The 72,089-nt window shown below is 40.4% G+C and overlaps 1 long non-coding RNA gene and 1 pseudogene across 2 annotated transcripts; one reads left to right on the top strand and one right to left on the bottom strand.

Moving 5' to 3' along the window:
* Positions 1–625: 625 nt before the first annotated feature.
* Positions 626–1,380, top strand: LOC101288189 (PHD finger-like domain-containing protein 5A; annotated as a pseudogene).
* A 40,694-nt stretch (positions 1,381–42,074) lies between these two features.
* On the bottom strand, positions 42,075–48,367 carry LOC117197596 (uncharacterized). Of its 2 annotated transcripts, none has more exons than XR_007477186.1 (4): positions 48,197–48,367; positions 45,785–45,825; positions 42,995–43,079; positions 42,075–42,571 (listed from the first exon to the last, which is right to left on the bottom strand). It is a non-coding gene; the product is annotated as an uncharacterized LOC117197596 (long non-coding RNA). The 2 variants fall into 2 exon arrangements; XR_007477187.1 differs by lacking the exon at positions 48,197–48,367 and adding an exon at positions 46,770–47,925.
* Positions 48,368–72,089: the final 23,722 nt, after the last annotated feature.

Below are 72,089 nucleotides of genomic sequence, written 5' to 3'. Positions count from 1 at the left end.
GGAACATCCTTATTTCCAAGGTGGAAGGATGCTGAAAGGAATCTGAACAGGCCTTGCTCTTTTCCCGTGTACTACCCTTAGCTCATACTCTGTTATCCTATCGCATTTTTCCACGACTCTCCACACTTCATCAAACCTAGCGTGAAAACACTCTGGTTTAATCGCTTCTTCAGGTCTTTGTTTCCTTATTAAGGCTCTTGTGTCATGTAAAAGTTATATTAAATACATCTGTATGCTTTTTTCTTGTTAATCTGTCTTGTTATAGGGGCCTCAGCCAAGAACTTGGTCTACACCAGCTTAAGGTTAGCTCCTTTCCTTCCAATAAAGTGTTCACACGCAGGGAGAGGCAGGAGGTAATACTAGAGGCTTTATTAACATGTGAAGAACTGTGAGTGAATGTGCTACTCACAAAACTGAAAAATTAGTAACCATGGATTTAGACTAGGCATCACAAGATACCAAGTTCAGCTGCTCTTATGAAGTTCTATCAGTGTTCATATCCTTTGCACTATTCCCTTGAAAACAAAGACGAGAATCTTTCTTCAACAGAGACTGTCAGCTGTGACAAAATCAGGGAAGATTTCTCACTTGGTGAGTGTCTTTTAGAAAATAATCATGGGGTGGCATAGAGGGAGCTATGGCTAAACATCACCCGGACTTGATCTTTTGCTGCAAGCAGGCTGGTGTTGCCATTGGAAGACTGTGTGAAAGATGGGATGTCAAGTGTGTGATCTGTGACTCCTACGTGTGTCCCTGCACACTGGTGCACATGTGTGATGAATGTAACTATGGCTCTTACCAGGGACGCTGTGTGATCCGTGGAGGCCTCAGAGTTTCAGATGCCTATTTTTGTAAGGAGTGCACCATCCAGGAGAAAGAGATGGTTGCCCAAAGATTGTCAGTTTTGGGAGCTCTAAGACAGATCTCTTCTATGAATGCAAAAAATAGGACTTAAAGAAGAGGTGATTGGTGGGCTGCCTCTTTCTCCCCCAATCAAGCTGCTGCAGCTGCCAAAAGAAATGCCTACAGAAAGGAAGTGGAGCACACAGCATCACCTGAATTGCCTATTAGTACACTGGCACCTTTCCACCCTTTCCTCTCTTCTCACCCAGACATGGTAGGAATGGGAAAAAAAGATTCTTCGCAGAGCACTCTGGCAGACTGTATCACAGAAAAATTGATAGGTTGGTTCATGGCGTTCCTTAAATTCAAGAAGCAAGACTGTGTTAACCACATTGAGAAGTTCTGTACACCAAAAGCTTCTAAAACAGGAATGATACATCATTTCAGTCTTCTGTTTGAGGAGCTGACTGTGAAGCTAGCTGCAGTGAGAAGCACGTTCTTGCAGCAGCTCTGATGGCAGTTGTCCTTGATGAAACATCTGCAGGGTGGTAGTGGGCTCTCAGAACAATAAATGTGGGCATTTCATCTTGCAACACCCACCAGGTGGTGCTGGTTCATGTTATTTTTCTTCTAAAAATTGGAAACCCTTAGGGCTTCCCTGGTGGCGCAATGGTTGAGAGTCCGCCTGCCAATGCAGGGGACACAGGTTCGTTCCCCGGTCCAGGAAGATCCCACATGCTGCGGAGCGGCTGGGCCCGTGAGCCATGGCCGCTGAGGCTGCGCGTTCGGAGCCTGTGCTCCGCAACGGGAGAGGCCACAGCAGTGAGAGGCCCGCGTACCGTAAAAAAAAAAAAAAAAATTGGAAACCCTTTCTGTTGCTATTGTATTAATAAAGCAGGTGTTTATTTTCTGGTAGTCAGCCCCTTCCCAATTTAATTTTCACTCTAGGAATTTTAGTCACCCAGGAATTTGCGATTCAGAATAAAGGTATTGGGATTCATGCAAAAAGGAAAATAATCATGGTAAGAGAAAGCACTTGTGATGTTTAGGAAAAAAATGTAGAGTTCTTGTTTAAGTATCTACACATAAATTAACCAGTCACAAAGAATAAGTAACATTGAAAGGAACAATACTGATATGTAAGCAAGATGCCAAAAAGCAAGAAATCTAATAACCAGACTCTCAACTCTGTGTGTCTACAGCATCAATTGAATATTTAAAAACCTGAACATGTAATGGTAAAAAGAATAGACACTCTAAGAATGAGCTAAGCAAAGCCAGTTCATACTTTCCCATGGCTAATTTGCAGAATGGGAAAAGTGCTTTTGGAGGAAGGTAAAAACACATAGCTTGTTATTTATGTATTTACCAAAATTAAAATGAAGGACAATCAACATACTAAACTACATAATACTGATTTTTGCTCTACAGCTTCAGCAGAGACAGGAAGTCTCACCAAACATTCCAACAGCTCCCCAACGTAAGAAAAAAGCGGCCACTTCACTGGGTCACTACTTGAAGGACAGTGTCTCGAACCACAGCAGCCTTTGCATGAGCCACTGTTGTGTGTTAAACCAACTAGGATTTGGGGATTGGGTGTTCCCACAGCTTGACCTAGCCTACCTTGACTACAATAGTCAACTCTAACTTTTCTTTGCCTTAATCAACGTTAACTTTTCTTCTGCCTTGCCATAAAATTGATAATTCAAAAAGAGTCGGGCTTCCCTGGTGGCACAGTGGTTAAGAATCCGCCTGCCATTGCAGGGGACATGGGTTCAAGCCCTGGTCCAGGAAGATCCCTCATGCTGCAGTGCAACTAAGCCCATGCACCACAACTACTAAGCCTGTGCTCTAGAGCCCACAAGCCACAACTAGTGAAGCCCGTGTACCTAGAGCCCGTGCTCTGCAACAAGAGAAGCCACCGCAATGAGAAGCCCGCGCACTGCAACGAAGAGTAGCCCACGCTCACCGCAACTAAAGAAAGCCTGTGCACAGCAACGAAGACCCAATGCAGTCAAAAATTAATAAATTTAAAAAATAAATTAAAAAAAACAAAGAGTGAATAATGCTAATTTATATATATATATATATATATACACACACACACACACACATATATGAGAAGCAGCAAGGGCTATCCTAAATATTTAGAGTTTTAATGCACATTATATCAATTGACATTAATTGGTGTCCCATGGGGAAAAAAAGGGTTTCATAGTCAAGTAATCCTTAAATCCTAGAGAGTTAAAATGTAAAGTCAAATATTAAAGGCTCTGAAAAGTCCTATACCAAAGAATAGGTGTAACTGCTCAATCCAGCATTTTTCAAGTAGACTAACAATATTTCAGTGAAAAAGAGCTTGGGAAATGCTAATTCTATTCCCCCCAGTCCCCCAAAAAACTAATTTGCATGCTAATAAAATCTGTATCCAGCTACTATTGAAATTTATTTGCATTCCCTAAGCAAATATCACCTGGTAAATGAAGAGAGTGATAGTCAAGATATACTCAGTATATCCCAGACATCTGTCAGTCAGAATGGACTCCATGAAAACCCCCTACTGTGCCAGGCTGTAATTTTTTATTGCTGGATTGTAGGAAGGTCCAGGATGCAGAGGGCAGAGAAAGGGGTAGGTACTCAGAACTGTGGCTATACACCAACTGGTATAATTGATATTTTATATCCAATACTAACTAAATATCAATTGTGCCTAAGGGTAAGTGACAGATAACGTATTTACTTTAAGATTATGATTTGAACATTTCTTCATCTTCACTTGCCTAAAAGGCCTAAGTCTTGCTTAATAATTTATTTCTGAAGACCTTTTATTTTTCAGTGGGTAGTCAACACATTTAACAGGTATGGAAGTCCGGAAAATGTTTAATAGGCATCTATCATATGACAGGCACTGTGGTAGATGTTTTCATAAAATTAAACAAGAAAACATGTTTATCTGTAACCCAGGGCATGTTAAGACATTTAATTGATACATACTTGCAGACTGAAATATTGACAGTGCAATAGTTTAACTGGACATTTGACAAATGTAGTTCAAAAAAATTTCTAAGTCTGTTTCATTGTATTGAAACTAAAGACAGAGCATGAACATACCTAGTATACATTTCCTTGTATGGAAAACTATTTGGCTTGTTGAAGGAGTATCTGAATGTAAGTTTTATTTTACAGGTAAAAGATTCTCCTCACCGCCTGGAATCAACTTATTGAACTCTGTTTTCAATAAGAAGCATTTTTTAAAATTTGGAAATGTTCTAGAACATTATAACATGTTCAGAATGGAGTGAAGCAGGAGTTAATTCAACTAATCTTCCACATCTCCTTAACAGCCAAAAATTCATATCTATCTACCAACAAGATATTTTAAGCCCTGTTTTGGATCTAAACATCCAAGGAAATGAAACATTCATATGATGTTTCAGGACCCTATTTTAAACAGGGTCCCTTGGGTGGCTGAGCTGATCAATAATGACCTAAAATATTTCGTAAAAATCTCAGCCACTATCAAATTTAATGTATGTAAATGAGGAACATGATAAGATTGATCCAAGAATCATTCTTGGCTTTGAGAAAATGCTGCCATCAGTGTTTCTTCTATATCCTTTAAAACGAAGGCAGGGATTTGAGGCGTTATTCCAGAGAAAAATGAGTCCTGGATTTTACCAAATAGTAACTCACTATATTCCTCCATGTTTACTCTTGATTCTTCTTTACTTTACTCCTTAAATTATACTCAAATGCCCTTGACAAACAAGGGAAATATCCAATCTTAATGACTGAATAGTTCCATCATCATTTATTAATTCTAAGTTTGTTGGGCGCTTTACTCCACTTGGGTTGGCCTTAAGTATCCCAGTTTGTGACTCCTTGGTCCAAAATACAAGGCCAGACTTTGCCATCATAAAAGATGATGAAAAAGTTCTTAATCAGTTCTTGTGGGATAAGCTGCTCAGATCTGTTGTTTTGCCAGTGTTTGTAATCTTTTCTGTTTAAATTACAACTCAGAGTTCAGGAAGTGCTTTCAGATTAAACAGAAGGAGATTTAAAATTCTAACTCTGGGGCATACCCCTGACATAATTAGCAGTTAAAATCAATATTGACCCCTATTGTTAGGTGATTACTGAGATAATCCTCGGCTCTAATGCAATATGCTGGGTGAGGCAGTGTAAATTTATGTAATTTATACTCTATTGTGAATTATTTGCCTTCGATTGGATTTATTTAATATGGTACTTCTTTACATCCTTTACAAAGTGTCAGGGAAATACAGTGTGTCTATTTATATAATAAATCAATCATTCCATCACCATTTATTAATTCTGTGTTTGTTGGGAGGAACTGGGATGTTAAGGTAAATTGAATTTCTTATTGACTGAGAGGAAACCAAAAGATAATTAGCTAATATCTTGAAACCTTTCTAAAATGTACATTTACTTCCAGTTAAACATGATGCATTGAACACTTTCTGATACTCCATTTTTAGGAAAGACAAAGAAAAGTTAGGAGAAGACAGAAACAAAATATTGGAGGATGGAGAGCAGATTGACAAGTGATCCTGACTTAGCAGACCTGAGAAAATTTAATCCTAAAGCAGCACTGAAAGAAACTAAAAGCCAACCAATTATTTCCTCAGAATGATTAAAAGACTCAGAAGACTAGTAATACCTCCAAAAGAGTAGGAAATTGAGCAGGGTTAAAAGCAGGAAGATTGACTGGGAGTCTGCACAAGACTGCTCTAGATATCCTCCCCAAACTACAGAGGACTCTAGATTCACTCTCTGGAGATGGAGAATGGAAGGGATTATGGGCTAGAGGATACCAGGGACACAGAGAATAAGGGATATCACACTAAAGATAGGATGATCATATAAAAGCCACATATTGAAAGGTAAGATTGCCAGTTTCTTACCCACGCTTTCATCCAGGACTCACATAGCTAGGCTTTTATTTCTTTCCCAACAGGCAGGAGTTTGGGAAATTTCTCTCTGGAAAAACTTGCCAGCTCCAGAGAATGGAGCCACAGGTATTGATGGGGGATTGCAGGAAGAGGCAGAGGCAATTGAAATGGCCTAGCCTAATCATCCTACACTAAAGCCTTTCAGCTGACAAATCACACACAGAACTTCCAATAAGAACTTTAGTGCCCGCTTCTTAAATATGAAAAACAGAAAAAAAAAATTTTTTTTCAAATAAACCTAAGTTTGTATTTTTTTAAATGCAGAGAAAAGAAAAAAAAATTTTTTTTTAAAGCCCGTCACTAATGTTCTCTGATTGATAAGAGAAGATACTGAACTGAAAGAAATAAGAGAAGGAGTCTATATGAAAGAAACATTGTCAAAGAGAAACTGCGCTGGATAGTTAAACAGGCGAGGAAGACTTTATTCAGGATTATTGCAATAGGGATCAAGACAATTTGCAGTAGGGAAGAGAGATTGAACTCAACTCCAAATACAGTAGGGACAGCTGGGGATTTAGAGCCCACAGGCAGGATGAGGGAGTCGGCAGATGGGAAATTACTACGAAGAAATTTGTTAGGTATCAAAGGCTGGGGTGATGAGGAATTTGATTGGATACCAAGGGCGGGGGAGGGGCGCGGTTGGGGGGAGTCTCACTAAGCTAGCTTAGCAGGATTCTTGCTAAAACTGGGCTGGCAGGCTATGGAGAGGCATAGTCAAGAAGGGGGCTCAGTTCAGAGTTCCTGAACTCTGAGTTGTAATTTAAACAGAAAAGATTACAAACACTGGCAAAACAACAGATCTGAGCAGCTTATCCCACAAGAACTGATTAAGAACTTTTTCATCATCTTTTATGATAGCAGAGTCTGGCCTTGTCATCATCCAGAAATTAAAAATTAGTTCTTGGGAATTAAAAATATGATAGCAAATGCAAAGATTTTAATATGAGAATTGGGAGATAATAGGAAAAACAAAAAATACTATAGAAAATGGAAAAGATAAGAAAATAATCAGATAGGAACTCCTGCTCCTTGCCTAGCCTCCATAACAGCACAGCGATGGGCTGACAGGTTCCCAGAGACACAAAGGAACAGGGCCTTTATGGAGATATCATCTCTCAGAGGGCTGGCCTGCCACTCACTGAAGGTCATCTACATTCTGGGCAGTCAAGAGGTGGCTTAGAATGGGTCCAAGAGCGTGCCACACATCCCCAGTTCTCGCTCTCTGTGTATAATGAGCTCCTGTACCAACCCCATAATTACAATATCAAAAAGTCCCCACGGCACCCACCAAAGCTCCTAAGGAATGAATTAAATTTTCAAACATTCAGACATGACAATTACAGCCTTTGAGTACTTCAAGGTTTGCAGGGTAAATGACCCCAGTTAAAGTATTGATTTATTATTTGAAATCTCCCTCCCCTCATTTCTTTTAACCTTGTGTACCAGCTTTCTATTGTGGCTGTAACAAATTACCAGCAACTTAGTGGCTTAAAATAATATAAATTTATTATCTTACATATCTGTAGGTTAGAAGTCCAACACAGTCTCACTGGGCTAAATCAAGGTGTCAGCAGGGCTGTGTTCCTTCCCAGAAGCTTTAGGAGAGAACACATTTCCTTGTCTTTTCCAGCTTCTAGAGGGAGTTCATCCCTCAGCTCATGGCCCCTTTCCATCTACAAAGCCAACAGATCTAGCCCTTCTCAGATCACAGTGTGCCAACTTTTACTTCCCTCTTCCACTGTTAAGGACCCTTGTAATTACAGTGAAGCCACCTAGATATTCCCGGATAATCTCAACATCTCAAGGTCATCTGATTAGCAACTTTAATTTCATCTACAACCACAATTCCTCTTTGCCATGTAACCTAACACATTCACGGGTTCCAGAGATTAGGACATAGACACTTTTGGTGGGCCATATTATGCCTGCCACATCCTTATTAAAATTAATTCCAAAAATCTCCCTTTTAAGAAATGTTGTTCTGGAAACATGCAGCAGTAATAGTTAGTTCAAACATTGCTTATTAAACTGAAGTATTAGCAAGTGGTATTAGATCTATGTATTAGGCCAAGAATTAACTCGAACTGATACTGGTAAGCCATGTCTATACAAGGAAAGTATAAGAAATAACCATGCATAGGGGCTATGTGCAGCAGTCAGAAATATCAATTAATCCACCTAAAAGAATTCAGCCCAATTTAGAGAAAATAAAAGAAAACAAATGCTACATGGATAGTATGAACACAGTATTGTTCAATTACTGACTCTCAAAGCACTTTACCAATTTGAACTCGGTGAGCCTTCTAGGCTGGCAAAATAGTTAAATCCCTGCAGGTTGGGCCTCGCTCAAAATTTGATTCCTACTTCCTGAATTGATGTTAGAGTTCTATTAAATCTGACTCTTTAGAGTATTAGAATCATCTGAGATGCCTGTTAAAAATGCAGAATCCCAGGGACTTCCCTGGTGGTCCAGTGGGTAAGACTTGGCACTCCCAGTGCAGGGGCCCTGGGTTCGATCCCTGGTCGGGGAACTAGATCCCACATGCATGCCACAACTAAGATGCCACGAGCTGCAACTAAGACCCAGTGCAGCCAAAATACATAAATAAATAAAAATAAATCTTTAAAAATAATGCAGAATCCCAAATGCCACGACCACAGATTGTGATTCAGTAGGTCTAATGGGGGCCTAAGGAATCTATATTTTTAATGCATTTTTAATGCATGTAACAGGATGTTAAAAATGGCAGCATCTCTATGTCAGTTTCAACTAAGGTGTCATATCAAATAGGATCCCAGCAGGAAGCAGACAGCACACTGAAGCTGGGTAACATGAAGAAAGTTCAATAAAGGGAGTATTCACAAAAGATGTGGGCAGATTATAGGGAAACCACAAAGGATGATGCAGTGCCCCTGGTCTAGTAACACCATGGTAACTGCCAACATCCCTAGACCCAAAAACACAAGGGAAGAGAGTTGTTACCAAAATCAGAGGAGAGGAGAGGGCTGCTTGACAAAAAAGCCTTGGTTGAGGGATGCTGGCAGCCCAAGAGAACCCAGTAGGAAGGGAGCCAGGGAATTACGAACCCAACCTCACTCTCCTCCCTTCTTCCTGGCTTCTCCCCAGACTCCCTGTTGACCAAACTCCACATAAAGCCAGAAGGCAAGGGAGTCCACTGGTGAAGTCCAAATAGGTGGGTGTCTTGGGCCACACAAGAGGATGGATAGGGATAGAGAGCAGGTCTGGAGGGACAAAATGAAGGTATTCTGCATAAGCACCAATACAATAGATACCTTCTGCATAAGCACCAATACAATAGATACCAAGCGAGTGAAAAACACACCTACGCACCCACCCTTTCTATGCACAGAATTTACAAAAGAAAAATTTCCAACCCGTTCCATGACATTGAATGCCTCATCTGTAAAAGGAAGTAAAATAGAGTCAGAGTATGAAAAGAGAGAGGGGGCCCTCATGAGATCACTCCCAGAACTTGCAGTGTATTCCTGGTCATTGAAAGACAGATGGCTCCACTTACCTCTGAAAAAGTCAAAGTGCCCTGAAGCCACAGAATCTAGTCGGCTGGGGGCTACGAGCTGTCTGTACTCTCAGAATTTATAGGCGCAAGAGATGCATGTGTGTTTCCTTTAGAACAGGTGGGCCACACGGGAGAGAGAGCAGGCCTTTCACCGTTTTAGGTCCTGCCCAAGAAGACCTCCTAAAGCAAGACTGAATGTAAAGTGGACCTCTGAATACAACCAGGATAGTGGGAGAAAAAACTTAGGCTGCACTTAGATTACCTCATGCTTAGTCAGTGAATGGGTCCTACAATATAGTGTCTCTGATTCACATTGTCTGGAAAAAGTTTTCATAAAACACTGCTCTGGACTATTTTAATCTGCCTGGGTATTATAAAATGGACAGGAAAAAAGATGATTCACCGTGGTGTTCTTTTTCTTGGCATTAAGATTTGAATGGAGTGGTTAAAAACATAAGTTCTAGATGCAGATTGATTGTAACAAAACCACATCTCTGCCATTTAGTACCTGGCTGATCTTGGGCAGGTTACCTGGCTTCTTTAAGCACCAACATCACCACCTGCATGTAAAATGACTATAATAATAAACATACCTCCAAGTATGGGAAGGATAAGACAAGATAATCCAGGTTCCTAAACAGAATGCCTGGTACATAGTAATACATAGCAGCTATTTTTATCATCGAAAAGCATATATTGAGTTATTACTATATGTTATAGTTAAATGTTGGCATGCAAAATAACTATAATATACTAGAATAACCAAATTCTAGTATAAAACCCAATTCATCTAAACTCATCCAACTTTGTTTTCATTGAACATTTGTTTTACCCTCAAACACTCAAAACAATAAATACAGACTTTTGATACATGAGGCTTACTTACTGGTTTTGCTACAAGGAAAGGTAATAGGTTACTTGGTTAATAATCATATATTAAGATCTCAGTTTGGACTAAAAGCTATATTAAATGCAGTGAGAAACATTATTATTCAAATCAAAAATATATGTGCTGAAGGGATGTTGCCCCAATGGTACTTCAGAGGGAATAAATAGCATTTAATAGAAGACTTCCTGTAGGAATTGAGTTTTGAACTAGATAAGAATGGAGAGATTAACTCTTATTAACAAAGCTGATTTTAGGAGGATTTTCAGGCAGCGGACAATAGCTTGGCAAGGGTGATGAACTGGGAAGTAAACAGTCATGAACTGGGTACCACACACAGCAAGACTCAAGAGAGGAGCACATGGGCTGTACTGGGAGCAAAGCAGTGAAATCAGATAAAGAGAAAACCTCTCCTTGCTATAAATCATCCAAGTACCTCGAAGTTCACTGGTGCACAAAAATGTGTGTGGTCAGTAGTAATTTCTATGGCTTCAAAAATGAGAGCTTTCTGAATCCCTCTGAAAATTAAGTGAAAATTGTTATTGTAAGAGAGAGTATAGGTCATTAATGATTACTACTGATAAAAGTTCAGCTATTTCTGTGGCAGAACATAGAACACAAGGAAGACGTTTGGGAATTAATTATATCTTCCTGAACTTTTAAGAATTTCTCAGATTCTTATTTTCTTCTGTGAATCAGGTAAAATTGCTAATACACTTGCCTTCCATGGTGAGGTCTAACAATACACTCATAATAATGATGCTACAGAAAATGCCCTTGGAGTGTGATAGATTTCGGGAGATAATTAATTCTGCTCCCTTCCTTTCTCACTCACCCCACACCACTACCAGCACTACTTCTAATCAATTTTAAACTTGAACAAAAATCTATAAGGTTTCAAATGACCAGATGACATGTTTATTTCTATAGTGATTAATTTCCTCAAAAAAAAAAAAGGAAAAATTCCCAAAGTAATTGGATTGGTTTAATTGACACTCTCTAGGTTTGAAAGCCAATGAAAACCCTAAAAAGCTTTTTACCTCCTGCATTTCCAACCTGAATGATCTTTAAGACCAAGAAAAACAAGAGGTCAGCAAGAGAAAAGAAAGCAACCCCAGCTCAACAAGAAGACTTAAAAACTGTAAAAATCCCTTTACAATTCTGGTGATAGGGAATAAAAGCAATACCTGAGTTTCAAGCTAATGGTGCTGTATCAGAAATTTTTGAGTAATTTTCATGTTTATAGGGCAGGAGAGCAGAAATTGACTCTTGGCATATCTAAAATGCCTAAAAATGATATATACACTGTCATCATGTTTGCAAATTAAATAATAAGGAAGTAATGTATTCCTAAGCCACAGAAAGACACATCCAGAAAAATTAAATGCTTGCATTAAAATAATCCCACTAGCCAGCCATCTCCAGCTAGGCTAGTTTCTTTTATCACAGTCTAGTTTCCATTTCATTAACCTTTGGGTCAGAGCTTCCAGAAAACTGTTGGCTACGTCTCAAACAGAGAGATAAATGTGAAAAACATTCTGATCAGGGAGGGATTCTGGGAATAAGACAGCAGCCACAATATAGTTTTTAAATCTCCCCATATCCCCCCATAAAAACAGACAGAGCAACTAGGATACCAAACCCCAAAACTTATGAACAACATTTACATCAAATAGTGACAATTAAGTGATAAGATTTCCCCAGGAACCTGAATATATGAGCAGATTGGGATAAACCACCAGCAGCCACAAGACCTGTGTGGTATTCCCTGCCATGTAGGAGTAAAGAGAAAGAAGCAAAAGTATCTGATGGATCTGAGGACAGGAAAACCCAAAAATAGCCAACAAGTTCTCACTGGAAAACACAGTGGGCCGATGTGAACGCAGTGGCTGAAACTCAGATGAACTCAGTACATTTCTATCTATAGTGCGATAGGGAGAACTGAGGGGCTGGGGGAGCTTGGTTCCTACAAAGCCTCAAAACTAATCAGACACAGCTCCCTTCCAGAACGAAACCCACAAAAGATAAACTGCAGGGAGGAGACGCCAACTTCAGCAGGACAGGGATAACACAGACGAAAAAAGAAAAGAACAGATAAAAAGTTGAGGTGGGAAACAGACATAAATACAGTTAATTCAGGTAAGGTCATCTGGTCAATCCATGACCATTAAGATGAACCCAGTCATCCAAATCTAATACTTTTTCATTTTTTATCCAGATGTTTGTTATCATGTGGGCAAAGACTAAGAATACTAAGTAAAATGAAGCTTAAGAAATGAATAGAAGAATATTACACTTGAATATAGTTTTTTTTTGTCTGTAAGAGTCTATGAGAAAAACAAATGGATAGTTTTACGTCAGAAAACTAAATACCACAAAATATTTTAATGCAACTGCCATTCCACCTTCATGGTATAACATATAAGGGCAACCAACATTTATGGAGGATTCAATCTGTTGCAGGCTCTGTTCCAAGTACTTTACAGGAATGACCTCACTTAATCCTGATAACAACCTTCATTATTCCCATTTTAAAGATGAGGAAACTGAAACTAAGATAAGTGACTAGTCTAAGGAAACACAGCTAATAAATGACAAAGCCAGTTCAAATACAGGTCTGCTTGATTCCAAAACCCATTTATTTAACATTTGTTTATTATTTACAATAAAAACTCATATTGTAAAATAACTTGATGTTGAAAAATTAAAACCTGGTATTAACAAATAACATATTCCCAAATGGCTAAAATTTACATTTCACTGTATCTCTTAACAGTTTCCATTGAAAAGACATGGATAAGCAAAAAGAATTCCTTGAAGTAAACATATACACTGGTTCCTTTTTTTTTTGTGGCATGTGGGATCTTAGTTCCCCGACCAGGGGTTTGGCCCAAGTGCCCTGCAGTGGAAACACAGAGTCTTAACCACTGGACCACTAGGGAAGTCCCTAGACTGGTTCCTTAAAATAGTCCACAGCAAAAGTTTTGCTCATTCACGTCTCCATAGTTCTTTTGCGATAAGAGGACTATTTCTGACTAAAGGGATATGATACTTCCACTGTATATATCCAAATCCTACTTAACCTTCAAATATAAGTTCATTCTCTTCTTTCATGTATCTTTCTCCTATCGCTCTGGAAATTACTTCTATTTCTACTTAATTCCTACAGTTATACTTATTGTATCTAGCACATGGTTTAGCATATAATTATCCCCCAGTAATAATAAGAGTATTTGAAGTAAGAAAAACCAGATTTACCCTTCTGCCTGAAACCACCAAAAAAACAAACAAAATATAACAAAACAATGATTTTCATGACACTGGACAGCAGGCAATGAAGAACAGTGATCCTTGAGAAATAAGAAACAAATAAGAAGAGACCTACATTTGTGCCAGTATACTGCCTTGAGAGAATTTCCAGGCTGCAGCCCACGGAGAGGGAATCCAGTGGGGGAAGTCAGCTGACTCCCTGGGTTGAAAAGACTGAGAGCCTGGAAAGACCAAAGCAGCTAGAATGTATACAACAGAAAATCAATAAAGAGACTTTCACAGAGAGAGAACTCCAGAGATCTGTAGAGAATCTCTCTAAAAATTGAGCAAGGTACTGATTTGCACATAAATGTGAGGAAATCATCTGAGTCTGGGGAAAGAATCGCCTGAAAGGATTAGAAAGAACCTACCTACCTAGAGTTCACCTAAGTCTGAGAACAGTGCCTGTTCCCTCAAGGCAGACAGGGAAACATCACACTGCATCATCGGTCACTGGGTAGGGTACTCAAGAGTGTTGCCTCAGAAGTGGGGAATAATTACCCTAGACTAACACAATTCTAGGTGAGCTGAACAAACTTTAAAATAAGACCAGGTAAGAATAAACTGTTTCCAAATAACTGCAGTCCAAAATAAAGCACAAAAATACTTACAGGAATACAAAATGTCTGGCATCCAAGTAAAAATTACCAAGCATGCAAAGAAGCAGGAAAATATAAATCTTAATGAGGAAAAAAAATCAATCAATTAAAACTGACCCAGAACTGATACAAATGTTAGAATTAACAGACAAGGACATTATAATAGTTGTTACAACTATATTTTATATTTTCAAAAACTTAATAGAGACAGGGAAGACATTAAAAAAAAAACAACCCAAATCAACTTCTAGAGATGAAAACTACAATGTCTAAAAGGAGAAATACACTGGAAGGGATTAATGTCGGGTTAGATGTTGTAGAAGAAAATATTAACTTGAAGGCATATTAATAGAAACTTTCCAAAATGAAACACAGAGAGAAAAAAAGAATTTTAAAAATGAATGGAGACTCAGTGAGCTGTGGGACAACTTCGAGGGGTCTAACATGCTTGTGCTGGAGTCCCAAAGAAGAGGAGATAGGGGGTGAAAATTTTTTAATGAATAATTGACGAAAATTTTACAAATTTAATTGAAATTAACCCACAGAACCAAGAAGCTCACTTACCTCAAGAAACATGAGAAAATGACACCAAAACACATCATAATAAAATTACTCAAAGCAGTGATAAAAAGAAAAAACTTTAAAACAGTCACGGAAACAGACATATTATATACACAAGAGCAAATATAAGGATGACAGCAGATTTCTCATGGGCAACAGGGTACAGAAAAAGACATGGAGCAACATCTTTAAAGTAATAAAAGAAAAATATGTCAATATGATTGCCTATGTAGAAAATATAATGGAATCTACAGAAAAGCAACTAGAACTAAGAAGTGAGGTTTGCAATTCTGCAGGATCAAAGATCAATATACAAAAACCAATTGTATTTTTATATACAATCAGTGAGTAATCAGAAATTAAAATTCAAAAAACAATGCAATTTATAACAACATTAAAAATACAAAATACTTAGGGATAAATCTGACAAAAGATATACAATGCAAAGATGCAAAAGATGTAAAACCTATACACGGAAAACTGTAAAATGTTGCTGACAAAAATGTTAAAAGACCTAAATGAATGGAGAGATACATCATGCTTATAGGTCAGAATATACAATACTGTTGTGAGATCAATTATCCCCAAATTGATCTATAGATCCCCCCAAAATCCCAGGATGTTATTTTGTAAAAATTGTTAAGTTGATTCTAAAATTCATATGGCAATTCAAGGAACCTAGAACAGGCAAAACAACTTTGAGAAAGAGTAGCCAGGGGCTTTCCTGGTGGCGCAGTGGTTAAGAATCTGCCTGCCAATGCAGGGGACATGGGTTTGAGCCCTGGTCCGGGAAGATCCCACGTGCCACAGAGCAACTAAACCCATGCGCCACAACTACTGAGCCTGCGTTTTAGAGCCTACGAGCCACAACTACTGAAGCCCGCAAGCCACAACTACTGAAGCCCGCATGCCACAACTACTGAAGCCCATGCACCTAGAGCCCGTGCTCCGCAACAAGAGAAGCCATCGCAATGAGAAGCCCGTGCACCACAACAGAGAGTAGTCCCCGATCTCAGCAACTAGAGAAAACCCATGTGCAGCAGCGAAGACCCAATGCAGCCAAAAATTAAATAAATGAATAAAATAAAATAAATTTTAAAAAAACAGTCAAGTGAGAGGATCTGATTTTAAAAATTATCATAAAGCTACTGTATTCAAGATAGTTTGGTGTTTGCACAAAGGTACACAAATAAATCAATGGAACACAGTAGAGAGTTCAGCAATAAAATTACATTATGTGAACAACTGATTTTTCTTTGCTTTTGCCACTTCCAGTAAGCAGACTTACCAGTGAGGAGAGGGGAGGTGGGAGGGGGAATATAGGGGTAGGGGATTAAGAGGTCCAAACTATTATGTATAAAATAAGCTACAAGGGTATATTGTACAACACAGGGAATATAACCAATATTTTATAATAACTATAAATGAAGTATAACCTTTAAAAATTGTGAATCACTATACTGTCCACCTGTAACACGTAATATTTTACATCAACTATACTCCCAATTTTTTTTTCTTGGCCATGCCGTGTGGCTCGTGGGATCTTAGTTCCCCAACCAGGGATTGAACTCGGGCCCTCACCGTGAAAGCACTGAGTCCTAACCACTGAACCACCAGGGAATTCCCTACTTCAATTTTTTGAAAAAGAATGTTACAACCAAAAAATATAGGAAAAAAAAAAAACAGAGTAAATAGTATGCACTTGCATAATACAATAAATACATAGGTTTAACTTAAGGGATATTTTTGCTATTTTCCCTATGGATACATTTGGAAGACAAAATGTCTGAATTGCTCTAAAAATTTCCCCATATTCTAAATAAAATACAAGTAATCTTATTAATTTTTCAAAGAAGGTACCAAAACTGATTTCAAATGTTTCCAAATGACAGTCAAACCAAGATAAAAATAAAGAGAAAAATAAAATTAGCAATCCAATGTGCAAGAACAAACTAAGTAGCATCTCAAACTATTAGGAAGGGAAATAACACCTTTACCAGATAAAATTCTTCTAAGCATCATTTATAAGGGTGGCTCATATTTTATCTCAGAATTTTTACCTAGAAGCCTCAGGATTTATTCTTCTATACCTTGCTACCTTTCCCAAATGTTTTTTCAAAACCATGAGTGGACACTGAATTTAAATAGTTAGTCCTAAGATAATGAGGTAGCTGTTCATATTTGGAAAGTACTCCAAAGTCACTCAGAATTTTAAGAAGGCTTTCAAAATATTCAAATGTGAGAAATGATTCAAAATTTTTTTAAATTTCTTTTTCCAAAAGGATTTATAGCCCTCACCAATAGAGTTGTTACAAGCTGATGAAATCTCATCACTGCACCCCCAACAGGGAAAAAAAATCTCCATATAATTTCCTGTGTCAAAAGGGTTAATGAAGACTCATCATTAAGAAACTTCTTTTTCAAACTGAACCCTAGAGTTTTGTGCATTTAACACTACTGGGGTCCTCTAGGTTTGAAGCCAAGTTTGCCAACCTGGCATAGTAGAAAAAAACACATGGATTCTTGTCCTGATCAGCCTTTATAAACGATAACAGATTAGGTAAGTGAGTTTGCCTCTCTATAATTCTGCATTGAAAATGGGGGCATTAGTCTGGAAATTTCTCATGTTGACATATGACTATGTCTAAGACAGCAGGCTTTCAGCACCATGGACAGTCGCAACAAGGAGGAAAAGGACACTGACTCAAGCAGAAAAACCAAGTGTTGTTTTAGAAGCCATTGTAGCAAAAGTTCACAGTTTTACTACTTCAGGTTAATGTGGTACTTATGATAATAAGAAAATCTTTCCATTTTCATTTTTTGTAACCATCTTTCAAAATTATGAACATCTTGGAATATAACACAAACAATTTGTGAAGAAAATCTCTGTATCTATGAAGTGTTCCAATGAATAGTAATTGAAGATTTATATAGGAAATGCCTCAAAAGATGTAAATATATACACAAGAATTAATAAAAAAGTGAATTAAAAGTACATTAAATTTTATGCTTTTCAATTGAATATTGGTAACTTGAAAATAATGAACAGTTTCAACTGTATCAACTAAAAATGTCAGACACATACAAATATTGTTAATCAACTTAAACAGTGTTAAAGTTGTTATCATAACATGTCTTAGAATTTACCATCAAAGTCATCCTAAATTATTTTAGGGTCCAATGCCTTCCCCAAAGATGGCAAAATCACATTCTAACACTGCTTTCTATCTACCTCAATATTTAAAAGCAAATGGAGTCAGGTTAAAAGAAAGTCAAATCTTTCAACAATAAAATTACATTATGTGAACAACTGATTTTTGTTTGCTTTTGCCACTTCCAGTAAGCAGACTTACCAGTGAGGAGAGGGGAGGTGGGAGGGGGAATATAGGGGTAGGGGATTAAGAGGTCCAAACTATAATGTATCTTATATCCTTAAGTATGTACATTCATAGAGTCTAATATTTTTCAAGTTTCCTTGGTGATGGGGAAAGAGGAAGGTCTATGGAAAAGGTATGGTGTGGCTTTATGAATTTATTCATTTGTTTATTAATGCTACAAGTCTACACTAGGAAATACTGCCATGTGATGGGAATCTAACAGTGAAGAAATAAACACGGTTCTTCTCACTGTCTAATACTGAGCTTCTTGCTAGGACAGTAACTCCACATCTGTTGCAGTGTGGAATGAAGAGACTGAATTTGGAGACAGCAAGAAAGCCTGTTGTACCTCTTCTAAGGAACAGCTTTCTACTCTCACTATACAAAAGAGAAAGACAGAAAAAGAGGGAAAAAGGGGGGAGTTAACTGTGCATTTTCACAAGTGGAAGTTCTTACCATTTTATAAAGAAGAAAGGAAGAAGGAAAAAGAGACAGATATGCATACGGAAACTCCCCCAACTCACAGATATGGCCCGATCTGAGGCCTGCAACCTGCCAGATTTACATTCCTCCACCTTGGGGTCAAATGAGGAAGAGAAGTAATTTGATAGGATGAGCAATAAGGTAACATTGAATACTCACCCCAGACGACTATGGCGTAACTTTCTATTTAACTTTCTTTTTGGAGGAAATGTCATTATCAAAATACAATTTTTACATATGGATAAGCATACAGATGACTGTCATCTTTTCAACAGATCTGTTTCTCTGAAGCCTCCACCATTCAAAAGATAATTAAGCCAACCATTTTTTTTAAAAAAGGACCCATTTATGATGTTTTAAAGGGAATGACATATATTTGCATCACATGAGGCAAAACTGGTAGTTCAAAATTCTAAACTATGCGTGTAATATGGTTAGGTGCAGCATTACCCAAAAAAGCAGAACTAAAGCAAAGACCATCCCAGCACATTACAAAGGTACAAGGAAAAATAACACATCTAGTTGATGTGAGTCACTGTTTTTATGGATCAAAGCCCAAAAACTGAAGCCAACAAACCGCTTATATTTATTAATTTTCAAGGTTTTATATATAAGAAAATTGATGATGTTTCATAGTAAAATTGATTTAAATCAACCTATTATTGATTTGTTTACCTAAACAGTTTCATCCTTTAATTTTTTGAAAAGATAATATTGAATTAACAATCCAATTTTTCTATATGCAAACCTAAATAGAAAAAAAAAAACCATCACCATACTCACACACAATGTATAGCAAAGTAATACTCCCACTGTGTGAGCCATCTAGCCTAGCAATTATGAACTGGATAAAACAACAGACTAGACTGAACTCCCTTTCTTATTCCTGAAACACTACAAAAACATCTATCATGATTTCATTTATTTATTTACCAAATATTTACTAAGTAATTATCATTTTCCCTGTCCACTATGCAAAGAGGTAGAAGAGACTATGAAAGAAATATAAGTTTTCACCCTTGACATAAGGGGCTTACACTTTAACTGAAGGGGTTATCTTGCAGGTCTTCCTAACAGTTGACTGACGCAGGATATTTTATCCTGGTTGTTTTCCAATTGGGACATAATCTCTATCCCATGTAACAGCATTAGGCTGTTATCTTAAGAGCAGAAACATTGATACCTTCCATGTAACAAATACAGCAATTCTCAGGGTATACACACCACATACACAGTAGAAAACCAAACATTTTTCTATTGTATGACAGTGTATGAGAGACCAAGCTCCCCCCAAACTCTTTTAATAATGAATTACATGCAAAGATTAGGATTGTTTTCTGAGCATTTTTATAATCCATCACTCAACACAAGTATAAGTTATAGTTTCTGAAACTAAAAGTACTATACAGCAAAAAAATTCCCTTATGAATAGACCAATTCTAAAACAGTATTAACATCTTCATAACATTGTTTATTTAGCTGAACTGACATGACAGATGAATTATTGCAAACTGAAGTTCTTCACTTGCACTTAATTTCCTGTTTAAAAACAAATCAAAACCCACAACACTATGCTCAAGTACACATCTAGCTCATTACAAGCTGACCAATTAAAGTCAAATCTATGTATTCTGCTTAATGGAAACCAAATTTAACTGTTTTCCACAATTTGGAGCAGTAAAACAACCACTAGCCTTACAGTCACAAAGGATGGTTCAAGACCCAGCTTTGCCACATACTAATCAGCTAATCTTGGGCAACTCATCTAACTTCTTGTCACTTCAGATTTCTCACCTGCAAGTTGAGAAGCTGTGATGCAATGCATTCAGCTTCCCACTCCATCTCTAAAGGCTCTACTGTTTTAAGACTCTGGCATTTACTGAAGCTCTAATAACATCTCATTCGACCCAAATGACATTCCATATAACTACGGTCACAACCAACACAAGCCACGTCTTTATATGTCATTCTTGTGAATTCACCCACTTTTACCTGAATATGTAGAAAGCTACAGACCATTTCTATGAATTGGCAGAATTTTTTACAAACGAGTAATTCAGACCGTCACTTTGACCTTTCAAGAGGAAGTTTCTATTGTTCCTCTATCATTCAGGGTTCTTGTAGAAAACAGATGACATACTCAAATTGGGTAATTTAAGGAGAGTTAAGTAAAATTTTACAGAGATGCAAGAAGGGTGTAAGAAAAACCACAAGGCATGGTACAATGTCTTGGGACTAGTAACATACCCAGTTACCCCCCTTAAAGTAGCAAGAAAAGGGAGAGTTGCAGAAAACTAGAGACAGACAGGCTATGTGGAGAGGACCATCTTACAGTAGCTCTGATCTTAGGTACAGGGACACAACCAGCTCAACGTGACCTTGCAAATGGAGAGTCAGGGTAATAAAAATCTTGCCCTCACAATGTCCACTCCCTCTAATTTCTAAGCAATGCTCCCCACTGGTCAAACTCAATTAGATGCTGAGGCCAAGAGAACTCTGGTGTTGTATTTCATACAGGTTGATTTCCTGGAGTACACAGTGGAGAAAGATCAAGAACTAAACATGCAAAGGGAAATAGATCTAACACAATCCTCTTCCCCCTAAGAAGGCTAGATTCTCATAGAGTTACACTAGTCCTGTCTTTGCCTGAAGCTTCTTTAATGGTGTCATGAGTACAAACTACTGTCTACTGAATGAACGAAATGGGCTGGATCCCTTCCAAATCCTGACATGTATTTAACATTCAGATAATCTTTATTCTATTTTTAAGGTCTTTATTGGAGTATAACTGCTTTACAATGGTGTGTTTCTGCTGTATAACAAACTGAATCAGCTATACATATATATACATCCCCATATCTCCTCCCTTTTGCGTCTCCCTTCCACCCTCCCTATGCCACCCCTCTAGGTGGACAAAAATCACGGAGCTGATCTCCCTGTGCTGTGCGGCTGCTTCCAACTAGATATCTATTTTACATTTGGTACTGTATATATGTCAATGCCACTCACTCACTGCATCCCAGCTTACCCTTCCCCCTACCCGTGTCCTCAAGTCCATGTTCTATGTCTGTGTCTTTATTCCTGTACTGCCCCTACGTTCGTCAGAACCAATTTTTTTTTTTAGATTCCATATATATATGTGTTAGAATACGCTATTTTTCTCTTTCTGACTTACTTCTCTCTGTATGACAGTCTCTAGGTCCATCCACCTCACTACAAATAACTCAATTTCATTTCTTTTTATGGCTGAGTAATATTCCATTGTATATATATGCCACATCTTCTTTATCCATTCATCTGTGAATTGACACTTAGGTTGCTTCCATGTCCTGGCTATTGTAAATTGTGCTGCAATGAACATTGTGGTACATGACTCTTTTTGAATTATGGTTTTCTCAAGGTATATGCCCAGTAGTGGGATTGCTGGGTCATATGGTAGTTCTATTTTTAATTTTTCGAGGAACCTCCATACTGTTCTCCATAGTGGCTGTATCAATTTACATTCCCACCAACAGTGCAAGAGGGTTCCCGTTTCTCCACACCCTCTTCAGCATTTATTGTTTGTAGATTTTTTGATGATGGCCATTCTGACTCATGGGAGGTGATAGCTCATTGTAGTTTTGATTTTCATTTCTCTAATGATTAGTGATGTTGAGCATCCTTTCATGGGTTTGTTGGCAATCTGTATATCTTCTTTGGAGACATGTCTATTTAGGTCTTCTGCCCATTTTTGGATTGGGTTGTTTGTTTTTTTGATATTGAGCTGCATGAGCTGCTTGTATATTTTGGAGATTAATCCTTTGTCAGTTGCTTCGTTTGCAAATATTTTCTCCTATTCTGAGGGTTGTCTTTTTGTCTTGTTCATGGTTTCCTGTGCTATGCAAAAACTTTTAACTTTCGTTAGGTCCCATTTCTTTACTTTTCTTTTCCCATTTCTCTAGAAATTGGGTCAAAAAGGATCTTGCTTGGATTTATGTCATGTAGTGTTCTGCCTAAGTTTTCCTCTAAGAGTTTGATAGTGTCTGGCCTTACATTTAGGTCTCTAATCCATTTTGAGGGTTTTATTTGTGTATGGTGTTAGGGAGTGTTCTAATTTCATTCATTTACATGTAGCTGTCCAGTTTTCCTAGCACCACTTATTGAAGAGGCTCTGCTTTCTCGATTGTATATTCTCGCATCCTTTATCAAAGATAAAGTGACTGGGCTTCCCTGGTGGTGCAGTGCTTGAGAGTCCGCCTGCTGATGCAGGGGACACAGGTTCATGCCCCAGTCCGGGAAGATCCCACATTCCATGGAGCGGCTGGGCCCATGAGCCATGGCTGCTGAGCCTGAGCATCTGGAGCCTGTGCTCTGCAACAGGAGAGGTCACAACAGTGAGAGGCCAGCGTACCGCAAAAAAAAAAAAAAGATAAGGTGACCATATATGCATGGGTTTATCTCTGGGTTTTCTATCCTGTTCCATTGATCTATATTTCTGTTTTTGTGCCAGTACCATACTGTCTTAACTACTGTAGCTTTGTAGTATAGTCTGAAGACGGGGAGCCTCATTCCTCCAGCTCCATTTTTCTTTCTCAAGATTGTTTTGGCTATTCGGGGTCTTTTGTGTCTCCATACAAATTTTAAGATTTTTTGTTCTAGTTCCATAAAAAATGCCACTGGTAGTGTGATAGGGATTGCATTGAATCTGTATATTGCTTTGGGTAGTACAGTCACTTTCACAATGTTCATTCTTCCAATCCAAGAACATGGTATATCTCTCCATCTGTTTGTATCATCTTTAATTTCTTTCATCAGTGTCTTATAATTTTCTGCATACAGGTCTTTTGTCTCCTTAGGTAGGTTTATTCCTAGATATTTTATTCTTTTTGTTGCAATGGTAAATGGGAGTGTTTTCCTGATTTCACTTTCAGATTTTGCCTCATTAGTGTATAGGAATGCAAGAGATTTCTGTGCATTAATTTTGTATCCTGCTACTTGACCAAATTCATTGATAAGCTCTAGTAGTTTTCTGGTAGCATCTTTAGGAATCTCTATGTATAGTATCATGTCATCTGCAAATAATGACAGTTTTACTTCTTCTTTTCCAATATGGATTCCTTTTATTTCTTTTTCTTCTCTGATTGCTGTGGCTAAAACTTCCAAAACTGTGTTGAATAATAGTGGTGAGAGTGGGCAACCTTGTCTTGTTCCTGATCTTAGAGGAAATGGTTTCAGTTTTTTACCATTGAGAACGATGTCGGCTGTGGGTTTGTCATATATGGCCTTTATTATGTTGAGGTAAGTTCCCTCTATACCTACTTTCTGGACGGTTTTTATCATAAATGGGTGTTAAATTTTGTGGGAAGCATTTTCTGCATCTATTGAGAAGATCATATGGTTTTTCTCCTTCAGTTTGTTAATATGGTGTGTCACATTGATTGATTTGCATATATTGAAGAATCCTTGCATTCTTGGGATAAACCCCACTTGATCATGGTGTATGATCCTTTTAATGTGCTGTTGGATTCTGTTTGCTAGTATTTTGTTGAGGATTTTTGCATCTATGTTCATCAGTGATATTGGCTTATAGTTTTCTTTCTTTGTGGCATCTTTGTCTAGTTTTGGTATCAGGGTGATGGTGGCCTCGTAGAATGAGTTTGGGAGTGTTCCTCCCTCTGCTATATTTTGGAAGAGTTTGAGAAGGATAGGTGTTAGCTCTTCTCTAAATGTTTGATAGAATTTGCCTGTGAAGCCATCTGGTCCTGGACTTTTGTTTGTTGGAACATTTTTTTTTTTTTTAATTTTTATTTATTTATTTATTTTTGTGGTACGCGGCCCTCTCCCTGTTATGGCCTCTCCCATTGCGGAGCACAGACTCCGGACGCGCAGGCTCAGCGGCCATGGCTCACGGGCCCAGCCGCTCCGCGGCATGTAGGATCTTCCCGGAGCGGGGCACGAACCCGTGTCCCCTGCATCGGCAGGCGGACTCTCAACCACTGCGCCACCAGGGAAGCCCTGTTGGAACATTTTTAATCACAGTCTCAATTTCAGTGCTTGTGATTGGTCTGTTTATATTTTCTATATTTTCCTGGTTCAGTCTTGGAAGGTTGTGCTTTTCTAAGAATTTGTCCATTTCTCCCAGGTTGTCCATTTTATTGGCATAGAGTTGCTTGTAGTAATCTCTCATGATCCTTTGTATTTCTGCAGTGTCAGTTGTTACTTCTCCTTTTTCATTTCTTTTTTTTTTTTTTTATTTTACCTTTTTCATTTCTAACTCTATTGATTTGAGTCTTCTCCCTTTTTTTCTTGATGAGTCTGGCTAATGGTTTATCAATTTTGTTTATCTTCTCAAAGAACCAGCTTTTAGTTTTATTGATCTTTGCTATTGTTTTCTTCATTTCTTTTTCATTTATTTCTGATCTGATCTTTATGATTTCTTTCCTTCTGCTAACTTTGGGAGTTTTTTGTTCTTCTTTCTCTAATTGCTTTAGGTGTAAGTTCAGGTTGTTTATTTGAGATGTTGCTTGCTTCTTGAGGTAGGAATGTATTGCTATGAACTTCCCTGTTAGAACTGCTTTTGGTGCACCCTATAGATTTTGGGTCATCGTGTTTTCATTGTCATTTGTTTCTAGGTATTTTTTGATTTCCTCTTTGATTTCTTCAATGATCTCTTGGTTATTTAGTAGTGTATTGTTTAGCCTCCACACGTTTGTATTTTTTAAAGATTTTTTCCTGTAATTGATGTCTACCCTTATAGCATTGTTGTCAGAAAAGATACTTGATATGATTTCAATTTTCTTAAATTAAAAAGGCTTGATAGGTGACCCAAGATATGATCTATCCTGGAGAATGTTCCATGAGCACTTGAGAAGAAAGTGTATTGTGTTGTTTTTGGATGGAATGTCCTATAAATATCAATTAAGTCCATCTTGTTTAATGTATCATTTAAAGCTTGTGTTTCCTTATTTATTTTCATTTTGGATGACCTGTCCATTGGTGAAAGTGGGGTGTTAAAGTCCCCTACTATGATTGTGTGACTGTCGATTTCCGCTTTTATGGCTGTTAGCACATGCCTTATATATTGAGGTGTTCCTGTGTTGGGTGCATATATATTTATAATCGTTATATCTTCTTCTTGGATTGATCCCTTGATCATTATGTAGTGTCCTTTTTTGTCTCTTGTAACAGTCTTTGTTTTAAAATCTATTTTGTTTGATATGAGAATTGCTACTCCAGCTTTCTTTTGGTATCCATTTGCATGGAATATCTTTTTCCATCCCCTCACTTTCAGTCTGTATGTGTCTCTAGGTCTGAAGTGGATCTCTTGTAGACAGCATATATATGGGTCTTGTTTTTGTATCCATTCAGGCAGTCCATGTCTTTTGGTTGGAACATTTAATCCATTTACATTTAAGATAGTTATCAATATGTATGTTCCTATCACCATTTTCTTAATTGTTTTGGGTTCGTTATTGTAGGTCTTTTCCTTGTCTTATGTTTCCTGCCTAGAGAAGTTCCTTTAGCATTTGTTGTAGAGCTGGCTTGGTGGTGCTGAATTCTCTTAGCTTTTGCTTGTCTGTAAACGTTTTCATTTCTCCATCGAATCTGAATGAGATCCTTGCTGGGTAGAGTAATCTTTGTTGCAGGTTTTTCCCTTTCATCACTTTAAATATGTCCTGCCACTCCCTTCTGGCTTGTAGAGTTTCTGCTGAAAGATCAGCTGTTAACCTTATGGGGATTCCCTTGTATGTTAATTGTTGTCTTTTCCCTTGTTACTTTTAATATTTTTCTTTGTATTTAATTTTTCATAGTTGGTTAATATGTGTCTTGGCCTGTTTCTCCTTGGATTTATCCTGTGTGGGACTCTCTGAACTTCCTGGCCTTGACTGACTATTTCCTTACCCATATTAAGGAAGTTTTCAACTATAATCTCTTCAAATATTTTCTCAGTCCCTTTTTTTTTTTTCTCTTCTTCTGGGACCCCTATAATTCGAGTGTTGGTGCATTTATGGTTGTCCCAGAAGTCTCTGAGATTGTCCTCAATTCTTTTCATTCTTTTTTCTTTATTCTGCTCTATGGTAATTATTTCCACTATTTTATCTTCCAGGTCACTTATCCGTTCTTCTGCCTCAGTTATTCTGCTATTGATTCCTTCTAGAGAATTTTTAATTTCATTTATTGTGTTGTTCATCATTGTTTTTTGCTCTTTAGTTCTTCTAGGTCCTTGTTAAACGTTTCTTGTATTTTCTCCATTCTACTTCCAAGATTTTGGATCATCTTTACTATCATTACTCTGAATTCTTTTTAAGGTAGACTGCCTATTTCCTCTTCATTTGTTTGGTCTGGTGGGTTTTTACTTTGCTCCTTCACCTGCTATGTATTTCTCTGTCTTCTCATTTTGCTTATCTTACTGTTTTTGGGGTCTCCTTTTTGCAAGCTGCAGGTTCGTAGTTCCCGTTGTTTTTGGTGTCTGCCCCCAGTGGCTAAGGTTGGTTCAGTGGGTTTTGTAGTCTTCCTGGTGGAGGGGACTACTGCCTGTGTTCTGGTGGATGATGCTGGATCTTGTCTTTCTGGTGGGCAGGACCGTGTCTGCTGGTTTGTTTGGGGGTGTCTGTGACCTTATTATGATTTTAGGCAGCCTCTGTGCTAAAGGGTGGGGCTGTGTTCCTGTGTTGCTAGTTGTTTGGACTAGGGTGTCCAGCACTGGAGCTTGCTGGTCGTTCAATGGAGCTGGATCTTATCGTTGAGACAAAGATCTCTGGGAGAGCTCTCGCCGATTGATATTATGTGGGGCCAGGAGGTCTCTGGTGGACCAATGTCCTGAACTCCGCTCTCCCACCTCAAAGGCTCAGGCCTGACACCTGGCGAGAGAACCAAGTCCCTGTCAGCCACACGGCTCAGAAGAAAAGGGAGAAAAAAAAGAAAGAAAAAATAAAAATAAATAAAATAAAAGTTATTAAAATAAAAAATTTAAAATATATTATTAAAATAAAAATATTAAAAGAAAAAAAGGAAGAGAGCAACGAAACCAATAAACAAATCCACCAATGATAATAAGGGCTAAAAACTATACTAAGATATGGGGCTTCCCTGGTGGCGCAGTGGTTGAGAGTCTGCCTGCCGATGCAGGGGACACGGGTTCGTGCGCCAGTCCGGGAAGATCCCACATGCCGCAGAGCGGCTGGGCCCGTGAACCATGGCCGCTGAGCCTGCGCGTCCAGGGCCTGTGCTCCATAACAGGAGCGGCCACAACAGTGAAAGGCCCGTGTCCCACAAGAAAAAAAAAAAAAAAAAAACTATACTAAGATAAACATAAAAATCAGAAAGTCGTCAGTCACATACGGCAAACCCCAAGTCTACCTTTGCTCCCAAAGTCCACCTCCTCAGTTTGGGATGATTCGTTGTCTATTCAGGTATTCCACAGATGCAGGGTACATCAAGTTCATTGTGGAGACTTAATCCGCTGCTCCTGAGGCTGCTGGGAGAGATTTCCCTTTCTCTTCTTTGTTCACACAGCTCCCGGGGTTCAGCTCTGGATTTGGACCTGCCTCTGCGTGTAGGTTGCCTGAGGCCGTCTGTTCTTCGCTCAGACAGGACGGGGTTAAAGGAGCCGCTGATTCGGGGGCTGTGGCTCACTCAAGCTGGGGGGAGGGAGGAGTACGGATGCAGGGCGAGCCTGCGGCAGCAGAGGCCAGTGTGACATTGCAACAGCCTGAGGCGCGCCGTGCGTTCTCCCGGGGGAGTTGTCCCTGGATCCCGGGACCCTGGCAGTGGCGGGCTGCACAGGCTCCCGGGAGGGGAGGTGTGGAGAGTGACCTGTGCTCGCACACAGGCTTCTTGGTGGCGGCAGCAGCAGCCTAAGCGTCTCATGCCCGTCTCTGGGGTCCGCGCTTTTAGCCGCGGCTCGCACCCGTCTCCGGAGCTCGTTTAGGTCGTGCTCTGAATCCCCTCTCCTCGCGCACCCCGAAACAATGGTCTCGTCTCTTCGGCCGCTCCAGAGGTTTTCCAGGACTCCCTCCCGGCTAGCCGTGGTGCACTAACCCCCTGCAGGCTGTGTTCACACCACCAACCCCAGTCCTCTCCCTGTTCTCCGACCGAAGCCCGAGCCTCAGCTCCCAGCCCCGCCTGCCCTGGCGGGGCAGCAGACAAGCCTCTCGTGCCGGTCGGCACCGATCCTCTGTGTGGGAATCTCTCCGCTTTGCCCTCCGCACCCCTGTTGCTGTGCTCTCCTCCGTGGCTCCGAAGCTTCCCCCCTCCGCCACCCGCAGTCTTCGCCAGCAAAGGGGCTTCTAGTGTGTGGAAACCTTTCCTCCTTCACAGCTCCCTCCCACTGGTGCAGGTCCCGTCCCTATTCTTTTGTCTCTGTTTATTCTTTTTTCTCTTGCCCTACCCAGGTACGTGGAGAGTTTCTTGCCTTTTGGGAGGTCTGAGGTCTTCTGCCAGCGTTCAGTAGGTGTTCTGTAGGAGTTGTTCCACATGCAGATGTATTTCTGATGTATTTGTGGGGAGGAAGGTGATCTCCACGTATTACTCCTCCGCTATCTTGAAGGTCCTCCTGTTTTGGTGAATTCTAAAGAACTGTTATTATTGTCTCTGGTCCATCAACTCTGCTAAGTGAGGGAATATTTCTTAGTCATTCTAACCCGCAGCAATTCCAAATCAAAGATGTAACTCAAGGTAAGCCAAGAGAAGTCTCTCTATTTATGCAGGAAGTATTCACACATAGGGGAAGTCCACACGTGCAGAGAGCGGGAGCTCCCTTAGCTAGGAACCCCAGAGGTTCCACCCAGCTGCTTGGACATCCAAACCTGGCACTGAGCAAATGGACTCCTAAAAATCACAGTAGGCATCAGGGTACTCACTCAGCCATCTGACTCACTCATAGCATCTGGGCACAAGAAAATTCTATTTCCCAAATCCCTCTTCCCTGCCCCCATCTTCCCCAGCCACACATACGAACAATCTGGACAGTCCATAAGGTAGAGGATAATTTTAGGGGCTTCCCTAGGCCTGGCTGGATGCTTTCCAATCACTTCTTTCTGGCCTGTGAAATCAGATGCACTATTTCTTTATACATGAGCAAGAATGAAATCAGTTTCTATTTGCAGAGTGAGATGGAAAAAATGAAAATTGCACACAGCTATGTCACAGATTCTCAGAAAGGACTTCCCTAAGCCTGAGGAGAGGAAGGAGGCAAAAGAGAAACTCAAAAGGAGAGGAAGTTCAGTTTGTTAACCCCTGAGAAATGTCCCATGAGCTTGGCCTCACGTACATAAGCACATTTAAGGTTTTGGAGCAAAGCTGGTAAATAAAATCAGAGACATTTCTGGATTCATTTTAACCACTGATCATGATGTTGTTTAATCATCTTGGCCATTCCAGGAGCAAATAAATCACTGTGTGTCTGTGTCTCTCTGTCTGTGTGTGGCTCTGTATGTGCATCTGAGCTCTCCCACACCACCCCATTTTCTCTTAACAGACACACCATACATGTTAACACATATGAAATTTGGTTAAAATAAACATCAAGAATAAGCTTGTTGGGCCAAAAAAAAAATGGCTTGGGGGATTCGATTTCACAAAAGGCCTACCCTGATTCAAGAATGGAAGAGGAAAGAAGGAAATTGACAAGATTATTTGGGCCAGTTTTATGTACCCAAATGTGGTTACAAATGAAGTCACCTTATCACTTATACCCACATTTTGCTAGCCACGTAACCCCACCCCCACCCTGAGCACGTCAGATTCTCTTGCAAGGATCCCTTCATCCTTTGGTATCGGTAGGTGTCCTCTGGGGGAAATTACATCATGTGAGCTCTCAAACCAGTCCAGGCAGCCATTAGACCGTGCTGGCTCCAGGTTGCCTGTATGTCTGTACTGTTCCTGCCACAAACTACTCACTGCCCCTCTGCCAGACTATCAGTGCTCCCCTTGCATTGAAAAGGCTCCATCCTCTGAATTCTGCTCTCTGAATTGGCCCGACAGCAAGACTGCTTAGGTTGTCATATGTCAGGCTCTTTTTTCTGGCACAGGGTAGCTAGACTCAGGGGACAAAAGGAGTAGGGGGCGAGTTCAAACAGCAGTCACTATGTTTCTTCCATCTGTAGTCCTATACCCTCAGACCCTCTTTCTGAGTCTGGTCCAACAGTCCCTCCTTGCAATTTGCCTTCTGTCACTGATATCTACATTCCTCCCCCTATGTTGATAGAATTTTGTTCATAAACCTAGCTCAAGTTTACTTCTCAAAAAGTGCATTATTCCCGAAGTAAACCTCTGGATACAAAGAGATTCCAGGGGCTATTGCACAAGGGTTAAAGCTCTAGTTGTAAATTATGACTGCTTCATATTTCTTTCTTGACCTTTCAAACAGAAGCATTTCTATTCTTTACCATTCTTACCATCCCCAACAGTCCACTTGCCAGCAGGTTCCTGCATGTCCGGCATGCCAAGTATACACCTTATGTTTCCATCCTCTTTGTTATAGTACCGGTGATGGCAATTCACATTTGTATAATGCTTGACATTTCATAAAGGACTTTCACATCTATTACCACACTAGAGCCTCACATCATTTCTGTGAACAAAGCAAATCGAATATTGATACTTGCATTTTAGAGCTATGAAAACTGACAGTCAGAGAGGTAAGGAGATTTCCTCCAGTTGCACTCAGCCAGTGAGGAGATGCGCCAGCCTTGGAATTCAGATCTTAAGACTCCGGGTGCAGGTTCTTGGCAATTCATAATGCTGCCACTCTTTAGTTTTCAGCCCCATGTGCCTCTCTGTAGGTACCCTCACTTGACTTTAACCACATTCAAATAATCTCCATGAAAGTAAATTCCCACGCTTTAAGCCATCCAACAGAGTTTTCCAGGGAAGCAGGGCATCATTACTCCCTCTTTCCCACTGGAAATGTGATGAGGAAGCCCACTGGGTAAGTGTCCTTTGGAGCACATTAATTTTGGAATAATCTAACCTGATTTTAAGCCAGAATTCTCCAACATCAGCATGGAATATAAAAGTCTGATGAATAAAATCTTGACTTATGGCATGGTTTTGCTTCACTTGACCTATTTTGAGGATACATGTTTTGCAAACCAATTGAAAACTTAAAATTACCCTGTGTTTAATTACATTGCAATCTATGGTTGAATTTCATTTAAATGGCATTTACAATTGGCACATTTTTCAAGTACTGCTTCTGCCACAGTTGCATGTAAAAATACATGATCATCATTCATACAACTGCAGCCTAAGTTAGCATCAGCACACATCCCATAGATTGGGGGACAAAGTCACTAAAGGACAATGGCTGTCACATTTCCACGAAATACAATTAAACATATCCAGAAATAAACTGGTTCCCAGATTTTGATAAAACAGCATGTGGCATGTTTTCAAAATTGCTAAGCATTGATTGAGCACCTATGTTGTGCTCAGCACTGTGGAGAATTCAGAAAAGCATAAGATGTGTCGTAAGAGAGTCAAAGAAGAGGGAATACTCAGGGTATGGGGATCAAGGTGAGAATATATGTTATAATAACTATTATTATTATTATTTACTATGTGTTAATTACTGCATGCCAGATACTATGCTAAGTATTTTATTTGAATTATCTTATTTAATCCTCATAACAACTCAATAAGATAGGTACTATTATTATTTTAATTTTACAGAAAATAAAAGTGAGACACAAGGAAGTAATTTACTTAATTAAAATCACATACACAATGGAATATTACTTATCCATAAACAAGAATGAAACAATGCCATTTGCAGCAACATGGCTGGGCCTATAGATGATCATACTAAGTGAAGTAGGTCAGACAAAGACAAATATTATATAATATCACTTATATGTGGAATCTAAAAAAATGACACAAATGAACTTATTTACAAAACAGAAATAGACTCACAGACATAGAAGCAAACTAATGGTTATCAAAGGGGAAAGAGGGGGAGGGATAAATTAGGAGTTTGGGATTAAAATATACAGACCACTATATATAAAATAGATAACCAACAAGGACCAACTGTACAGTGCAAGGAAATATACTCAATATCTTATAATACCCTATAATGGAAAAGAATCTAAAAAGAATATATATATTCTTATATATGTGTCACGGAATCACTGAATCACTTTGCTGTACACCTGAAACTAGCTCAACATTGTAAATCAACTATATTTCAATAAAAATTTTTTTTGAAAAGGTCATATAGTTAAGAAGCAGGGGAGCCAGGACTGGAAGTCAAGTATTTGACTTGCCAGCCTGTGTACGCTTAGCCTCTTTGCTTTATTTGGTTAAAGCTCCATGAAGGACTGGGTCTTTACTATGGCTCTGAAAATTAGATAGTGTTTAGGTAGGAAGAATGGAAGAATGAGGATAGGTCGTCATATTGCAGGATAGACAAAGAGCATAAACAAAGGCACAGGGCAAGAATTTGTATTTGACATGTGAGGATCCCTGAAGGAAATCAGTGGCAGGAAGTAAAGTTGGGTAGGCAGAGTGAGACATTTAACTGAATACCTTACAAATAACCTAGGCGGAATTTAGAGACTTGAGCCTTTGGAAGTAGAAGGTCATGTAGACTCTTCTGTAGGAAAGAGACAATGAAAAGGCACCCTGGTATACCAGCTGCATATTCAGGAAAAGTGGAGAGGAGGGAGACTTCAGGGGAGCAAACCAATTAGTGGCTTATCTTGAAATCCCCTACAGGGACTTCCCAGGTGGTCCAGTGGTTAAGACTCCACACTCCCAAGGCAGGGAGACAGGGTTCGATCCCTGGTCAGGGAACTAGATCCCACACGCTGCAACTAAGCCCACATGCCACAACTAAAAGATCCCGCATGCCTCAACTAAAAACATCTTGCACGTGGCAACGAAGATCCCACATGTCACAACTAAGACCCAGAGCAGCGAAATATATATATAATAATATATATTAAAAAAATCCCTTACAGACCCCACTAGTCCTTGGTCACAGCATATACTCAATAAATGTCAGATCAGTGGATGATGACTAGTAGGGATAAAAAGAAAGGTATAGGGCTTCCCTGGTGGCATAGTGGTTGAGAATCTGCCTGCCAATGCAGGGGACACAGGTTCGAGACCTGGTCTGGGAAGGTCCCACATGCCGCGGAGCAACTAAGCTCGTGCGCCACAGCTACTGAGCCTGCGCGTCCGGAGCCTGTGCTCTGCAACAAGAGAGGCCACGACAGTGAGAGGCCCACGCACCGCGATGAAGAGTGGCCCCCGCTTGCCGCAACTAGAGAAAACCCTCGCACAGAAACGAAGTCCCAACACGGCCAAAAATAAATAAATAAATTTATTAAAAAAAAAAAAAAAGAAAGGTATAAATCTAAGAGAAAATCTGCAGGAGTCACCGGCAGACTGTTCACATGAAGGAAAAAGAAAAAAGAGTAAGCAAGGTGACACCAAAGTGCTACGCTGGGTAAGAAGAAGACATGCGGTGCTTTTGGCTGACGACAGAGTTGGAAAGGAAAAGTGGGTTTCAGGTGGGCAGCAGGGAGGATGATAAGTACTTCATTTTGGTTTGAAAATGTTGAGGTTTGAAAGGGACATTAGAATACTGTTAATATAGTATAGATACTTGGAGAAATAGGCCTAGAACACATTTAAGACTCTCCAAGGGTGGGAAGCACAGTCCTTACTCATCACAAAATTCAAATTAAATGCTTTTATTTATTGGCCACTTCAATAAGCAAATCTAAGTAGGTAGAACTTCCCTAATATAAACATCACTACTAGACCTATTGTATCTTATCAAAGATTCAGAAAGTAGAAATGCATAATATATAAGAACATCACGACAAATTGAAAAGACCTAAGCAAAAGGAAGTAAATCAAAGAGTTAAGCTCCTATCCATGCTCCCTATGACACGCAACCAGCACTGGTAATTTAACAGATGTGAAACACCAGCCTTTCCTTATCAAAATACAAAAGGGAAAAAAATCATGTAACGGTTTCTCAGCAAGAAGCCATTAGACAGATGTAATCATAATGGGACCAAATATTCCTATAAATGAAATGCATGCATTTAGGACCACATGCAGAGTTTAAAAGCAGCTAACACAAAAGGTAAGTAGAGTTGTCTGTGTGTATACAATGGCTCAGATGTGGTACAGCCATCCAATTGGCCCTCAAACCAACTGAATGGTGAATTTACAGGACAAACTCAGTATCCATTAGCTTAAAATTCAAATGACCCTCACAGAAATCACAGTTGTGGCAACAGGAGCTATTATTCTCAAAGTAAACTTCTCCTTTATGATCATCTACCAACCTCCAATCACTGAAGCTATAGCCACACTCATCCAAGCTACTGGCCTTCAAAACAGCCAGACCACATGGTTCTTCCTTTAGATGCTTGAAGCGATCAGAATGACCAAGTGGATGAGAGTGTGCAAGATTCATTTAAACGGACAAAGGAGCTCATTGTAATGGATGAAATCAAGATCTTCACCAGGCAAATTAGAGGGGAAAAAAACTGCTTCAAAGTACAACTTCCTTCAAGAGAAAAGGGATGGAGTCAATTAAAATATATAACTAGAAAGATCCATAAAATGTAGCCTGGGGAGTCAATCCAACCAGTGGAACACATTTGTTGTTAGTGGATGCAAAGAGAGAAATAAATTAAAATAAATTAAAATTTGAGTACAGTGTTCAAAATAAAAAACCATGTCATGGTTCCTTTCACCTGCATTTAGAGGCAGGATATTCATCAAAAGTCAATCGGTAAGTTAATTGTTTGAAACTCAGAAAACACTTTCTCCCCAAAAATAATGTTATGCACGGTGACTGGCTTCCCAAGATAGACCACAAAAATCTCCTAATGTATAGTGTAATAAGGTGTAAGTATAGTACTGGGATAATGAAGTAATACGAATTGTTCTATAAAAATAGAACCTTACCATCCTCCATAGCAGTGCTTCTCAAACTATGAGTCACAACTCATGAAATCGATTCAGTGAGTCCTTCCCAGTTTAATTCTTAATAGAATGTAATAAATGTAATGGAAAGGAAAGAACAAAATTGTAAAGATCAGAGTACATCCCTGTCATAAGGAAAAGTATTATTCTTGAAATTTAACTTCAGTGTTATAGGTATAAATAGCTATGTGCATTCAGGATTGCTATGTAAAATATATTTCTGACTGTGGGTCACAGTCAAAACAGTTTGAGTGTGTCTTAGCAAGGCTTCCACGGGGCATCCAGCACAAAGCAGGCATTTTAACATTTGTTAAATGAATGAATGATTGAATGACCCAGTGAACACATGAAGAATGAATAAACAGAATGCCAGTAATACACCTCTCCCAGTCACAGCCCCGGCACTTGCAGTAGAAAGCTTCCTCACTCCAACATTTCCATGCTAGGGAGGTAGTGGGGACAGACAGTTGCCCAGCTGGAATTCCATATAGGTGGCACTGTTGGCCTGGGACAGGATCTCTGACACAGAACGGGCTTTAAAGAGGGAATGATGGGGAAAAGTCTTCCACAATTGAATAGGATTGGACTCTAGACAGGGTTGCCAGATTTAGCAAATACAAACCCAGGATGCTGGTTAAATCTGAACTTCAGATAATCAACAAATAATTTAAGGGCAAAGAAAATCATGAACCTTCAAGGTTAAAAGATCAATTCAACCCATCAGACATTTATTTGATGCAAAACTGTGTGCAAAATCCTCTGCTAGATGCTGTGGAAGGAAAAAGTACTTAGTTCTAAAGGCTGAAGAGGTCAGAGACACACAGGCAAGAACCTCAGCAATCACCATGTATTGAGCACTATTCTAAGTACTTTCCAGGCATTAACTCATTTGACCCTCACCGCCCTGCCTTCAGCACTGCTGTTAGCCCCACTGAAGACAGAAAACTGAAAGAAGTTACAAGAGAAAGTTGTCCAAGGTCTCACAGAGAAACAAGCACAAATAACATTCAGTGGGCCCGTGTAGAGAGCTAGATGTTGCCCAAGAGGTGGATCTGGAGTGAGAGTTGAGCTGGACCTTGAAGAAAGGGGAAACATCAATAGGTGGATATTAAGGGAAGAATATTCCAGGCAGAGGAACAGCTTGGAGGTGAGAAGATATGGTCAAGAAATGGGAATAGACTAAAGTTGTTGGAATAGTAGAAAGATAATAGGAAGAAGGTATGACTGAACAAGGAAATTAGGTAGGAACACACTATTGAGAGGAATTGCATACCATGACGAATCTGCTTGCAGTGGTGATCCACCAAAGAATTTGGGGTATACAAATGGGCACTGTGCTGAGCTGGGCTATTAAGGAAGATGACTTTGGCAATAGGCCAAAAGACAAAGTGGATGAGACAGAGATCACAGGCCAGGAAAAGATTAGGTAAACCAGTACAGCTGGCTGGCAAAGCATGTGGAATCAGAATCTAGGGTTTACCTCCCAGATTAGACCCTCAGTAGGTAAGTGACCTTGGACAATTCATGTAATGACTCAGATTTGGCTTCCTCACTTCTGAAACAGGGGAGACAACACGACTTCCCTCGTAATATTATAGGGGAATAAGACAGGACAACATACAGGAAATGCTCCATAAATGGACGCTATCTGTAAAGCGTCACGGCGATTGAACTTGAATCTTTCCCTTAACAATTCTTCTGAGTTCAATCAGCCTTGGATTGAACATTTCCAGGAGTCAGGTACTCATGCCATCCCAATGGTAACATAATGGGAGTGAAAGAATGAAAGAAAGAATGTAGAGGAATGAGGGTTTGCCTTTCCTACTTCTAAAGAGAAAGAGTATATCTAGAAATGAAGCCGAGGTAGAAAACAAAAAATAAAACAAAGCAAAAAAACTAAGTACTGAGTAACTATAGTTGAAGGAGGGAGGGGAACCTTGAGATCCTCACTCTAGCACATATTACTAGAGTGACCTTAAGCAAATTACGTAAAGTCTCTAAACCTTAATTTTCTCATCTGTAAAACGTGGTTGTTAACACCTAAACTGTGAAGCTATTGAGAGGAGAGCTGATATCATGTATATTATGCCCTTAGAACAATGCCTGGCCCAGAGTAGGCAATAAATGACAGTTATTATGTATTACGTAAAAACTTAAATAAAACTATAGTTAGAGTTAGGCAGCAATACTGGTGGAGAGAAAACAGAATGTGGAAATAAGTAGAATGTACATGAGGTGTGACAATTCTAGAGACCACATCCATGACAGTGGCATGGAACTGATAGCCCTTTTCTGTGGAGCCAGATGTGTTCTGCCCAACAGATGTGGCTCCTGAAAGGTGCCCCACTAGGTTAGATGGTGTAGGATGGCAGGATTAAAGATGCACGTTTGCAGACTGAGGGAAGAGGGCTCTGGGAGGAGAGAAAGCCATCACCTCTGACTATTTGATTCTCCTGCCACTTCCTGTCCTGGAACCAGACCCCATCACTGACTAGCCCTGAGGCACAAAGCAAAGCAACACTGAGGCTGGAGGTGGGGGGCAGGTTCATAACATGTCGGAAATTAAAGGGGAAGGAATGGATGCCAGGGCCAGACATCCATCCATCCAAGCATACAGGACACATATAAGTAGGACCTGTTGGGTCTGAAACCACCTACCCGTGTGCTTAGCATGTCCTACCTTTCCAGACGTCAGAATACACAGCAAGCCCACTCTTTCTGCGGGACCTCTGCCTTGATGCAGTGCAAACATTATTCCAAACATCTAGCCCAGTGCTCAGGATGCTGCTGTGGCTGGGGGTAAACTTATCATCCTTTGCTTTTTTCTTGAAATTTTAAAATTGTTTCTCAAAGACTTGGTTTGTAAACTTAAATACTAATAAAAAGGTTAACAAAATGATCATGGAGACACTCTGTGTTTCAAATGCACATCATCTGTCCTTAGCCTCTGAAGATGACACAGCAGGATACGCACTGGCATTGTTTTTCAACCACAGTGAATTCTTGCTCCCATGTTCTCCATAGCCTGTCACCCATTCTCCCTTGTCAGACAACTGCAAACACACCGGAGGTCCTGTCGGGTCTCAGTACTCTTTCAGGCAGAATCTCCTCTGTGCAAACCTACTTGGCCTGTGTAGGAAGAAACTGCATTCTGGCCACCTCCTAACCAAAATGAAACCAAAGGCCACGCATCATGAAAACATCCATCTCTGCTCTTGATCTCCCTGAAACTAAAGGTAACACCCAAAGTTAGGATCAGAGCATTCGGTGGAAACGAAAAGCTGCCTAAAATTTTCTCATATCCTAGCACTACTTTCACTTTTAGAAAAGGAATATTTAGAAAGGCTTAAGAATCTCTTTCTTACACATTTCTCTCCCTCCCAGATGTCAAGAGCTCTCAACCACTGCCTCTTCATTTATGACTAAGAGTGTGCTGAAGGGGTGGTTGCCTGAGAAGAAAGCATCCTCGAAACACATTCCTGACTTAGTCATCCCTTTGCGGGCACAGATTTTCCGCCACAGGTAGGAAAGGGATGATCACTTAACTCCTCCAGCAGCACTGATCAAAAGTGATACCGGGGTGAAGTGTTTGGGGTTAATTCAGCCAGCACTGCATCAGTCACCTGTGGAAAGCAGAGAGCAGATGCCACAGTAGCTCCTGCCTCTAGATGGTTAGAAAATAACACAAAGCAAGAAACAAGGAGTTACCAAGGACTGAGGGAATTCCCTCTCCCTAGAGCTCTTCAAAGACAAAACAGCCACTCATTTTCTTAACTGTCTAAATAGGTCTCTGACTAGGTTTTGAGGCCCCCTCCTCCCAGCCATGATTGGGAGTCAATTATTCTAAGAAATCAAGGTGGGGCATCTATTGGCTGGAGGATAAAACAGGCAGGAATATACAGCCAAAGGCAGCACATAGAACTGAAATCGCTTGGCATGGGTTCTGGTAATTTCGGAACGAAAATCCAAATACAAGTGAAGAGAAAACCAAAGAGAAAAGCAATTTTAAAAGAGTACGTCCAGTCTCCAGAACGACCCCCAAATGCTGCCTAACATTTATGTCACAGAGAAGCAAGTGGGCAGAGATGCCACATGCCGAAGGAGACAGTTAATTTTAGCTGCAGGCCTGGAAAACTTTACTTTTCCGGGCTCTTCATTACTTTTGAGATTTCAGGCTACCGAGTACCCAGGTATTTCAGTCTGGTTTCTCCCAGTCTGCTCTTATTTTCCCAGCTCCTCTTCATCACCTACTATTGGGACCTCCCTGTTTCAAAACTGTCTTGTCACGCAGCAGAGATTCTGGGTTGAACAACCTGAGCTCCAAAATCAAAGGAAAGTGACCAAAGGACCTCAGAAGGTAAGAATACCTACAGCTGCCAGAGGCGAGAAGAGTCAAGAGCAGCCAGGGAGGAGCCTAAGAGCTTGAATCTGGAAGAGTTGGCTTGTTGAAGGACAAGCTCCTGCATCACGAGAGAAGAGACCAAATTCTGCTTCTCTCTGGCCGGTCAGGAAACTGAGGCCAGAGGGCTGCAGCAGCTCCCAAGCAGCCTGAGGCTGGCAGGGAAAGTTGCCGGGGCCTCGGACTGAGTGAGGAGAGCCACGCAGGTCGCAGCCAACTTCCCCTGGCCCAGGCCTGGTTGTCAGGCAGCCTGTTGGGGGAGGGCAGGAGTAGACAGAGACAAAGGACACACACTGTTCCCACTGTAGAGGGGGGGGGGGGCGGGCTGTGCACAGTGTGACGCCGGTCCCTACTGAGCGGCCGCTATAGGTTTCCTATAAAACAGTTTATGCCACCACTGGCCCCAGGAGGAGAAGCAAGCCAGCCTTCCCATAAACGACTCCTTGCAGAGATGATTACAGTAGCATCACTGCCACCTCAGACAGGTGAGCAGTTAGATGTACCTGACTTCAGAACTGCGATTTGTTCATCTGATTTGGTAAATCCCATTTTAACCCTTCTCGTCCCCAATAGATCTCACTCCGGAAGGAAGAAATGAGTTAAGTTCAGTGGAGTTTGCGGTGTGCTGGTGCCTGGGGGAGGGGAGTAGAGGAGGTGGCAAGGTGGAAGCCTTCTGACCAGAAGATTGCACGTACTGGGTTTGTTTTGTTTTGTTTTGCTTTTGTTTTTTGTTGTTGTTGTTGTTGTTGTTTTTCAGATGAAAAGGAAAAACGAAGAAACAAAGTAGGCAGCAAAGAGGGACTGCGGGATCCCGCTCATTTTCAGACATTCCTGGCCTTTCAGGTAAAGAGCACCTCGCAAAACTCGATTGACAGAAAACGTGCTCGCCTGTCAACAAGGGAAGGGAAAAAAAAGATTCACGGAGGTCCAGAGGAGCTAGATTTTAGGCTCCCGGGTTTCCGGCCTCCCCCTGGCCATCCTCCCCGCCCCACCCCAGACCGGCAGGTGGAAACCAGGCAAGTGAGACGGTCCAGGGCCCCCGGTCAGGGCTTAGCCCGCCACCGCCGACTGCCGTCGCTGCGGCGACACACCCTCCACCTACCTCACACATGGGAGAGGCGCCCTTGCTCGGCAACGTGCAGCCCAGGAGCTTGGCGAGAAACTTTGCCATATACGAGCAGTGAGGCAGGGGCTCTCCCGAGGCGCCGGATCCGTCCTTTCCCTGCGCGAGAGCCCAGGCGCCGAGGTCTCGCCCGCAGCCGGCCGGCCAGCGCGCCCCGGGGCTGGGGGCTGCCGGCAGCCGAGCCGGGCGAAGGCGCGGCGGGGGCGAGCTCGCCTGCTGCCCTGCCGCCGCCGCCCGTAGTGCGGGGTGCGAGCACGCGCGGCCGGGTCCGCCGCTCCAACCTCCCGCGCCGCGGGAGCGGGGCGCTGCCGTCTGCGCTAGCCTTTCCCGCTGAATGTCACTGTCACCAGAGCAAAGGGAAGGGCCCCGCCAAGGGGGTGACGGGAGGGCCAACGCGCCGCAGGACTGGCTTCGCGCGCGGGTAAGGGCACCGGATGGCAGAGCGCCGAGGCGCGGGCACTGGCGGCCCGTCCCCGGGCACCGCCGCTCCAGCGACAGCGCTCGCCGAGGCCTGACGCTCCGCCGGAAAGCGGGAGGCGAGGGCCGGGGAGCGTCTGCTTACGGGGCCGGCCGGGGTGCCCCACTTCCCCAGTTTCCCCTCTCCGCGCCGGAGAAGGTGGAAAAGGCTGTCTCAGGTCGCGGCTGACCCGGCGGGTTACGGCTGCAAGGCGCGAGCTGCCCGCAGGGGACCCCGGCGGCCTGCGCCAGCCCCACCCTGCCTCAGGGAAAGGGAAAAGCCTCCCGAAGCCTGGGAGGGGGACCTCCAGCTCACGTCCACTTTGACCCCTCTTAATGAACGCGCCAGGTACAAGCAAGCCCCAGAAGAGGAAAGGTGACTTTGTCGGCACAGGGTCTGGGCCAGATATGCTCCAGAATCACAGCCTTGGCTGGGATGGGGGTGGGGTAGGGGACGAATGAGCCTGGCCAGGAGGCTGATACAGAAACGTATGGCCCTGTTTTTCTCTCCAAACCTGTAACGCTTGTCTTTTAACAAGGGAGATATTTTTAGGACACAGGACCTATGTTAGGTATTTATTTTGCATCCATATAGCTGTACATCTCAAACTTCAAGTGTGCATGAGAATAACCCGGAGAGCTTGTTTAAAACCAGAAGTCCTGGTCCCCAACTCCCAGTGTTTCTGATTCAGAAGATTTGGGGAAACCTCAGGATCTGCTTTTTTTTTTATTAAGCACCCAGGAGATTCTGCTGCAGGTGGTACCCAGGCTGGACTTTGAGAAACATTACCCTACCTTGTCAGATCTGGAGGTCAGCACATACAAGAACTGTAAAAGCATTCAATTGGTAATAGACAGAGAAAGTTTTGTTATATCACCTAGTTTTAAATGCAAGGAAGCAGAACTAGAAGAGTTTGTATTATGTCATCAAGTCACATTGTCTTAGAGACACTCCAGGCACATAGGTGCACTCTACAAATTATTGTCTGACTCCATGAATAGCGGATGGCTGGTTGGATGGATGGTGATGAATAACTGGGTCCAGATTTCCTGATTCTCTTTCCAGAATTCTAGCTGGTACAGCAAACCCACTGTGAATTTAGGGGATAAAATAAGAAGGAAAGGTGTAAATTAGTTTGAATATATCAGCTCAGTGCTTCTCAAACTTTTTTCAGTCAAGTATTTTTCGTAGTAAAGAGATCATCAAAAACAAAGTTTTTTTGACATCTCTGGTTTTATCTTTTGCATTCTAGCCTATGAAATATTCAGGTTTGTTATAATATAAAAAGACCTACTCCCACAAGGAAGACTAATGCTCCAAGTATACTATCTTTATCCCAAGCCCACTGCCGAAGCACCAGATGCCCCACCAGCAGCAAACTCGGGAATTGTGGCAGCTAGGTGCCCTCTAAGCTACACTAAAAAGAAAAAGAAAACTAACACACAATGAGTACCTACAAATGTCTCAGGCACTGTGTCGCCGTGTTAGGCTGTGGGCTCTGGGGACACACTACCTCAATTTAAATCCCACTTCTGATATTTAATAGCTGTGAGACTTCAGGCAAGTGACTTTACTTCTCTGTGCTCCAGTTTCCTCATCTGCAAAAACGAGCATAAGAATAAAGGTAGCTACTGCATGCGGTCTGTATTCTTTTTCTATTGCTGTCACAACTTAGCATCTTAAAACAACACCCATTTATTATCTCGCAGTTCTGTGGGTTAGAAGTTTGGGGAGCTTCTCTGCTTCGGCTCTCACAAGGCCAAAACCAAGATAGAGCCAGCTGGGCTCTCATCTGGAGGCTCTGAGAAGAATCCACTTTCAAACACAAGTTGTTGACAGAATCCAGTTCCTTGCAGCTATAGGTCTGAGGTCCCTGTTTCCTTGTTAGTTGTCAGCAGGGTGCCCACCCTTCACTTGGAGACGTTGCCCAGACTCCTTCTCAAGTGACCTCTTCCATCTTCTAAGCAACAGTTGCCTTGAGTCTGTCTCATGCTTCAAATCTCTCTGACTTCTTTTCTTGCCAACAGCCAGAGAAAACTTTTTTCTCTAAGAGAGAAGAAGAGCCTCTCTAAGAGGCTCATGTGATTACATGATTGTGATATCCAGGCCCACCTACATAATCTTCCTATCTTAAGGTCAACTGATTAGTCCCTTAATCACATCTTCAAAGTCCCTTTTGCCACATAATGTAACATAATCACAGAAGGAACACCAGGGGTGAAAGCCCTGGAGCTATCTAGAATCCAGCTTACCATGTGATTATTCTGAGGAATAAGTACATGTATGCATTTTAAACAGAAGAGTGCCTTATTTTGTGATACTTATAATAAGAACTCAATACAGGTTAGCTGTTATTTTTTTCTGCTCATGGCACTTCATTTGATTGCCGTTACAACTCTGTATTATTTTAAAAGGAAGAAATTGAGAATTAAAAAGATTGTCCAACACCACACAGCAGGTTAGCGGCAGAGCCAGGAATTACGCCTAGTTCAGCTGCCAATCAAGTCTGTGTTTTTGCTATTACATGATACTACATCACAGAAAGCTGGCAAAGAACAGGTAATGTCCATTTGGGGGAGTGGAACTTAAGAAGAAGTATGGAATTTAAGAAACAGAAAGAATGTTTACAGATAGTCACTTGCCCTATGTGAGTAATTTATGGTTTAGGTGCAAGGAAGGCTATACTAAATACTAACTGAAATAAGAAAGTCTTTAACTGAACTCGTGATTTTTAGTGAGCATTTTCTTGTGATGATATTCATTTTAAGGGGCTGTACATTCACTTGTGATCTAGACTCATTTCTTTGATGAGATTTTCCTCTCCATGCTGCCTCTCCTCTGCCATCTTGCATCTTCTAGTGTCAAGAGAAACATTTCTGAAGGGCAGCCACCCACTGACTCTGCCTTGATAGGAAGAGCATTGCCCAGACCTTCTCCGGGGCCTGCCCAAGCCTGAATCATTACTATACCTATTTCCTGCTGTCTACCTTGCTGGTAGAGCAACAACAGAGAGCCAGGATGGATGGATAGATGATAGATAGATAGATAGGTAGATAGATTAATAGATAGATAGATACATAATCTTGTAATCTTGGGTCCTTCCCCATTTAGGACCTTAACCACAGTATTATTCACTAGGATTATTCATAATCTTTGACTCAGCATTTCTATCTCTAGACTTTATCCTAAGAAAATACTCAGAGAATCAAATCAAAATGTCAGATAATCAACATAACTCAAAGAGTATTACATTTAAAATTGTTTCATGTCCATAGGGGCAGGGGAGCATCTTTTTTACTGACATAGTAGCCACTGTGGTTAAAAGAGCATGACTGGAGTCAGGCAGCCTGGGTTTGAATTCTGGCTCTTCCAAGTACCAACCGAGTGATTTTTGGACAAGTCACTTCAATTATGTAAGCCTCTGTTTCCTTCTCTGGAAAATAGGGATGATAATAATACCTACCTCATAAGGATTTAATTAGTTAATACTATTATACTAACTTATTAGAATGATTATGATACTAATACATATTCATATAATTAATATACTAGTACTAATAATGTTCCTGGTCCATAGTTAGTAATGGTAATAAATGTCAACTACCTGTATTAGAAGGATTATGATTAATGATATATCCTCAACTACTGACCCAGAGCCTGGTACATAGTACTCAGTAAAAATTGATTGAATAAATAGATGGATGGGCAAACGAATGAGGAAAGATACTTGTTGAAGTATTATAAAGCCAAAATTTGTAAACCACCTAAAGTCTAACAACAGGAGATTGGATTGATAAATTATGATTCATAAAAATGGTCAGCATGAAATATGTTTTTAAAGAATATTTACTGACCTAGAAAATGTCCCTTACATAATGTTGGTGGGGGACAGCATACAGTACATGTAGTATATGCTAACTTTGTGAAATGTTTACGTGTATACATAGGAAGAAAATGGAAGGAAACATACCAAAAGGCAATCGTAGTTCTCTCTGGGTGATAGAATAATGGATTATTTTTTATTTTCTTCTTACATATTCCTGAATTTTTCTATTCTTTGCAGTGAACCTGAGCACAACACCAATTCTAATACTTTTGTTTTAAGATCCCATCATTAAGAACTTGGGGATTAAAAAAAAAGTTATCAAGTTAATCTTAATTGATTTAAGATCTTATCCCTTTAGTAACACACTTAGAATGGACCAATTAATGCAATGAAATCTACTGCACTGATATTCCCCTTAAGGAATCTCTGTAAAGAAGCTCTACTAAATATACAAAATTCAGTTTTAGAGACACTCACCTTTACTGTTAGAGCTAGCAGTCTAGTTATCAGCAATGACCCTAGGGATTGCAAAGCCATAAGAAGCAAATATAATCTATTTTTATAATTCTCCTATTTTCTCTTAGAAGTTCAAGAATAAGTTCTGGAAATGATCATTTGCCCAGAATGAGTAATAATGTATGCCTGCCAAGTCTAGAGAATACTATTGTCTCCATCAACAGATGAATGGATAAAGAAAATATCTTATGTATGTGTATGTGTATCTATAATGGAATATTATTTAGCTATAAAAATAAATAAAATCATGCCATTTGTGACAACATGGATGGACCTTGAGGACATTATGCTAAGTGAAATAAGTCCGATAGAGAAAAACAAATACCATATGATCTCACTTGTATGTGGAATCTTAAAAAAAACCAAGTTCATAGATACAGAGACCAGACTGGTGGTTGCCAGAGACAGGGATTGGGGGTGGGGTGGGGGCTGAAATGGGTGAAGAGGGTCAAAAGGTACAAACTCCCAGCTATAAAGTAAATAAGTCATGAGGATGTAATGTACAGCATGGCAACTACAGTTAATAATACTGTGTTGCACATTTGAAAGTTGCTAAGAGTAAATCTTAAAATTTCTTATCACAAGAAAAAATATTCTATAACTATGTTTGATGACAGATGTTAACTAGACTTATTGTGGTGTTCATTTCACAATATATAAATATCGAATCATTATGTTGTACACCTGAAACTAATATAATATTGTATGTCAATTATACCTCAATAAAAAAATAATAAAGATAAAATAAAGAATACTACTTTCAAACCCTGCCTGCTTCGTGGCTCTCAGGGAGAGCCGGTGTTGCAGTTACTGTAAATACTGTACTTCAGTATGGTCAGAAAATAGAGCAGTCTGATTAATCAACTATTCCAACTAATTACCAGCTATGCAACACTTGAATTACCACTTTTCAAAAAATTAGGCTGTCATAAATTGCAATTAACACTGAAACTCTACTGAAGGTTTCATAATTCTTTGATGATTCAGAAGGTACTTCAGTGTCTCTTGGGGCGTCAGGTTCACCAGCATAAAATCATTTATCCTGGTAGGAAGGATGAGGGGACACGCTGGCTGATAGGAAATTTCAGTTGACAGAAATGCAAGCGAGCCAGGGTTTACTATGTTTACAAGGCTGACTGGATGCCTATTGAGCTCTTTAAGCACCTGACGAGAAAGGCGCTCTATTTGGCTGAGATGGTATAATTATAATTCCACAAGAATACAATGGTAACATTCTATTTTACAACAAAGAAAATTAGATTACAAGTTATCTGACAACCCTCCCTTCCTCCCAGCTAAGATCACAGACCGTATAGAGTTACAATGGTGCCAATTACAACATCTTTTCATGCACTGTATGTTCCTTTGACTTTTGAGGATCTGAATGGATTTCATACCAAATAGCAGCTACTGGCAGCAATCAAAACAGTTTGGGGGAAAATAGTTCCATTATCTGTGCTCAAGTAATACTATTGATTTAAACTTAATATCTGCCTCACTTCTTTCTTGGTACAACAAGCAAGCATGTAGCTTCTGTCTGGGCCTCCGTTCTACCTTACCGAGAAGGTGGGTAGGAAAGTTTAGTGCATACTAGGCCTTTTCCATCACTAGTTGCTAAAAGCCCATTTCCATCAAAAAGAGAATGTTTTTAAGGATTTCATCCAATCTACCACTTCCTCCTCCCCCAACCCCACTTGACAGAATAAGAGGCACAGAGAGATTAAGGTTTTTGCCCAAGTTTACACAGCTAGTCTATTAGCAGTAGTGGGGCCCAGAGTCTAAACCTCCTGTTAACCTACACTATTTCTACTGAGTTACTTTCTCAGCGCCCCTGCACATCTTCACTAAATCATGGCAGGGCTGATTTTGCCCCCAAAAACCTTTTCTTTGAGCTAGGTGCAAAACAAAAGAAAAAAAAAACGAGAAAGGGGAGGGAGCGAGGGAGAGGAATGGAGGGAGGGAGAGAGAGAAAGAGGGGAGGAGGGAGATGGAGAAGGACCCAGTATCTTATCCTTTAGGTACCACCCCCACATCACAGCCAAGCTTACTCCTTTGATGCAGGAATTTGGGCTTTCAGTCCTGGTACAGGGAACTGCCATGGTTTATTTATTTGAAAAGCTATAATGGGGCTCCCTGCAAGAATCTTTGCAAGATATTTGAAGCTGATGGCCAGAGGCTCTTTAATGAGCAAAGCCATACACCTGGTCCTCCCAGCCCTGCTCTGGCTGTCTGCGATGGTAAGGAGACATATTCTAATACGGGAAAGATTCACGGTTTAGGCCAATATAATTGGCTGACAGTCAGCACAAAAGGAAGTTGGGCTATCTAAGGGGTTAAGTCATTCCTTCTAACCCAACCCTGGAGGCAACTTACATTTTGACTCACAAGAGAGGTGCAGTCTGGAGACACTGAATCAATAAATGGAAAAGTTGCAGTATTGCAGGCGTGGTAAGAGACTAAGAGAATAAGTTACACCTCCCCCAGTTTGGGGCTTAATGTAAGTGTCATTATACTTGCGGGAAAGGGCCTGGTTCATCATGGTAATGGTGGGAGTGCCTAGGTTAGCACCAATGACAATGAGGGGACTAATACTGCATAATGACAACAAAACCCACAGTGACATCAAGGCTATGCCACACCCTGCGGAATCAGGGCTCAAGGGTGGAGAGCCAAAGTGCACTTGGGACGGAAGTGGGGCATCGATATGAAATCCTTGAAGCCAAGTGCACCAATAGGCAGCAGCAGGCAGGAGTGTAGCTAAGACCAGGCAAAGAAACATCAAGGCCAGGGCCGTGGCACCACCTCGTGAGCAATGGTGGCCACAGAGGGCACAAACAATGGAGCAGAGAGAGGGAGCCAGCACTAAAGAGCAGAGCTGCTGCAGGGAGAGACCTGAACACTTGAGAAGAGATCCTATGGGAGCCAGAGAGCTAAAGATCCAAAAGATGGGGGTGAGGGGAGGAAGAGGCTTGAGGCAAACACCATTTTTGTTTGTATTTCATTGCTTCAAATCTCTTCTTTGACTGGTCCATCCTAATTGGTGTGGCCGATGTCCTTAAAAAGTCCACATGAAAGAGAGCTGGGACAGTGAACGGACAGGCTCTTGGCTCTGGCCCAAATCACACCATTCCCCTAAAGGCTGGTTCAGTTCTAACTATCTATAGAGGCCCAGATCTGCTCTGCATTAGACACTAAGTGAGATTAAAGAGTTCTGGACAAGGTCACCCCTAGGGCTCCATCAGTCTCACAACCAAAACAAAAATGACTCAAATTCAGACCAAATCTAAACACCTGGAGGTTGAAAGGAGGAGAGGGCAAGGCTAAGCCTGCACCAACCTGAAAGGAAGGAAAGCATGGTTCCCATCCAACCACACACCTCCATGAGCCACATATTTAAACCAAAGCTTTTTTAAAAAAAATAAAATACTATTTCTATTTCCTTTGTTCCTTCCCCTGTCAGCCCTGACCTCTCAATTCTCCACGGGTAGAGGGGTGTCTCAGACAACATCTTCCACAGCCAAACAGCACAAGTCATGATGGGGAATCCACACTCCCAATTTTCTCCAGCCTTCATCTCTATGGTAATGACAGTAACAACACCCAACATGGTGCTCTGTGGAAGGCACTGTGCTAAGCGCTTTACAGATATTATTATGCATTATTATATTTCATCAACTCCTTTGAGTGACACTATCATAACCCCTACTTTACAACTGAGGAAAATACAGCACGAAGATGTTTATTTCCTTCCCAAGGTCACGTAGCTAGAAAGACACGGAGGCTGGCCAGGCACGCAGGCAGTCCTCCAGAGCCCACATCCTTCCCCTATACTCCATCATCATAGACTAGAAGAGCAGCAAGGGATGGGGCTCTTTTAGCCTTCTCCTGTAGGAAGAATTGAATGTGAAATGCATTTAAAGAGGAAGCAGTTTTTAAATATACACTGTCTAATGCAAAATAATGCAAATTTTTCTGACTAAATAAAAGTGAGCAAAACTGAAGAATTTTGACCCCTATGCCTGAGGCCTTTACAAGAGAATATTACAAGTTCACTTTCCACTAGTCACTCCGTGCCTAACACCTGCTTGCTGAGTAATGCTAGGAGAGCTCTAATTGTGTTCCCACCCAACTTTCACATAAAGAGCTTCCCAGATCTCCTGCTAGATTTCTCTAAGTTAAGTAAAATTTTAAGTTAAGAACTCTGTTTGATTGGCTTTTAACTTATTTTCATCTCTTTCAGAGCTTAAGATCTCCATATGTCAATTACCTTAACTGACACAAGGGTTCCAGGACAAAGACACTCAACACCCAAATAACTTTAGTCCTTCAATGAGCTATAGCTACTAGGACAGTCCCATCAACAGTCACAAGATTTCCCTTGAAAGAAGGGAAAAAGTTAAAGTTTCATCACTCAGGAGAACAGCATTTAGATTTAGCCTGGGAAGAATTTTCAGACGTCCAGGGTCTAATCTGTACCCATTGGGAACGCCTGCAGTTCAATTCCAACCACCTCATAGATTTCATAGATATGCACCAATTTCAAGGATACAGTTCTGTAGTAGGTACATGGAAATTGGGAAAGGGAAACCCATTTATTTAACTATGCCAGAGGAATCAGAAAACAAAATGAAAGTAAATAAATTGCAGAGAGGATGACCCTAGTGACCTACCCCAAAAGACAAGGAAAAGACAAATGAACTAAACTAAAAGCCTTTGAAAAAAGGAAAAAGAAAAAAAAAAAAAACAGATTCTTTGTGTTTGATTCTGGAAACATATATTATGTTCACACTGAGAGCTGGCGGGCAGATGGTTGAAGCTCATACAAGGAATATTAAATCTATTTGGAACCCTCTTGCCCTCCTGATACAACACAATTCATGCCTAGAGGGCAAGACAATCAGTACACAAATGCCTACAAATCACTCAGATTGTGTCACTAACTGGGAAATCCTCACTGCATCCCTGAGCACAGGGAGTTTGAATGGTTTGGTCCAGCACTCACAACAGATCAGACAGAGGGTCAGAAGAGAAAGCCGAGCCCTTCTCCCTTCTCTCTCTCTCTCTTTCAATCTCTCGTACACTCGTGCAGACACACACACACACACACACACACACACACACACACACACACAAGCATACACAACAGATTTCTTTGTATTCAGACTGGTTTCTGCCATTAGAGCCACATCTGAAATGAAATGGCACATGGAAAGCACCCGGCATAGAGCCTGCTCCCATATGGGGCTCATTGTGTTTCTGCAATCCCTTCGGAGGAATAAGAATAGATAATTAGATCTTAAAGGCCAAGAGAAATGGAGAGTCAACAAACTTTTACCTTGCCCAGTGGCCCTTCACTTTTTGTTTTTCCTGATGGACATTCAACAATGCGGTGAAGGTCACACACGTTCCACGGATTCCACCTGGAAATACCAAAACATGAGAGTGAGAAAATCATTACAGAATAACAGAAGATGCCATATCACTGTTTAATCTGAGCATCTAAATCTCAGTGGCTTATGAATATTTTGGACAGCAAGAGGCTTTAACCTGGCTACTCAAAGTGTGGTTCACAAAACAATTCCATTGGCATCACCTGGGAGCTGGTTAGAAATGCAGAATCCCAGGCCCTACCCAGGCCTGCTGAATCAGAGTCTGCATGTTAACCAGCGCCCAGGGGATCTGTTCCTCAGAAAAGCACTGCTCTGGAGCAATAACCTCCACTTTGTGGTGTGTGCACTCAGGACACACATAAAATGATCTACTAGAACATGCAAAGAAATTTTACAATTTTCTATTTTTTTAATTTCTTTCAATTTTTGTGTATTTTATTTTGTTTATGCTTATCTCAATAAAGAAATTCAGCTTCTCTACTATTTGACATTTAGCTTAACAGTGAAAACATGTACAAACATAAATAAATATACATATATTGGAAGTGTGAACTCAACATTTTTTTCAACTGATGGGGCTCTCCACTTAAAAATTAAGGGAAAATTAGGAGTGTGGGATTAGTGGGATTAACATACACTACTATATCTAAAATAGATAAGCAACAAGGACTTACTATATAGCACAGGGAACTATACTCAATTTTTATATTAACCTATAAGGGAAAAGAATCTGAAAAAGAATAGATAAAATATATATACTACCTATATATATATAACTGAATCACTTTGCTGTACACCTGAAACTAACACAACATTGTAAATCAACTGTACTTCAACAAAAGAAAAAAGAAAGAAAGAAAGAAAAAAAATTAGGATGATACTTCCAGCTAAGCTCTGGTACAATAAAGCCATCTCTCTGTCCAGGAAGCTTCCACTATCACATGTTCACTAGCTGTCCCCTGCCTCCTCCCAGTTACCTTATAAATACGGACAGTGGTACACAGCAGGGGCCTTCTCTTGGAGCACTTCCCATGATTTGTCCAGCTGTGCCTAGCCCAGCACGCATCTCAGCTAGCAGCTGAGAGGAGGGGGGCATATGCACCATGCTGTCCCTTCTGCCTGTGAGTTTCCCATAAATCTTACCTGACACCCACATCATGTGATACTAGTGTGTTCAAGTCCTTTGCGAGACCCACAAAGAAACAGACAATCGTCCTCCCATAAGATAATTAACTCATTTCATTTGTAAGTGCCATGAAAGAAAAGTGCAGGAGGTTCAGGAAAAACATTCATAGTCTGGAGGGCCAGGAAACCTCCATGAGGAAGTGACATTTGATTGGGAACCTAAAGGATGAACACAACTCAGGAGCATTCAGGCAGGAGGAAGAAGTGCAAACAACCTATGGGAAGCAGGAATTTGGAACAGATTAGATTCTGAATAATGGCTGGTGTGGTGGGATTTGGTGGGCGAGAGAGGGTAGCAGGGATGAAGAGAGAGGAGAAGACAGGGTCCAGATGCTTGGGGCCAAGGCTCTGAGCTTAGGGTGACATCCCAGTTAGAGTTCATCCAAAAGCAGAACCTGAGGTGAAGATTCGGGTGCAAAAGGCTTATTTGGGAAGTAATCCAGGAAGCTTGAAGACAGGGTAGCATGGCAAATCAATAAGAGGGTCACTAATGAGTGCTGTGAGCAATTAGGGCTCAATCTTGAAGGGGATCCTCTGGGAGATTGCATGAAACATGCCTCTGAACATTCCCACTGAGGGGCAGAGACGCCGGACATGTATCTACCAATTCTCACCCCTCCTTGTTGGAGAGATTAAATGTAATACATGTTATTGCCTGTAATAACATGCCTGTATTAGTTTCCTGCAGCTGCTATAACAAATCACCACAGGTTTAGTGGCTTAAAACAGTACAGATTTGTTACCTTATAGTTCTGGAGGTGGAAGTCTAAAATGGTTGGCAGAGCTACAATCCTTCTGGAGGCTCTAGGGGAGAATCCATTTCCTTGCCTTTCCAGCTTCTAGAGGCTGCCTTCCTTGGCCTGTGGTCCTGCATCACTCCACTTCTGCTTGCATCATAAAATCTTCCTCTGACTCTGACCGTTCTACCTCCCTCTTATAAAGACCCTTGTGATTACATTGGGCCAAACTGAAAAACCCAGGATAATCTCTCTATCTTAAAATCCTTAACTGAATCACATCTGCAAAGTCCCTCTTACCATGTAAGGTGACATATTCACAAGTCCCAGGAATTAGAACATGGACACCTTTGGTAGGGAGGGCATTCTGTCTACCACAATGTCCTTGATTCTAAGGCACATTTAATTATAAGATGTATATCGATTTAGTTGCAGCTTTGATGGGTGATAACCATCACCTAATTAAATCTGTATTTTTAATATGTATCCCGATTTCAGCAATGTGAAAATGTGAAAAACCGCACATCTTGGAATAGCACATCTAAGATAACGCAACAGGCAGAGCAGAGCAGCATTTTTATAGAGACTCAGATTCTACACACAGAGCCTAAGGTGAGAAATGAATACGTTAATTCGATAAATATTTTTTGAACCTCTACCAGGTACGAGACCCTGAGCGTACAGCAGTAAGACACAGTGCCTACACTCAGGGAGCTTACTTTCTGGTGGGAGAGGCAGTTTCCCGGACAGCAATGAGTGCCATGGAGCAGAAAGCACTGTGAAGGGGCTGAGGAGACTGTGGGCCAGGGAGGGAGACTCTAGCTCAGATGGAGCAGGTCAGGGAGAGCAGGCAAGGCGGGATTCTCCAAGCAGAGACCTCAGTGAAGGCAAAGACAAGGATCTTAGTCAAAGGGCAGCCCAGGCACGAGAACTGTGAGGCAGAAAGAAGCTTGACACTGGAACCTTCGTCACTTCCCCAGGAAAGTTATTTCCCACCTATCACTATCCCTACTCTGAAGCATAAGGCTGCTCAGGTAACATTAACTATAAAACTCTACAGAAAATTCCATTTTTTTCTCTTTCTCTTGGGTGGGAGGTGTAATGGAAGAAGAAGGGGAACAAAGTTGGACGTGAGAAAATTATTAGCTATTAAAGTTAATAGCAGAAACTCTCATTTTGTTCCTAATCTACACTTATATTAAGTGCCTAGCCTGCGAGTAGTACAGAGACAGGCCCAAAGGAAAGAGAATGCCCTTAGCTTCCGGTTGTTCCCTTCACAACCGGTTTAGTTATTTCAAAAATTCACTTGGACATTTCTTTCTTTTTTTTTCCCTTCAAAGGTATACTTGCAACACCCCAATACTTCCAACCCCTCCATTCTAATATACCCGATTCCTACCCTCCCAAAGCCTTGTCCTTTTATCAGAAAGCCAAAGCTCTGATAAGCAGGTGAGTCTGTCCTAGGGAACACAAGACACAGGCCTGTCCCCAGACCAAAGATGAGCCGACAGACTACTATGGGTCAAGGGTCATGACCAATGTCTGCTTGATCAAAATCCCATCAAAGGGAATAAGTATAAGGCTTCGTTCTTCTAGAGAGAAAGGGAAAAGCCATCTGGAAAGTCTCCAGCATCATTATGACAGCTACAAATTGCCAATTATTAATGGCTCCTAATCTAACAGTCACAATGCAATAGGGACTTGACTTGTTAAGAAAATGCTGGTGTAGACCAGTTCCCCAAACAAAAGGGCAGACACACAGGTACAAAGACCCACCCTCGACCCCCAGCACTTCAAAGTTTCAAAATCTTGGAGCTTTAGAGGAAAATTCATTAGCGGTGGGAGGCTGAGGCCTCAAGCTGTGGCTCATGACTAAATCATATAACCGAACACCTTCTTATTAACCTTGAATGACACATCTCAACAATGTTTCCTGACATTAAATTTGCAATCAAAGTAGATGCAATTAATATAAACACTATTCAGAGTTATGTAGGAAATGGAAATAATGATTTTTTTGGAGGTCCCTTGGGTTTTTCATGAAAGAACTTTAAAAATTGCCTACCCACATGCCTGTGAATCTGAAGGTTATTTTACAAATCATTACAATGACAAAAATATACAGTCCGGCAACTCAATTGTCATGGATGTTTAACTTAAACCTCTAGCTTTCAGAAGTAAATTTATATGATTCCATTATTGTTAGAACAGTCATTTTAAAGTCATATCAGCCCATATACAAAGTATTTTTAACTAAGTCCTACAGGAAACAAGGAGGGCTTGGAAATTTACAATTGTATTTGACCTGAACGTGAAGCTATAACTCCTAAGAAACCAGGAAATTTTCAGTAACAACCTGAACTAAGCTGGATACTTTCCAAACCATAAATCATAGATTTGTTGGACACCCTTACTGGTTAAATGAAGCAAACAATTTTAGTGCAGGCTGGTGTGATGCCCACCGAAATGAAATGTGAACCAATACCTACAGGGAGATGTTCAGCCTGATCCATGAAGATTTAACCAAAAGTCACTCATTAGTGTTAATGGAGCATGGCTCTCAAATTCCAGATGACACCTTAGAATTTTAATTCCTGTAAAAAAAAGGTAGATCAAGGCAGCAGCTGTGATTTGGGAAAACTGAAGATAAAGTGTATTCACCAATTAGAGGGAACTACAGGCTCAATCTCTTTTACTAAACTGCTAACTCAGAACATTTTATATAGAAATTCATCTGGCATTCATCATCAAAAACTACCTTCTACTATGGCTATTCTATGGCTATCCTCTCCCCTATGTAACTAAATTGCCCAAACAGGTATGGAGAGGAGCAATTCTATTGTGCTTTTGGCTCTCTCAAAATTTAGCTTAGTATTTTGACCATAATAGATGCTCAGTAAATAATTCTTGATGAGAATGAAAAAGGAAAAGGGGGAAGAGAAAAATATAAATAATCCTCAATTGTAATTTTGAACAGGGAGAATAATTATAGGTAATAAACAGACCCCAAATGAAGGAACAACTTCAGTTTTTCTCTTGCGATTTCAGGTAAGAATGCCCAACACCCCTAATTAAACTCAGGTCCAAGTTTAGAAGGTTCCATTTTTGTCACTCAAAATTAGCTGTTCCTCAGCTTAGATGGAGTTCTTCTTGGCCTTCTTGTCATTCATTCAATGGAGGTTAGCGTAATACATTTAACCTTAATGGTGTTTACCTTACACTTGTTCAGCTAACAGCAAGACATAACAACTGGATTTTTATTTAAGTGTTCTCTTGGATGGCATCCTAGTGAGATAAGATAGAGCAAAAAGAAATAATGTCTGCAGGCACATTACTAATGAGGGGTGAAGTTAATTGTTGTGTGGGCAACAGTACTGATTCCATGCTTGGAGGACCACTCAGTGACATTAACAAGACTCGACACCCCAACAGTGCTTTGTAATACATCCTGTATTACAAAAGTTCATAACTTCCTGTCAGAGCTGACAATTATTCTTGAGAAAGGTTGATTTTCCTAAATCAGGTAGTCAGGAAAATTAACTTACATGAGGACTTTTCCACCCATAGGCATCTTTCTCCCGTTCCAACAATAGCCACCTGCGCCAAGCACAATGGTAAACATTTTGTGCATATTACCTACTCAAAACAACCTTGAAAGGTAGAAATTACCGTCTATATTTCACAAATTAGGAAGCTCAGAGAGGTTAGATAATTTATCAGAGGTCACACAGCTACCCAGTGAAAGAACTAGGAGTTGAAATCAGCTCTTAGATTCAAAAGCCCATAGCCCGGGGGGACCTTGAAGATGGCGGAAGAGTAAGACCCGGAGATCACCTTCCTCCCCACAGATACACCAGAAATACATCTACACGTGGAACAACTCCTACAGATCACCTACTGAAGGCTGGCAGAAGACCTCAGACCTCCCAAAAGGCAAGAAACTCCCCACGTACCTGGGTAGGGCAAAAGAAAAAAACAGAGACAAAAGAATAGGGACGGCATCTGCACCAGTGGGAGGGAGCTGTGAAGGAGGAAAAGTTTCCACACACTAGGAAGCCCCTTCGCGGGCAGAGACTGTGGGAGGCGGAGGGGGGAGCTTCGAAGCCGCGGAGGAGTGCACAGCAACGGGTGCGGAGGGCAAAGCAGGGAGACTCCCGCACAGAGGATCGGTGCCGACCGGCACTCACCAGCCGGAGAGGCTTGTCTGCTCACCCGCCGGGGTGGGCGGGGCTGCGAGCTGAGGCTCGGTTTCGGTTTCGGACGGAGCACAGGGAGAGGACATGGGGTTGGCGGCTTGAACATAGCCTGAAGGGGTTAGTGCACCACGGCTAGCCAGGAGGGAGTCCGGGGAAAAGTCTGCACCTGCTGAAGAGGCAAGAGACTTTTTCTTCCCTCTTTGTTTCCTGGTGCTCGAGGAGAGGGGTTTAAGAGCGCTGCTTAAAGGAACTCCAGATACCGGCGCGAGCCGCGGCTAAAAGCGCGGACCCCAGAGACGGGCAGGAGACGCTAAGGCTGCTGCTGCCGCCACCAAGGGGCCTGTGTGCGAGCACAGGTCACTATCCACACCCCCATTCCGGAGAGCCTGTGCAACCCGCCACTGCCAGGTTCCCGGGATCCAGGGACAACTTCTCCGGGAGAACGCACGGCGGGCCTCAGGCTGGTGCAACGTCACACTAGCCTCTGCCGCCGCAGGCCCGCCCCGCTCGCAGTGCCTCTCCCCGCCCCCCACCCCCCCACCCCCCGACCCCCCGGCCTGAGTGCGCCAGAGCCCCCGAATCAGCGGCTCCTTTAACCCCGTCCTGTCTGAGCAAAAAACAGACGCCCTCCAGCGACCTACACGCAGAGGCGGGGGCCAAATCCAAAGCTGAGCCCCTGTGAGCTGTGAGAACAAAGAAGAGAAAGGGAAATCTCTCCCAGCAGCCTCAGAAGCAGCGGATTAAAGCTCCACAATCAACTTGATGTACCCTGCATCTGTGGAATACCTGAATAGACAAGGAATGATCCCAAATTGAGGAGGTGGACTTTAGGAGCAAGATCTATGATTTTTTTCCCCTTTTCCTCTTTTTGTGAATGTGTATGTGTATGCTTCTGTGTGAGATCTTGTCTGTATAGTCTTGCTTCCACCATTTGTCCTAGGGTTCTATCCGTCCATGGTTTTTAAAAAAATTTTTTTTCTTAATAATTAATTTTAATAACTTTATTATACTTTACCTTCGTTCTTTCTCTCTTTCTTTCTTTCTTTCTTTCCTTCCTTCCTTCCCTCCTTTAGACAACGAATCATCCCAAATTGAGGAGGTGGTCTCTGAGAGCAAGATTTATGATTTTTTCCCCTTTACCTCTTTTTGTGAGGGTGTATGTGTATGCTTCTGTGTAAGATTTTGTCTGTATAGCTTTGCTTCCAACATTTGTCCTAAGGTTCTATCCGTCCCTTTTTTTTTTTAATATATAAATAAGTATTTTTTAATTCAATAACTTTATTATACTTTATTTTATTTTACTGTATCTTCTTTCTTTCTTTTTTCCTTCTTTCCCTCCTTCCTTCCTTCCTCCCGCCCTCCCTCCCTCCTTTCTTTCCTTCTTGCCTTCTTTCCTTCTTTGCTTCTTTCTTTCTTTCTTCCTTCCTTCCTTCCCTCCTTTCCTTCTTTCTTTCTTCATACTTCTACTAATTCTCTCTACTTTTTCTCCCTTTTCTTCTAAGCTGTGTGGATGAAAGGCTTTTGGTGCTCCAGCCAGGAGTCAGGGCTCTGCCTCTGAGGTATGAGAGCCAACTTCAGGACACTGGTCAACAAAAGACCTCCCAGCTCCACATAATATCAAACGGCGAAAATCTCCCAGAGACCTCCATCTTAACACCAGCACCCAGCTTCACTCAACAACCAGCAAGCTACAGTGCTGGACAACCTATGCCAAACAACTAGCAAGACAGGAACACAACCCCACCCATTAGCAGAGAGCTGCCTAAAATCATAATAAGGCCACAGACACCCCAAAACACAGCACCAGACGTGGACCTGCCCACCAGAAAGACAAGATCCAGCCTCATCCATCAGAACACAGGCACTAGTCCCCTCCACCAGGAAGCCTACACAACCCACTGAACCAACCTTAGCCACTGGAGACAGACATCAAAAACAGCGGGAACTACGAACCTGCAGCCTGCAAAGAGGAGACCCCAAACACAGTAAGATAAGCAAAATGAGAAGACAGAAAAACACACAGCAGATAAAGGAGCAAGATAAAAATGCACCAGACCTAACAAATGAAGAGGAAATAGGCAGTCTACCTGAAAAAGAATTCAGAATAATGATAGTAAGGATGATCTGAAATCTTGGAAATAGAATGGACAAAATGCAAGAAACAGTTAACAAGGACCTAGAAGAAATAAAGATGAAACAAGCAACGATGAACAACACAATAAATGAAATTAAAAGTACTCTAGATGGGATCAATAGCAGAATAACTGAGGCAGAAGAACGGATAAGTGACCTGGGAGATAAAATAGTGGAAATAACTACTGCAGAGCAGAATAAAGAAAAAAGAATGAAAAGAACTGAGGACAGTCTCAGAGACCTCTGGGACAACATTAAATGCACCAACATTCGAATTATAGGGGTTCCAGAAGAAGAAGAGAAAAAGAAAGGGACTGAGAAAATATTTGAAGAGATTATAGTTGAAAACTTCCCTAATATGGGAAAGGAAATAGTTAATCAAGTCCAGGAAGCACAGAGAGTCCCATACAGGATAAATCCAAGGAGAAATGCGCCAAGACACATATTAATCAAACTGTCAAAAATTAAATACAAAGAAAGCATATTAAAAGCAGAAAGGGAAAAATAACACACAAGGGAATCCCCATAAGGTTAACAGCTGATCTTTCAGCAGAAACCCTACAAGCCAGAAGGGAGTGGCAGGACATACTGAAAGTGATGAAGGAGAAAAACCTGCAACCAAGACTACTCTACCCAGCAAGGATCTCATTCAGATTTGATGAAGAAATTAAAACCGTTACAGACAAGCAAAAGCTGAGAGAGTTCAGCACCACCAAACCAGCTTTACAACAAATGCTAAAGGAACTTCTCTAGACAAGAAACACAAGAGAAGGAAAAGACCTATAATAACGAACCCCACACAATTTAGAAAATGGGAATAGGGACATACATATCGATAATTACCTTAAATGTAAATGGACTAAATGCTCCCACCAAAAGACACAGATTGGCTGAATGGATACAAAAACAAGACCCTTATATATGCTGCCTACAAGAGACCCACTTCAGACCTAGAGACACATACAGACTGAAAACAAGGGGATGGAAAAAGATATTCCATGAAAATGGAAACCAAAAGAAAGCTGGAGTAGCAATTCTCATATCAGACAAAATAGACTTTAAAATAAGGACTATTAAAAGAGACAAAGAAGGACACTACATAATGATCAAGGGATTGATCCAAGAAGAAGATATAACAATTGTAAATATTTATGCGCCCAACATAGGAGCACCTCAATACATAAGGCAAATACTAACAGCCATAAAATGGGAAATTGACAGTAACACATTCATAGTAGGGGACTTTAACACCCCACTTTCACCCATGGACAGATCATCCAAAATGAAAATAAATAAGGAAACACAAGCTTTAAATGACACATTAAACAAGATGGACTTAATTGATATTTATAGGACACTCCATCCAAAAACAACAGAATACACATTTTTCTCAAGTGCTCATGGAACATGCTCCAGGATAGATCATATCTTGGGTCACAAATCAAGCCTTGGTAAATTTAAGAAAATTGAAATTGTATCAAGTATCTTTTCCGACCACAACGCCATGAGACTAGATATCAATTACAGGAAAAGATCTATAAAAAATACAAACACATGGAGGCTAAACAATACACTACTTAATAATGAAGTGATCACTGAAGAAATCAAAGAGGAAATTAAAAAATACTTAGAAACAAATGACAATAGAGACACAACGACCGAAAACCTATGGGATGCAGCAAAATCAGTTCTAAGGGGGAAGTTTATAGCAATAGAAGCCCACCTTAAGAAGCAGGAAACATCTCGAATAAACAACCTAACCTTGCACCTCAAGCAATTAGAGAAAGAATAACAAAAAAAAAACCCCAAAGCTAGCAGAAGGAAAGAAATCATAAAAATCAGATCAGAAATAAATGAAAAAGAAATGAAGGAAACAATAGCAAAGATCAATAAAACTAAAAGCTGGTTCTTTGAGAAGATAAACAAAATAGATAAACCACTAGCCAGACTCATCAAGAAAAAAAGGGAGAAGACTCAAATCAATAGAATTAGAAATGAAAAAGGAGAAGTAACAACTGACACTGCAGAAATAAAAAAGATCATGAGAGATTACTACAAGCAACTCTATGCCAATAAAATGGACAATCTGGAAGAAATGGACAAATTCTTAGAAATGCACAACCTGCCAAGACTGAATCATGAAGAAATAGAAAATATGAACAGACCAATCACAAGCACTGAACTTGAAACTGTGATTAAAAATCTTCCAACAAACAAAAGCCCAGGACCAGATGGTTTCACAGGCAAATTCTATCAAACATTTAGAAAAGAGTTAACACCCATACTTCTCAAACTTACAAAATATAGCAGAGGGAGGAACACGCCCAAATTCATTCTATGAGGCCACCATCACCCTGATACCAAAACCAGAGACAGAAGCCACAAAGAAAGAAAACTACAGGCCAATATCACTGATGCACATAGATGCAAAAATCCTCAACAAACTACTAGCAAACAGAATCCAACAGCACATTAAAAGGATCATACACCATGATCAAGTGGGGTTTATTCCAGGAATGCAAGGATTCTTCAATATACGCAAATCTATCAATGTGATAAACCATATTAACAAATTGAAGGAGAAAAACCATATGATCATCTCAATAGATGCAGAGAAAGCTTTTGACAAAATTCAACACCCATTTATGATAAAAACCCTGCAGAAAGTAGGCATAGAGGGAACTTTCCTCAACATAATAAAGGCCATATATGACAAGCCCACAGCAAACATCATCCTCAATGGTGAAAAACTGAACGCATTTCCACTAAGATCAGGAAGAAGACAAGGTTGCCCACTCTCACCACTCTTATTCAACATAGTTTTGGAAGTTTTAGCCACAGCAATCAGAGAAGAAAAGGAAATAAAAGGAATCCAAATCGGAAAAGAAGAAGTAAAGCTGTCACTGTTTGCAGATGACATGATCATATGATGACACAGAGAATCCTAAAGATGCTACCAGAAAACTACTGGAGCTAATCAATGAATTTGGTAAAGTAGCAGGATACATAATTAATGCACAGAAATCTCTGGCATTCCTATAAACTAATGATGAAAAATCTGAAAGTGAAATCAAGAAAACACTCCCATTTACCATTGCAACAAAAAGAATAAAATATCTAGGAATAAACCTACCTAAGGAGACAAAAGACCTGTATGCAGAAAATTATAAGACATTGATGAAAGAAATTAAAGATGATACAAATAGATGGAGAGATATACCACGTTCTTGGATTGGAATAATCAACATTGTGAAAATGACTCTACTACCCAAAGCAATCTATAGATTCAATGCAATACCTATCAATCTACCAATGGCATTTTTCACAGAACTAGAACAAAAACTTTCGCAATTTGTATGGAAACACAAAAGACGCCGAATAGCCAAAGCAATCTTGAGAACGAAGAAAGGAGCTGGAGGAATCAGACTCCCTGACTTCAGACTATACTACAAAGCTACAGTAATCAAGACAGTCTGGTACTGGCACAAAAACAGAAATATAGATCAATGGAACAGGATAGAAAGCCCAGAGATAAACCCACGCACATATGGACAGCTTATCTTTGATTAAGGAGGCAGGAATGTACAGTGGAGAAAGGACAGCCTCTTCAATAAGTGGTGCTGGGAAAACTGGACAGGTACATGTAAAAGTATGAGATTAGATTACTCCCTAACACCATACACAAAAATAAGCTCAAAATGGATTAAAGACCTAAATGTAAGGCCGGAAACTATCAAACTCTTAGAGGAAAACATAGGCAGAACACTCTATGACATAAATCACAGCAAGATCCTTTCTGACCCACCTCCTAGAGTAATGGAAATAAAAACAAAAATAAACAAATGGGACCTAATGAAACTTAAAAGCTTTTGCACAGCAAAGGAGACCATAAACAAGACCAAAAGACAACCCTCAGAATGGGAGAAAATATTTGCAAATGAAGCAACTGACAAAGGATTAATCCCCAAAATTTACAAGCAGCTCATGCAGCTCAATAACAAAAAAACAAACAACCCAATCCAAAAATGGGCAGAAGACCTAAATAGACATTTCTCCAAAGAAGATATACAGACTGCCAACAAACACATGAAAGAATGCTCAACATCATTAATCACTAGAGAAATGCAAATCAAAACTACAATGAGATATCATCTCACACCAGTCAGAATGGCCATCATCAAAAAATCTAGAAACAATAAATGCTGGAGACGGTGTGGAGAAAAGGGAACCCTCTTGCACTGTTGGTGGGAATGTAAATTGATACAGCCACTGTGGAGAACAGTATGGAGGTTCCTTAAAAAACTACAAATACAACTACCATATGACCCAGCAATCCCACTACTGGGCATATACCCTGAGAAAACCAAAATTCAAAAAGAGTCATGTACCAAAATGTTCATTGCAGCTCTATTTACAATAGCCAGGACATGGAAGCAACCTAAGTGTCCACTGACAGATGAATGGAAAAAGAAGATGTGGCACATATATACAATGGAATATTACTCAGCCATAAAAAGAAACGAAATTGAGCTATTTGTAATGAGGTGGGTAGACCTAGAGTCTGTCATACAGAGTAACGTAAGTCAGGAAGAAAAAGACAAATACCGTATGCTAACACATATATATGGAATTTAAGAAAAAAAAATGTCATGAAGAACCTAGGGGTAAGACAGGAATAAAGACGCAGACCTTCTGGAGAACGGACTTGAGGATATGGGGAGGTGGAAGGGTGAGCTGTGACAGGGCGAGAGAGAGTCATGGACATATACACACTAACAAACGTAGTAAGGTAGATAGCTAGTGGGAAGCAGCCGCATGGCACAGGGATATTGGCTCGGTGCTTTGTGACACCCTGGAGGGGTGGGATAGGGAGGGTGGGAGGGAGGGAGACGCAAGAGGGAAGACTTATGGGAACATATGTATATGTATAACTGATTCACTTTGTTATAAAGCAGAAACTAACACACATTGTAAAGCAATTATACCCCAATAAAGATGTTAAAAAAAAAAAAAAAGCCCATATACTTATTGGGTACATGACTCATGGCCTGAAACTTCATCCCGTACTCATGAAGCCAGGGCCAAACTCTTTCTCTCATTTCATTTGGAACCGTCTACCAAGTTCCTCCATGGTAAGTGGGGACTGGGGTGGGGAATTATATTGACAGGGGGAAATCTGGCTTCCTTCAAAACTTCCCCATTTATATGATTCAGCCCTTTGTAAAAGCATTATTTATTATTATTATTATTATTGATGTTATACTAAATACAAGGCAGCACTACATTTTCAAGGGCAGACTAAATTAAAAACATTAAGTTGAGCACTCCATTGTCCAATGGCAATATAAAATTATCAAACTAATTCAGAAAGGACCTGATGAGTTAATGTTCTAAAGAAATAAATGTTTTTGGCAAATTTCTTTCTAAAGAAAGAAATAAATGAAACACCAGTTCATGAAACAAAATAAGCCAAAGGATGCCTCCACTGTAAATGTGAATGGGCTGTTTGAAAGAAGGTTGAGACCTGCCTTTGAAAAAAAAGTCCCATCTATGGCAGAAATCTCAACCATTAAAAGCATTTAGCACTTGCTGTTATTGTAGTTTTCTAAATCTCCCATATGCTAAATCTGAGATTTAGAAATATAGAAAAAATGTAAACAAGTAAACAAAAACCTCATGATCTTGGTGCCCAGAGAGAACCCATATTAGCATTTTGTATAATTTCCTTCTGTCTATTTTCTGTGCAGTTTTTATTTAGTTGACTTCATATCACAGATACAGCTTTTAATTCCTGAGCAGACTTGGGAAAGCACATGAGGACTCAGTTTTAACCTTAGCATATTAAAATAATAAACATTGGTCAGAATTTCTTATGAAAGTTTGACTTCCAGAACACCTACCAGTTTAAATTCATTGATTTTAAGAAGTTGACCCAAAGGAACCTAAATTTATTCAAATAGTACTGTTACTGTATGGAATTTCTTCAGGTTTCCTGAGTTGTATAACTTCATAAATTGCCCTAATGACAGTAAAAACCCCAGTGAGTATTACAGAATTCTGCAAAGTCAGGAGTACGCAAAAAGGAAATTAAAAATTGTGAGGAAAAGAACATTAGAGACTTTTTTCATTTGTTTTAATTAGTACAGCTGAATTGTAATTATCACAATTCTTCACCAGACACTAGTAAATGTGCTGAAACCATCTTGTAAAATTAACAAAGCTTTAACACTACAAAGCCTTATTTAAGTTTTTCTATTCCGCATCTGCAAAATAAAAAGTGACAAGCAAAAAAGGTAGGGCATTTGGAGCAGGCAAGTAGTATAGAAGTTTTGTATCACTTAAGTAATTCATTTGACTATTATCTCCCTGAAGACAAGGATATCTACCTTGTCTTCAAGGTAGATCTTGAAGTATCTTCAAGATAGATCTTCAAATATCTACCATATTTATTGTTACAGCCTCTAGCATAGTGAGTGAATGAATGTAAAAATGAATGCACGATTGTATCTTGCCTCCACAAAAGGGCTATAAAATTCCCAAAGGCAGGGATTGTAACTTTTATTTCTTCTTCAGACACAAAACACCAGTAGAGGATTGAGTAATTTGGAATAAGTTAATAGATACTCCTTAGCAGACACATTTTCTGGGGACGAACAGCTTTCACCATCCGCAATGTGAAGGACAGAACAGTCCAGACACTAAACCCACAACACAACCCAGCTAAATTAATGTGATCCCTGGAGACACAGAACTCTGCTGTTTCTCCCCTCACTCCCGGAGGAAAAAACTGTTTTAAAAATTGCAGAACCATCTATTGACTGTCACAGAAATGTCTTATTATTCTCTTATGGTTAGCAAAGCGGAAAGGTTGGCATGAGGGTTAAATTAGGAATTTGGGAATAACATATACACACTACTATATATAAAGTAGATAAACAACAAGGACCTACTGTATAGCACAGGGAACTCTACTCAATATTCTGTAATAACCTATATGGGAAAAGAATCTGAAAAAGAATAGATATATATGTGTGTGTGTGTATATCTATATAGATATAGATATAGATATCTGAATCACTTTGCTGTATACCTGGAACTAACACAACATTGTAAATCAACTATACCTCAATGAAAAAATTAAACAGACAAAAAATAAATATTGCAGAAAGGTCCATTGACTGTCAGAGAAATGTCTTGTTATTCTCTACAGTAATATCTTCATGCAGTTAACACCAGGGACTATAAATGCAATTGGGGTCAAGCCCTGTACTCCCTATTCCAATAAGTGCTTCCAATTGCCTCTTCCTATATACATTTGAGTAGGTTTCTCCCTGTCGTGGGGATTATTTTATCTAAAGATATGAACGTTTTGGAGAATGAGGTAGAAAGCTGCCTTATCTAGGAGGGCCTCCTGATTCCAGGATAATCTGGAATCTGTGCCATCTGACTTCTGATTCGTTTCATTTCGGCTCTCATTGACCACCATCAGACTAGATCCTGGATTAGGCTACTGGCCTGACTCCCTGACTTTTATCATCACTTGACTCTTTTTTATTTTTTTTTTAACATCTTTATTGGAGTATAATTGCTTTACAATGCTGTGTTAGTTTCTGCTGTATAACAAAGTGAATCAGCTATACATATGCATACATCCCTATATCCCCTCCCTCTTGTGTCTCCCTCCCACCCTCCCTACCCCACCCCTCTAGGTGGTCACAGAGCACGGAGCTGATCTCCCTAAATGATCACTTGATTCTTAATAAGTTCACTTAATTCAACCCATTACTTGGCTGAATTTGCTGCTAGGTTTGCTCTGACAGGCTTGTTAGTTTCAGATCCCATCCTCACTCTGACTCCCTACCATCTCCCTAACCTGCCACCTAGAGCTGTGGTTGCCCCTTCCTGCCCATTTACCCACAAGTGTCTACCCCTGACAGCCACCTCTCATCGCTCAGAGACACAACCATAAATGTTAGGTTCTGCACAGAAGTAAATTTATATTCCTGAAATTGAAAGTCTTTGAATTATTATGAAAGCAACACACACACACATACTTTAACAAAATTTATACAACACAGAAAACCACAAAATAGGGTTCAAAGCTTCCTTATAATCAGATACCCAAGGAACAATCACGAGTACATCTTATTGTGCATTGTAAGCTCCTTCCTAATTTAACATCTTGGTTTTGGCAGAAGAATCTTGTTTCATCCGTGTTAGCCATCAATTTGGATTGAGAGTTACAAGAAGAAGAAACCATGTGAGCACATGTCATAGTCAATAAATAGCTTTGGGCAATAAAATAGAGTAAATCAATTGCCAAGAACAAAAGTATTGCAGGATCTGTCACAATTCCACACCTGTTTTCTTCCCCTGGTTTAATGCTTTGACTTCAATAACATTTTCACTGAGAATGTTTACTGGTGACACCTGAAGAATATAAAGAGAGTCACAATAATAGTTTGGTTAATGGTTCAAATTGAGTTTTGCTTTGCTCCAATCAATTTTTTCAACCTACTGGGCTTCCTTCCTAACAATGCAGATTTAATTCTTTCTATAACCTACGTGAATTACAGGCCTCGGTTTTTGTAAGTCAGGTATTATATGGATTCTAAATCTTACATAACTATGGCTACATCTGAAGTCAGATTACTCTTTACAGTACAAAAAAACAGATTTAAGAGAACCTCTGCTATCCAAGTGCTTGCATTTCACAAGCAAGGTCGAATTTTACATGTATGAATACCCATAAGTCTTACAGAAGTCAGATATAACCAATAGTTTTATTTTACCTCTGTATATGCACCTCTAATCAGTTAATACCTTGTTAGATTAATAATTAATGATAAAAACAAAAGGGGAGAAATAAACTATAAATAGAGATAGGTGTTAGCCTTTCTTGCTAGAAACAAAAGAGCAGCATTCAGTCTTTTGTGTATGTATCTAGATGCCTAGGGATGTGTACTGGGATGTGTTATATACATTTATATGTGTCATACGTAACATTCAAGGAAAATAAATAGCCCCCCAATCTAAAATCAATGTATATTAGAAGGTTTGGAGTGTAATCAGCTTACCACCCCCCTTCAGGAAATCACTGCAGGATGTAAAATAAAAGCACAAAGCTGTACCATTTTGCCTTTTTCTTTCAGGAACTAAATTTGCATTATCCTTCTGCCATATGTTCAGGTAGCTTTCCATGGTACCTCATGCAGTTGTGTCACTGAATTCCCCAACCTTAATGAATAAACTAATTACAGCCTGAAATGAACTCTTGCAGATTAGCTATCTCCCACCATAGATCAAGAAGAGAACTTTATTCCCACAACTACCTACTAATTCACATTAGCCATAAAAAGTGCACCAGAGCATCCTTCCCTACTCCAGCTGGGCGACCACAGCAACATTAATAGAATACTATGTCACTGGTATTAATTCTTCACAGTTCAAGTTTGCAGCAGTAAACTTGCTACTGCCACAATGATTCTCAACTACAGATACAACTAGGAAGCTATTGATTTACTTGAGTTGGATAGCAGCTTTGCTGTAACTGTTAGTTTCACTGCGTTAAATTTTACAATTGGGCACTAGTATTCATTTGGGTCTTGGAGTTCTGTTTATTTACAGGAGATTTCCCCCCAAAAAAAGTCAAAAATAAAGGTATGACCATTTGAAGCATTTAAAGTAGTAAGAGTCACTTTATCAAACACAAATATAGCTGAGTTGATGGCAAAAACTATCAGGAAAACCAGTAGGGAGAGACCCTAGATGTAAATCAGTCTTCCTTCTCTGAATTCAACAGCTATCCTCTGCTCCAGAGCTCCAGATAGGGAGCCTGCTGTACCTGTTAATTACAGGACTGGGTTGGATTCCAGATACATGGTTCTCAGATGAATATAACTTTATGGTGGCTTTGTTGCCAAATTAACTCTTTCTCACCAGCAGCAAGTCATGAAATTTTAAAAGACTAACTACAGAGGGACCCAGGCTTTTTGATTTCATTCTCCCTCAACTCGCTTGCACATTTTCCCATTAGAGTTGTAGAATTCCAGAGTGAAAATGGGGACAATCTATCATAAAAGTGAAAGTTAGGAGACTTGGATTATAGTCCCAGTTTTCCTAGCTCTGGGACCCAGATTCAAACAGCTTCTACTTCCTTTTCTGCCAGGTGAGGTATAATGAAGTGCCGTGGAGAACATGTGTAGATGTGGACACTGTATGCCTTTGAGGCCCACCTGCATTTAAGATGGCAATCAGACCATTTTTACTTGACCCTCTCTACCTAGGTCAGACTTCCTATTGCTTATTCTATTCATGTTCAGATCCTCTTATCCAGAACATTCAAAAATTACCATCATCATCAAAATGTAATCATTAGAATATAGTTCATATTTCCTTTCGAGAGCTATATCATCTTTCCTGCAGTATGTCCTATATCTCACAGAAGCACAAGGTTGTAAGGTAACCTAGGAGATCATAAAGTCCTTGCAGCAAATGAAATTAAATTTAAGCCATCTTGATCAAAAAATGGCCCTCAAGTGTTTCCTTAAAAGAATTAAATTGAAATTGGAAAGTAGGACTAGACAGAGTATCCTAATGTATAATATTGAAAAGTAGGATTACTATTATAATACCTTTCATTTATATAGAATGCCATAGTTTGCAAAATGTTTCACATGTATTTGTTTCCTACTCAACGCATATTATAGTCATCTGCATATTCTAATATCATGTGATGAAATGAATGGGTGTTTCATTTTATACAATACCTTTATTTTATTAATAATATAAATCCAGATATTTCCTTCCATACTTAAGCTTATACAATTTGTTTTCCTTCCCAGATTTGTAATACCCTAAACATACATTCCTGAAATATCTTGCATTTATGGCTCAATTTCTTTTCTAATTTTATTTCACCTCTAACAAAATAAAATTTACAAGCTAATGTAGGATGACCAAGACTCAGAGGCACCGGATTAAGCTTGGTTAGTTTGCCCAGTACCATGCTAGACTACATTCTCTTATAGCCCTACGAACCCTCAAGGACTTACACACAAGCACAGAGCTGTTTTCTTCTCCAATATAACATCTAAAAGCCAGCAGAAGAACTCTGATGATTTAAGACAATCTACTCTCTCCTCCAAAAAAACAAAAAATGAAAAATATTTCAATATTCTTGCAACACAAATGACCTAAGGAAGCACCAACTCTCTCAGGAATTTTGCATTTTCCTTCTTTAGGTTTCCCAGGTTAGCATCTCCCACTGTGTCCTAAATCTTGCTGCACCGACAAGAGACTTTATAAGGGTGTGGGTGGGGCTTAAGGCTTAGGGAAACCGGGAAGGGATAGAACCATACAAAGGCAAGGACAGGGCATGGGTTATCAGAACCCAGGGAGAAGAGCTCTATGGAAAAGTCCATGCCTAACCCTGGAGCTGTGACCTTCAAGCAAGGGCTGCAGCCGAGCTGTGATGACCCAGGAGGGAGGAAGCCAGGACTCCACTCACCTCCCCCTCTGAGATGTCCTGTCAGTTCACTCCATTGGTCAAATGCAACCAGAAACCAGAAGGCAAGGGCAGCTACTTAAGGCAGTCCTTACAGACCAGCTTCCTCGGCCTGGACAAGAACAAAGAGAGGCTCTGGAGGGCCAAGCAGGCAGAGATCCAGCAAAGCAGATTAGCCAACAGAATTTGCTCAATAGCAGGTGGCAAGTTTTCTCTAATGTCACTAAGAAATAGTCAAATTTCTTTATACCTTGAAGTATTCTGCATTAGTATTAGACCATACAATTTCCCATGTAAACTGTTTTCTTGTTTTATACACAATAAGTAAGCATTTTAGAAGTTGGAGCATCATGTAAATAAACAGGTTCTTATAGAATATGTGCTTGAAGGTAACTCAGAGCATTTGACCTAAGTCCTTACCTGTAGCAAACTCCACAATCAAACCAACCCAGAGAAGAGGTGGTCAATAGTGCTATCAAAACTGGCCCATTAAAGCTGAAACTTTTAAAATAAATTAAAATGGCCCATTGTCCAATCCAATGGCATCGTCTCTGCCCACATACTATTTGACATCATTGATCTACCCATTGTGCCTTGGTTTTCATAATATTGCTCTTTACTGCTTCTCCTTATACTCTGCTGCCCTTTCTTATTCTCTTTTTCTGGCTTCTCTAATTCTGCTCCCAAATTAAATTTCAGTGTTCCCCAGGATGTGATCATACCCTCTTCTCTCCTTGTTCTGCACACTTTGCTGAGCAAACCCACCCACCTACATGACTCACCCACATCTCCAAGCCACAGCTGTCTTTTCCAAATTAATGACCCATGGATGATGGGTCCCATGGATGAATGGAGTCTTTTCCTCCCCAATCTATCTGCCTTTCTGCTACTAGAGTTATTTTTTTAAACATATATCTGATCATGTCACTTCTCTATTTAAAAATCTTCACTGGCTCCCAATTGTCTAGGGTAAGGTTTTGGAGTATACTATTGAAGTCCTTCAAGTCATATCCACATCCCATTCTCCAATTCTATCACCCACTACTACTAAGCAGAGCACATGTACCTTACATTTTTTAAAAATGATTCCACCATGCACTTTTATAAATCCTTGCCTTT

The sequence above is a fragment of the Orcinus orca genome, chromosome 4 (assembly GCF_937001465.1).
Source record: "Orcinus orca chromosome 4, mOrcOrc1.1, whole genome shotgun sequence".
Taxonomy (NCBI): Eukaryota; Metazoa; Chordata; class Mammalia; order Artiodactyla; family Delphinidae; genus Orcinus; species Orcinus orca.
Note: the sequence above shows the minus strand (reverse complement) of the source record. Positions and strands in the feature narration are given on the sequence as shown.